Here is a 72,089-nt window from a genome sequence, read left to right as displayed (position 1 = left end):
CACATTAACTACTATTAAACCTATTCTGGGCAAGATATTTAGATATTTAGCGATTCACAATATAATTTCAAACAAATGTCTGAAGGAACATTGGCTTCACAACATGCGTTTCAAGCACCTACAAATTTGCATGTAAACCATCAACGAGTCAGTAAAAACTTTCCTCTGACCCTCAAGCGTGAAGTCGATATTTTCACTCTAGAACAAGATGTAGATGCTCATTTACAATGTAACAGTTAGGAAAAGGTATGATACCAAAGGATTTAACTTCTTTTCCCCTGAAATCAACCATTAATTAGCAATAAACAATTTCTCCTCACTATCTAATTGGCATCACATTTGTCAAGATACAGTTAAAGAGACTGCTTAATTAATTAAACATGAAATAACACCTTTCCTGAGTGTTTCAGAATACAGATGTAACCATAGATTTTTTTCTGCACAAACACACATGCACACACCTGCACGCACGCACACACACACACACACACACACACACACCAACACCTCCACCCCACCTTCTAACAAAAATCCAGCACCAGATTTGATAAGATTTGTTCTCTTTATCACTTTAATTAGCACCTCCCTCCTGTCCCCTTTGCAAATGAGGGTTAGGTGAGGGGGTTCGGGATTTGATGACTTAAAATGCACACAGCTAACGAGTTATTCATACCCTGCACAGCTGTTAAGGCAATTTAACTGCTTCTTCTCTGTTCTCCCTGCTTTCACTTGATGCTTACTTGTCGAGGAGGGAAAGGTGGCAAGAAGCCGAGAACTGCTCCATTATCTTACAAGAGACACTGTCTGATTCAAAAAGGGTCACAATTTCCACCATTCACCTGTAACAGCAAAGATTTACAACTATTCATATTTCAAAGTTGCATCTTTCCTGGAACTTCTGACAGTTTTTAATGCAACTCTGTCTCAGCTGTGAAGACGTAGGTGTTGGGTAGGCAAGCAGAGTCTAAAAAAACCCCACCTGACTGCTTTAAAGCTGTTCCTGTTTGGAGCTATGAGCACATTTCTATGCATGCTGTATACTTGTGCGCTCCACCATTGCCCATCTGTCACTGTGCAATTATGATCAGGGGAAAAAAATGCTCGAATGTAGTATCTGCACCACGGCTCCTCTGCAGATTGCCGACCAGGACGTGTCAACTTCTCCTGGATAAGCATCCCCATGATTGGAAGATCACAACTCACATCTACAAACACTGACGCAGATGCAAGCATGCTTTACCTAAATCCGCTGAATTAACTTCAATAAGGTTCAAATATTGCAAAGGTTCTACACGGTTTAAAGACATTTAGGAATATCAAAGACAAAGACTGAATAGGATTTTTCTCCTTTTTGTTTTTGAATTTAATAAGGCCGGAGTGTGGAAACCTCCAAGGACAGGCTTGTGAAGAGACCTCCTAAACTGCCTGATTTTGGGTGAGTGCTCATACCTTAAGTTTACCTACAGAGATGCTTTCAGCTCTCTACTTTTAACAGCCTCGCACTGAATACATTAAACATAATTCACACCGATAAGTGGCGAGGCACTTTGACGTGCCAGCGGCCTAAAAATCTGCAATGCAACTTTCACTGTTGAGTCTGTTTTGGTCAATGCATAAGTGGAACTATTGTGACAAGTGGAGCCTGGTGAGTGGTGTTGTTCATCGATGAGTTATTGCTTTAAAATGAAAGTGGTAAGACAGGTTTAGAAAAGGAAAATGGGTTCAATTAGTACTTCAAATAACAAGTGGCCACTTCAACTAAATTCCTAGAAAATGAACAACAGGCCGCAGACTCGATAAATAGAGAGTAGTTGATTTTCGCTGTAATTTTAAAGCAGCCCGCTGCAGTGGCTGCTCAGTCAGGTATAATTCATTAGCAAAAAGACAGAAAAACCAACATTTGTTAATATATCAGCTCACTTCTATCCCCGAATTTACGTTGCTTTTTCCTAAAAAGCAAAAGTGATTACTCAATTCTTTAAAAATACATTAAAAAATACTCGTATCCGTTCCTTCAGACAACAAGGCGAGTGAATGGACTCATACATACATCTCTAAGTTTACAGATGTCAACATTCTTGGAGGCCTATTAGATTCATCTGCCCGTTTCACAACGTTATGCTTGAGATGCTTGAACTGTAAACGGAGGTGGAAGGGTCTGAGCGCCATGGAGCCACCGCTGTGCTGTTGTGTCTGCCTCCAGACTTCAAACAAAAGCTGTTATGTCTGAAACAGTGGAGGCGAATAAAAGGGCAGCCATAGGTGTCGGCCCCAAACATAAATACAAGCAGTGGAATGTGGTACTTACACTCTCAGAAAATGAAGTACCCTATTGTACTTTTAGTGGTACGCTCCTAGGGTTCTCAAAGTGCCCACGAGGGCAACAAGGAAAGAATGCAGCGCTGTGCATTTAATTCACCCAGAGTTCATATTGATATAAAGGCTCGTGGAGCACTTCTATTCAATTCCAGCTCTTCTGTTTCAGCCATCATGGCTGACTAAACCTTCATAACACAATACAACTGCCAGACAACAAGAGTAACAGCGACCTCAGTAATGGTTAAAAAAAACCCCTGTAATCTAGCATAAAAGTGCCAGTTACTCTGAAGTGACACCAAGCACGTGCACAGGTAGAGCTCAGACACATTACAAGTGTAAATATATAAGTCCAGAACATAAGTCCGCTTCAAGTGTCACTCAGTTTTTATCAGTTTTGCTTTTTTCCTCTTACATTTTACACACAATACAGATCTCATCAAAAACAGTATTTTTAAATGGACTCACTCTTATGACACTCTCCTACTCTACTTGAACATTCAAAGCACTTTTTTGTTAAGCATTTGGTAATTGGAGCAAAACCAAGTGCAGGTTGGAAATATTCAATGCAAAAGATCATCATATAAATATAAATTACTAATATACTAATTTTTGATCTGATGGATATCTGCAGGAGTGCTGAATGAAAAATAACTCAAGCAAGTAAAAGCTGTGTTACTTTGTGCAGCTTCATTTTTACATTTTTTATTATACTTATGTATTTGCTCCTTTTTCGGTTTGAACACATGCCTCCTAAAGTGTCTGTGCACAGCTATGACTGACACATTACACCGATGTTTGATGTCATAGCCGTGGGAACTTATTTCAGGTATGAGGGTGATGTGGAGATGAGGCATCTGTGCAAAGGAACATCTGTTAGATGAGGGCAGCACCCTCAATACAAATACAAATATAAATCTGTGTTACCAGTTTACCTGGGCAGCTGGCCGTTAACTGGGAAGAGGCAAAGACACTAGATCATCACAAAAAAATCATTTTAGGCTTTAATTTGTCGTTATAGACATGCATCACCAACGCATGCTCCAGGATCCTCAGCAGCCCTGCTTCACATGTTCTTGTCTGTGTGCATTAATTTCTATGTGTGATATACGCCTCATATGCTATAAAAATAATGCTGTTGTACCCTTATTGGTACCCAGGTGAATTGGACATTATAGATATCAGTCATGCTTGTCTGGTGACAATTCTGTACCTTAGTGTAGTGGTAAAAATTGCTTTATATTCTAATAATATTAATATCTTAATATTCCATTCAAACAGTAGTTGTCAGTTTATTTCTCCTATATCTGTAGATACATTTACAATCATCAGTTAACCTATGGACTGTGGGTGTGGGAGTTTGTGTAGATTGTACCTTTAAGGCCAGAAATGGACTATTATTGTACTCCTACTTCTAAAATTGCGCCAGGTTAGACCCTTTGAAACGAGCTAAAGATGATATCTGCAAACCTTTTGTGAGATGAGCCCCTTATCTTGCAATGACATAATAGGATAAAGCACAGGCATGTGCCACTTGTGACATAAATCAGACAATATATGCATGGGAGTATAATATTTCTACATGAATGTGACCAGAAGGACACCTTGAGTCCCCTGAGTAAGTCCGTGTTTAATTTTATCACCTTAAAACAACGAGCGAGAGGGCAGAAATCAACTCTGTGATGAATGTCATTAATTTCCACACCTCTAACCTGTTTCTGCATCTTTACATTTGTTGAGAAGTGTTTCATTTTGCTCTTACCAAGCAGCTTGGCATAGGAGCGAGGGAGAGACAAGTTCCCAATTTACGTTGTGGTGATCCCGCAGAGATTGCTATCATTAGAATAACTTTATTAGGCTTTCTGCTGCATTTCCTGTTTGATTTACTGCGCAGTCCCGAGGGCTCGCGTGTAGGCACAGAGGACTCCGCTATGCGAGCCAGACCTGCCGATGTTGTGGCGCAGGAACCTGAGTGTAACGTCCCGATTAATCTGGAGCTAAACGTAGCAGAAACATAACCAAGACACTGCCCAGTAAATCTGCTGCAGACCTTTTACATCAGCATGTGTATGCATTGGTACGTCAGCGTTTGTGTTAGCAGAAAGCTAACAACCATTTGCGGCTCTGGTACTGCAAAGCTTAGTCCTTGAAATGCAATTAAATATATTGTGTATATTCATATCACAGCTATGATTGTAAATAAATGCATTTAAAAAAAGTAGCTCGGGTGTTTTATCAATTCATGGCATATGTGACACCAGTATTTTACTAAATGAGGTAAAATGTTTGTGATTATATAGAATCTATTCAAACACAACAATGAACAATCAGAAGCAAACAAACTGCGTCACTGTCCCTTGTTGTGGTGTCTGTTAGCGAGCAAAGATTTCCTACTTTGTAAACAGTGTAAATAAACAACCTACAACTTTCTCCAGTTGTGTGACTTTTCCCTATAATCTTGTATAAACCAAGGAATTATTCAAGGACTGCAGCAGAAAATAAACAGAGGTGAACTTTGCTTTGTGCTGTAACTGTGTGTTAAAGAATTAAACTATTTTGTTGAGCTCCCTTTGGCCCGTTAAGGACTTAGACTGTATACAAACAATGAACGTTATGAACGCTATATTTGCCCCAAAACAAAGCTTAAAAATGCACGCAGCTTCATAGCTAAGTAACAATGTCCAGGACTGAAAAATGAAAGCAATATGAAATTGCCAAAAACTCTAATGGGCGCTAGGGGCTGGCTCCCAAAGACTCCCATGTTAAAGTGCCCAACTTCACAGTATTAAAAGCATGTTTTCAACCTTATACAAAACAGTTTTGGTCTCCAGTGCAATAAGATGCGAAGTAGATGTAAAACAGGGACACAAACAAGTATCCAAAAACACAAGGAAGAGGCGAAATCTAAGGACAGCCATGGAAACAAAGTAACTGGGCTGCAGGACACATCTTGACAAAGTACACAGGGAGGATTGGGTTATTTATACACACACAGATGGCTGATTAGGGATTAGACACAGGAGGGGAATGAGACACAGGGCCACACTGTCAACAACAAATGAAAACAATCAGGGAATCAAGCGAAGACAGAGAGGAAGCAAAACTACCACAGAACACAAAAGAAAACTAACCTTCAAAGTAAAACAGGAAAAAACACAAAGAGACTAATATCCATGAACGTTAACACTAAACAAGAGAACACAGAGGGACTAAGGAATAAACTGCTGCTACTACTACTGCTACAGATAACAATAATAACAGACCTAAACAAAAACACAAAATGGAAACTCATCACTAAAATGAACAAAGTAATAACATCAAGACTCACACAATACTGGAACAAAGAAATCAAAGCAGGAATTTAAAATCCAAAGACTAAAAATAAAACACAAACGCTATAACAACCATGAACTGGGGCTGTGTTGAGCTAGGTGGCTTGGCTAGGCTTGCCTTGCTTGCAAGCATTAGCTTATAGCTTGATGATAGCACTTCACCCCGTTGTCTAAACACCTGGCCACAATCAGTGGCGGTCCTAGCCTGTTAGGCGCCACAGACAAAACATATTAAGGATTGTACATTAACATAAAGCTGTTGCACACACACACACACATATGAAGAGAGAGAGAGTATGCATAGTATGCTAACGGCTACCAAACAGCCATCACAATTCATCATACAATGAGAACAGGACAAATCAACAATTAACAATGACTAATTAATATTAAAATCTGTAACATAATGTATTGTTTGGAGTTTAGTCTGTTACTGTTACTATTTTTACCATTTCTTCTTGGAGCAACTGTAACCCACATAATTTCCTTAGGGATTAATAAAGTATTCTGATTCTGATTGTTTCAGGATGACCTGCCATTGTCCAATCACACATCTGCTTACCTGCATCTTTTACTCGTTTCTCCTCCTCTTCTTTTCTCTTTTTTCTAAACTGATGGCTTTGAACTTTTCTTGTCCATCTTACATTGGTTTTAATTTTGCACTCCAGTATGAACACCCATCCCTCAACCCAAGGATCACCACAACATGATCTAACACACCTACACCTTAGTTCACAGATTCACTTTGTCTAGGGTGCATTTCTGAGATTTCTTGAAGCTTGGATTTACAACCTTATAAATGAAATGTGCTCTATTTGGAAGCAGCCGCCCCCCGCCCTCCCCTTTTGACGGGTTGTGTGTGAGACTTTAAATCATCAAACTGTAAATTTTAAATTGTTATTGATCCCTTTACCCCAAGTCCTAAAATGTAAATTTATTTTCTTACTCTTCTTATATATATTGTTTGTTTACTTGCACTGCTGTAACTGGAGCCTCGTCGTCTCGTCTCTCTATATACTGGACTGTATGTAACGGAAATGACAATAAAGTTTACTTTGACTTCAGCAGCGAGCAGGCGCACCGAGGGCTCTCGCGCTCACTTTTCGTGTATAGAATTTCGAAAAAACATTGTTGCAAATTATAAGTCTGGTGTTTTCGTGTTTGTTGGTTTGTTTTTATTTTGTTTTATTTTGCGAGTTGGTTATTAGATGCTGCACCAGCCGGTCAGAGAATCCCCCGCCACCGGGCGATAGAAAACCGATCGGTGCCTATGCCATTCCCAATATGCGCTGGCATGACGTCGGGGCAGCATGAGTACGAGCATTTTTTAAATTTTTTTTTTTGCAGATGCCCGTGATGCCGCCCGTATCTAAAACCACTACTGGCCACAATGCTAATGTTGAGACTTGCAAAGTCGGGAGTCCAAAATCAGTCACAGAGCCTACTTCCATCTTTTATGTACAGTTTATGTTAACCCCATAGTACCGACTCAAGCTAATCCTACCAGAGCACTAAACATGCTAATTGATGCTAATTCCCAAACCAGTAGAGGACTAAAGTGTTCTATGAGTATCTGAATGGTGTACTCAAATATCAAAAAGTTGAGTGTGGAGCACTGTACATCTTCAACAGTCAATATTTTGGCTGTATAGCTGAAAGATCGAGGCAAGCAAAGATTTCAGTTATCACTGATAATGATGATGAAATCAGTGGCAGCTAGCTAACTGCAGCAGATTTTTTCATCATGCAGGTGAGAGCAAACATTGCATGTGTTACATGTGTGGTAAACTGTTCACAAAGTGCAGTAGCTAGCACAGCAATTGCAGTCAGATATTGCATGCTATTTATGGTGCACAGCACAGCGCTTCTATTTCAGACAACACTACCCTTTCAGAGTGCATGTAACAAACGAGTAACTAATAAAGAATGTGCAAAAGAGGGACTGGTTTGTATTGGCCACCACCATCTTGTTTTTTATTAGAAGTGACCATATTTGGATTAAAAACTGAGGTTACAAGCTAGTGCTGTTAATCTTGGTTAGTGAGGTCTACATATAAACTATAAGAGTGTAATGTACTGTCATAGATATTTGCTAAGAAATAGTGCTAAGTAACAGCCACTCACCAAAACTGAAGCACAGACCTTTGTTGGCATCACAAAATAAGATATTTTAACTGTAAAATAATTACATTTTTAAAAATTCTCAAAAAGGCACAAACACAGTAGAGAGGTCCAGTTTAGCGACTCCAAATAGCGGAGATGAGGCCTATTTGATCGATCAGGTGTCAAAGTGGCCATGTCTAAAATCCTGTTTTTAAATGGAAGAGTTAATATCATTTTTTTAATCACCCCACTTGGAGTTGTTATGAAGCCGTGCAAGGATTCACTCACCATTGGAACAAGCTTACTAAAGGAAATGCAGTTTTTGGCACATCTGCGTTATTATTCCTTTAGCTGCGCTGCCTAGGCTGCTGGGGACGTCTTTCTTCTTCAATCACCTCTTTCATTCTCTATGTATTTATACACCATTCTGTATGTAATCATTAGTTATTAATAATCTCTGGCTCTTCCACAGTGTATTTTTTGTTCTGTCTTCCTCCCATCGCCCCTAACCAGTCACAGCATACGACTGCCCCTCCCTCTGCTGGAGGCTTCTTCCTGTTAAAAGGGAGTTTTTACTTCCCACTGTTGCTTGCTCAGAAGCGGTCGTTTACTTGTTGGGGTTTTCTCTGTGTTATTCCTTGTCACACAAAGCACCCTCAGGAGACTGCTGTTGTTATTTGGTGCTATATAGATGAGCCTGAATTGAAAACTTGAATTGAATTGGATTCTGCTGCAACTTGGAAAGTCCTTGACGATTGATCTGACAATAATAAATAATAAAAGCTGACAATAAGCTACACACGGTCTGAAGCAATGCAAAACTGCATATCTTTGAGTGTTATTTGAATCAGTCATATATCATCGTGTACACAGTCCACCTTCCTTCCATGTTTGAAGTTTAAAATGCTTCCTTTGCATGGAAGTTTTAAGGTCATGCTCTATGTCACAACCACTTTGCACAAAACTTATGTTAACCTCTGTTTTCCAAGTAAGATGTCCTATTTCTCCCCAGCACTAAGAAATAAAATTATACCACCTCATGATGCTGTAAAATTCTCAGAATTTCTCTCTAACTGCTGAACGTCGACTATTAGTCTGATGAGTACAAACACTGGATCAAATATCACGTGAACGATTACGAAACAGAGCCTGTGAGAGACCGGGCCAAGCCGTGAGCCCATCCCCTGGTTTACCCAACACTGAGACACTTTCAGAGCTCTTTTTTCAGAGTTGCTAAGTGTCTGTTATGATAACACAAAGTGGAAAAAAAAACACACACACGCAAAATATGATGCATCCCCTCAAATCTGCATTCAGAAAGCTCAAACTCCTGCTTCCTTCAAATCGCCTGTGAAGTGTTAATGTTCATTGTTGATTGACATCTTTGCATGTACCCTGGGGGGTTGTGTTCAGTGGAGCATGTATACGTTCTTTGAATGTGTCCATCGTGCAGCTGTGCAGCCCAGAAATATAAAATACACATTAGTGGGATAACATACTCCTACTGTAGGTTTTTCATCAGGGATGTTTGATTTTAAATTGTCACTTCAGTTCTGTTTCTGTCCACCATTTGTCTTTTTTTTTTTTCAATTTGTGCGCTGGTGGAGTGTAGCTGTGTACAATGTTTTAAAATACTGTACTTAAACACTTTTCACCACAAACCTGGAAGCCGTCCAGCACGACAATCTGACATGTTGGCAGTTGGAATTAAAGGCCTCACTCAGGAGCTTCTCTTTGACGGAGCACAGAAGGTACTTTTTACAGCACAGCACTGACATATTTAGTTATCAGACAGAAAATAATTTAACTCTGAAAACATGCTAAAAAGAAGATACTACATTAAGATGACACATTTGTAAAGAATATTAAGTGCAGCTTTTTAAAAATCTTTATCAACTTTGACAATGTCCTTTTTTTTGTTACATCACAGGCTTTTGTATATATTAAAACACATTTGGACCAAATATTAAAAGTGTATGTGCATCTTCCATTCATTTGGATAACATAATTTCAACATAAAGTACTAAACCTAACTGAGATGAATAGTTGTCAGTCAAAAATATATGTAATAAAAAAAATATATATATCATATATTTATGAATGTAAAACTGACACGCAATTAAAAAACAGACTTTTTTGTGTATGTTGCATTATTGCTGAACTTCCATGCCTGGCCTGTGTAAATGTAAGGCAAAGCTCTACACCAACTCCATTAAGCTCCTATGACCTGCAGGTAAAATATCACTTTATATGTGACATGATATCTCCGCTTAAAGTTGGATACCTCCTGTGACATCCAAATATACATACCTGTGAATTTAGTTAAAAATAAACTTTGTTTGGCATTTTGACCTCAGCCTCTCCAGCCCACCGTCTGCCAGCCACGTCTTTATGTGGAAGCTGTTTATTTGCTCTGACGCTGAGGATTTCTACAAATATCACAAGAAGACACTGTATCTGCTGGGCTTCTTTCTCCACCGGCGGCATACCACAGTATGATGTGGCGTCATCTACATGCTTTCTGGTAAATTTGTGTAGCCTGCTAATTTTTTTCTAAATAAGCAACAGCATGAGGCGCCCGGGGGTAACGGAGTCAGTGATTCATCAGTCACCATTCTTGTCGTAATTATGATTTCTATTTTGACATCAGGGAAAGTCTTTGAAGTGTGTTTGGTGCCGTGGAGAGCCAGCGAACAGCCTAATGGAGATGGAGTATCAAACCTGTTCGGTGCTTGCCAGTCTTCTCTGAGCAATCACACATGATACCCACCCATGGTGAAACAGAACTGGCTCTTTCTTGTCATGGCAAACCTCCTCATCTCACGATCCCCTGAAATAACACCATGTTTGCCGAAGACTTTTTTTTACAGCTGCTGGAGAACACCGGATAACCCCTCTGTAGGATATTTCACTTTATAGCTGAACTTTTCCAGAAAACATCAGAAATCAAGTCTTGAACCACTGTTAGAGCAAAGTATTAGCCATCTGTGTAGAAAAACCTTTTGTAAGCGTGCGGCAAATATAGCTGATCCTTATGAAAACAGTGATAATGAGGAGGAGTATTACGCTAGAGTTCCTGTTTGTTGGTGCCTTCACCTCTGTTTGTCAGTGAGTAAGCCATTTGTAATGTCAAAATGGAGAAATAATGAAGCATAATGGCGCCTCTTTGCTCTGTGACATGCGGTAATGTTTTTTTATCACCTCTTAACACGTATCGTGTACCCTCTGATCACCTCTGACAAAAGGATGTCCTCTTGAGAGCATCTGACACTTCTATATGTCTGTTTCGTTTGATTGTTCTTTTCCCGTGAACGTACACAACATTGCACTGTGGATTTCTTTCTATATTTATGGGATAAAAACAGCACAACACAAAGGGAACGCTGGCCCAGACAGGCTGGCACATATCTCAGGGTGTGAACGGGTGGGGGTAATTTCCTAAAGGTGTAGACACCTGGCCCCGCCTGGGGTTTACGGCAAGGTCAGGACACCTGCGCTGTTTTATAGCCGAACTTCCTGCAGAGGGCTTTGCTATTACAGGTGTTCACACCTAACATTTATTTATTTTAGATTTCAAAGGTGGTTCACATACACTCAGCATGTAGAAGTGGAGATGCAGCAGAAGAGCCCCGGTACAGTCGGTTTGGGAGGAAGAGGCACGACAGAATGGCGATTCAGCTTTGTACGGTGAGCTTTTGCACAAACTTCAAATATATTTACAATATTAAACAATTAATGATTCATAAGATGTGATATTTACAGATATTACAAGTGACATGGGTTCAGTGATCGCAGCGGAATGAGTCAGTAACTGGAGTTGCTCTTTCTTAGCAGAACTTGAAAGAAAAAAGCAAAAAGAAAACCAAGAAAAACCAAAAAAAAAAAACAACCATTTCACATTGTTTCCTCTCCTGTTTCCAGAGGAGACAAACACACCTCTGGTGTCAAAAGAGCCTGGTCAAGTTAATGCCAAGAAATCTGTGGTACAATACAAACAGTTTAATTGTGTAATTAACAATCAATAACCACTTCTAGTTAGAACATTTCTGCCGAAAGGAACCGAGAAACACTTATAAAACAGTCAGTCGTAACAAAATAACTGGTGTTCTCATTGAAATGAACTCATAAAAAAGAAACACTTTTTTACAGAATATTTATACAGGAGTAGCTTTTTGAATTGGATTCTTAACCAAAGGAAGACACATCGCAGACATCGATTTTCACACAGATTGCATATGTTTTTCTTTCTAAGGTGTTCTATAGGTTAGTCATTTTACCTAAGCTTATTTGCATGATAGTAAAAATTGCATACAACATTAATTGTGAAGCTTGTAGCATGAGTTGCTTGACATACAGCACTTTTTATAGGCAACCTTTAAAGCACATTTCTCCATTTAAAACGTTTAAGACACTTCTTGTTTTTACTGCCCACTGAAATTACATTTATAAATAGAAACAAGATCGGTGGAATAAAAAAAAGAGAGAGAGAGCGCGCACAAGGAAACATAAACTGTTTTTTTAGTTTTTTTTTTAGAAAAAGTAATTACATCAGAAACACTGCATGAACTGCAAATAAATAATGTCAGACAACATAAACATTGTGAAATTCACATTTCCAACTGTGTGTCAATTCAGAAAGTTACAGTGACAAAGGTTTTGCAAAATAATCTAACATCGGCAGTGCCGTATAGTACAAGGCATTTGTTGGCATAGTTTTTTAAGACTGTATTTTTTTTACAGTTACAATATAATGTCTATATATATATATATTTATATTTCTTCCCTAACAAATAATATGTAAAGAGACTGAGCTATTCTCGTAGATGCACCTGGGCTGGGTGATCGTGTTCCAGAGTTTGGAGTGACCCATAATCACATTATGCACTTTTTAAAAAGAATAACTAATCTGCCAGCAGGCTCCAGACTTGATACCTCATAATTAAGGCCTTGTCATCCACATGGTCCTTGATTTCATTTGCTATTTTCTTAAAAAAAAAAGAATCCAGTTAAACATCACATACGTAAACACCTATCGAAGTCCTAGCAAACTCCAGGGGAACTTTTTTTTCCTTTTTCAATATAATCAGTAGCTCAAAAAGATAAAGTAAGTCAGTGTAAAACAACAGACATAGAGTGCAGTCAGCAAATATCCACGGCAACATACTTAATAATTTTTTTGTGCAGATTATTTAAACGATGCATCAGTCTTTACAGTGAATAATACAAGTTTTACAAAATCGAAAAAGTAGTACTTTTTGTATTACTGAGTCTGAAATGGGCTTTCCAGTGTGTGAACACTCATTTCGCACTGTGAGTTCATGTGTGTGTGTGTGTGTGTGTGTGTGTGTGTGTGTGTGTGTGTATATATATATATATATATATATATATATATATATATATATGAACACTCCTCATACAGTCCAGATGCTGTACTGATTGAAAACACTACTTCTCTTTGTTTGCAGTGTGGTGTTTCTGTGGCGGCCAGAGCGTTACATTTAGCACAGTCACCAGTCTGTGTGCACAGGAAAACTCTCAGTACATGTTTCAGGGGGAGAGTCCTACTCCTTGGCCTCGTGCTCTGACTCGGACTGGGCTTCGGCACCTCGGCCCAGCTGCTCTTCGATCTTGATGGAGAAGATGGTGCTGTTGGTCTGCGTGCTCTCGTCCAGCTCCTTCAACAGCTCTCCGCTCTCCCTGAAGTCCGTCAGCTCTTCCTCAAAGGCCGGGCTGCTGCTGCTGCTACTGCTGCTGGTGGTGTTGTTGACGATGGCTGCAATAGTGGTGTTGTTGTTGTTGTTGTTAATGGGCTCCTTGGGTGCCTTTGCTGGGTGACTGACATAAAAGCGCTGGTTCTGGAAGAACTTGATGATGGTGAGCTTGGGCAGGTCCAGCTGGGCTGAAAGGGTGTGGATGGCCTCCTCGTCGGGGTATAGGCCCACGTCCTGGATGAAGCTCTGCAGGATACCTAGAGCTTCCAGGGAGATCTTGCCTCCACCCGTGCGGGATTTGATGCTCCCTCCGCGGCTGCCTTCGTCCTCCGTTTCGGCCGGAGAGGCGGTGGAGGGTTGGCGAGGTGGCAACCGGGGACCGGTGGTGGGCTGCTGTTGCTGCAAGGGCTGTTGGGAGGGGTGGAGGGACAAGGAGGGCTGGTGCTGCTGCTGTGTCTGAGGCGGCTGAGCCTGCAGTGAGGAAAAAAAAAGAAAGAGGGAAGAGAAAGGAGATGGGGATGTTATCAGTGAACACTTATCGGCGCCTTAATAAGGCCTTTCATTAAAATCAATTGAGTTGTGAGGAAAAATGGGCCTGCTGTGTATAGAACAGGCACTTGGTTGAAGGAATTTTCCATGTAATATCTGATTGAATGCAATCAGTTCTGCAGATATGATGTTTTTCCTTTTTTGGTAGTGGGAGCTTGAGTCTCATTGTGGAGGTAGAGGAGGCAACAGCCCCACACCAGCATATACACTCGTACACATGAGTGACACGATCGGCTCCACGCACACTGGGAATTCACAGGCAAACTGGCCTCTCTATTATATCCTGTGCTGCTTATCAGCCTCTATTGCCCGGTAGTGATAAACAAGCTCCCTGTGTACAATTCACATCGCGATGGTCTGGCTGATTTGCCACCGTGTGAGAATGCTATCGATGGCTTTCGCTCTGCCGTCAGAGTCCCGTTAGTGTAAACACATGACACATTACTCGTAAAATGTCTCATTGTGTGGTTGGAGAGCGAGTGAGTGGGCAACTCGTGGTCTCTATTGACCCTGCAAAATGGGCGCTCTTTTATTTTCATTTCTGAGTCAGACACTGTAGATAGGTGTTTCATAATGAAGTTTGCAAAACAGCACTTTGCAGGGACTCTGCTTGCCAGCTGCATAAATGCACCCAAAGATGTGATTTTTACTGTATCCATATACTGAGCCGGGCTAGTTCTTGTTGAGCAAATGTGAGCTAATTTGGCTAATGTATCACTTTAGTAAAAGAGCAGCACAAAATAGTTAAACACCGGTCTCTTATGGACACTGTAAAACTGCACCATTAAATCAGAAATAATCCTATTTTATCAATCTGCAACCGTTTTGCATTTGCATGCAAAGTATGCACAAAATTCCCTCATTCCATATCTGCTGCTCAAACGATTTGTCAAAGAAATCCTATTACCTTATTTATATCCACTAAATGACAGTCTTTGTGAAACGCTGCCATTGTATCCAAGTAACCAAATAACTAATCAACCACTCTGCTGTGGCTCAGACTTTTAATAGAAGTATTATTGTACTTCATTAAGATGTTTCGACCGTTAACCGAGCCTGTGTGTTATTTTCTATTCATCTGCCAGATGTCTCTTATAAAGCAGCTCTGTTAAGCAAGTTCAGCCTAATGATATCTTTGAAAACGTTTTTTGCTTAAAAAGTAGCAACTTTTAAGTGTTGCAGTGTTGTTAATTTATGTGTTCGCAGAAACTCCTGAGTGCTGTTAGGGTTAGAATTACTGAAAGAAGAAGTCAAATGGGGAAAATTAAGGTTTCCCTTTTTTTTTTAAACTAAATTATTTTTGACACAGACCTTTGGAAAACAGGATATGCACAGATACAATAATCAGACTTCATTAGGATTTTTAAAAATGATTCTCTCCACTGTTACATAATATCTTTAAACTACTTTTCATAAGAAATTGTACCAAAAAGAGATCCAAATCACAAGCACAAATAATCAAATTGCTTTGATTTAGCAATTAGTGATCCATCTATCCATTTTTTTAACAGCTGGGGGAGGGGAGCACCTTATATTTTACTTTGACATCCACACCTAAGGGCAGTTTAGAATAAGCAGTTAACCCAACATGTGATCAGCCACAGCCAACCAGTGGATTCAGCCCCAGAAACATATTGCTGTGATTCAATATTCATGTTCTGGAACACATCTGTTGTAGTTTTAGCTCGGTGCCTTGCCCAAAGGCACTGGCTCAGGTCATAATCTTGTGAAAAATATCACACTCACCTGTAGCTGGTCACTGGAAATGTGCATCAAGTGCGACGGCCGCTCGTTGTGGTGCTGCTGGCCGGCGCTGCTCTCCTGCTCGTAGATGGCATCGCGTTCGGCCTGAGAGAGGCTCAGGAAGCGTCGGATCATGGAGAGGTTCTCCCAGAGTGTTCGGTTCTCTGGAGACGGATCCTCTTTCCAGCGCAGCAGCTCACAGAGCCAGCCCTGGACAAAACATTTGAAAGGAAGGAGGGAGAAGGAAGGAGAAAAAGGATACAAATCAGTAAGAATAGAATGTACTGCAATTCGGACCGTGATGTCCAAAATGTTTAAGCACAGTTGCAGCCCTAAAAAGGCCAAACAATCAACCAGACTACGAAACCTTAAAACAGAGCTGCTTCTATCGGAAGCATCAAAGTACTGTGAGGAAGAAAAAGCCACTGTGACACCATTTCAAAATAATTAACACATTTTTTCACTAAAATGAACAAAATAAAACGAAAACCACTCATAAAATGCACCATTGGGGCTTTTTTGGGTTACACAGCTGAAGATGAAGACGTAAGGTAGACAAGGTCAAGCAGCACAGCAGGAGGGAACATTTTAATATGACAAGAAAGACATACTGGCATATTGAGTAGCACCCTTGGGAGGAAGTGAGTGACTCCCATGTTTAAAATGCTCCAGCAGAGGGCCATGAAAGACAGAGCTGAGGAACAGTATAAGACAAGTGCACTTAGAAAAGGCTTTATTTGATTAATACAATGCACAAAGAGGTCTGACCTTGGTGATTAAAAGATTCAGCGAGAGCCCGACACAGGAAGCGCTAACACTCAAAGTGCAGCGGGGAAGGCAGAACCCCCCCCCCCCCCCCCCACACATGTATTTGACAACATGACTTGAACATGCATGATAAAAGTTGGTCTCCTTTTAGAGACATCGCATCATTTGGTCATACTGCTTTGTAGGGCTGAACGATTATGGAAAATAATCTAATTGCGATTTTTTGCCCCAATATTGCGATTGCGATGCGATATGCGATTATTTTTTAAGGTCTTTGTCTTCTGTATTATTAAACAAAGACAAGCAATACATCATATAGTATGGCCAATACTATATTACATTAATTTTAAACTGTTCTTTCCTGGAAGACAGACCTCTGTTATGATGACATGAGGTGATGCATGAATTGATGACTGACATTTTTATTTAACTTCTTCAATCACAACAGTATATTTGAACATACACAATAGTTTATTTTTAGCTTACAAACATCTGAGCATAAAGTGCTGACAAGGAACCCTGGTGTAAACATTAAAATGAAAGTCAGTACAATGTGCAGATTGCAGAAATATACATAAAAAAAATCAGTGGCTTTACCACACTCAGTTTTTCGACATCTGTGAACTACTAGACAGTCATTCAATTAAAAAATAATATTAAATAAATAAAACTAATAAATAAAAAATACACACATCTTGCTGATCTCTGCAGTCAGTAACATTACACATAAAGTGCAAACATAATAGCAATTGTATAAACACACACACAAACACGCCTTTAAAGTTTAAAGGCATGAAATTGGACGGTCTAGTTCTGATTAGCGTCACCGCTGTCTCGGTGGAGTTTAATAAACTCGCCGTCTGCTTCTTGCTATCTAAAATATAACCAGACACTGGCGTAAATTCTCGACTGTCTCATACTTCTGTTTAATAAGTTTTCTGTTTGACGTTTAGTCAGCTGTGTGAAAACCAAGGAGGAACCCACCCGGGGGATTAATAAAGTTTTATTTTATCTAATCTAATAACTTTAATCTCAGCCAAACCGATTTACTCACGAACAAACAAAACACTGAAAAAAGCCCAACAATAACATTTTTAGGTTGTCTAAGTGACTTATATATTACGTTTAACCCGAGCAGCGAAACTCCGCGGTGATCTGAAAATGATGTGCCGGGAGTTGTGCCGTTCTCGGCCGCATCAGTAACCCTCGAGCTCCCGGCTAGCTGTCGAGCTGGTGGGTAGCAGACGCCTCTGAAAACGTCGAAGCACTTTTGCAAATATGGGATATCTTGATAAACCGAGCAGATATTTGATGTTTACACAACTACTTTCTCGCCTGAAAATATGTTAAAAGTTTATTTTGTGACCCAGAAAGATTAGTATGAGTAATTTTAAAACTTAGTAGCGGCCGCCATTGCTGGAAACTGGAGTTTGGCTGGGCCGCGCTATGAATTCTGGGATATGGTAGTAATTTGGACAGCCTTATAATCGCAGTATAATCGCAGCCTTTGCGGTTAGAAAATTGCACTTGATCATGTCGCGATATTATCGCAAATGCGATATATCGTTCAGCCCTACTGCTTTGATATTTTATTCTTTGTTATATTAAATTTTTGTTGTTTAAATAGGGAACTAATCAGTTGCTAAAATAATCAAGATGTTCGAGTTCATGTGTTCATTGGATGTTTGAAGATCAAGATGCAATACACATATGAATCTAATGATAAATTGAAATGACCAAGAAATCAGTGGGCAGGATTATTGCTCATAAAAACAGCTGCAGGTAGCGATGCACCAACATGTCAGCTTATTATTGGTACCATCAGATTTTGCTGATGTCGACTGACATCCACGTAATCAGCAAAAACATGAAGACTTAGCAAAGTCAGGCTACGTTTTGTTTTCAAAATATGAAAAATTTAAAATGGTTGCTTCCCCAGTATAAAGGGAGAACACAATAAAAATAGAAAATGATCAGAACTGTTGCTTGGTCAAACTATTATTTAAAGTGTCGGTAACATCGGTGTTACTTGATTCTAACTACTAATCTCACTTCCCTTTCATTTCTTTACAAACAGAAACGCCTCACGGTCACAGTTGCTAAATGTGTGTTTATGTTTGCTCATGGAGCCGAGTGAAAGACTGAGGACTGCACAGACAGAAGGGCTCTACAGGGGCTGAGTGACGTGGTCAGACGTGATGACCTAAACCTCAGCAGGCCAGTGTGTGAGTGTGTGAGTAAGAGTGAAAGGAAATAACGCACTGAAGAGCTGCGTGGGAGAGAGAGAAGGGTAACGAAGTGGGGGGGCCTGCAGTGATGTGGGCATGAAATTGTAGTGAAGCTAGAAGAGAGCTGTAAAGGAACAAGAGAGGATGAAGAAGGAGGGATGGCCGCGGAGCAAAAAGCAGCGAGGAGGAAACGCGGCGTCAAAGACAGACAGCGAGGTGTGTGAGTGTGTGTGTTACAGAGGGCCGCTCTCTCAGCCGGGTAGTCTGTCCTGGCAGCGCGACAGAGCGGCGCTGTAATCTCCCGGCCAGTGCGCGGCAGCACCTTTCATTTCCACAGGATTACACCGTGCTGCTGGTCTGCACGCAGACACACATGCACACACACAGAGGGCAGAGCCACGCCGCCACACTGCATGCAAGAGATAACTCAGCAGTTTGGTTGTCCCCTGTTCCAACTCCTCCCATAAGCCACATCAAACCCAGGAGGGGTTTTGGAGGAAGGCGAGAGGGGGAGAAAGAGAGGGAGAGAGAGAGACATAAAGGGAGGGAAGGAGAGAGAGAAAGGTGGGGGAGAGGGGGCCATAAAGCCTGCGTGCCCACCTTGTTCCTTTGCCACGTTTATTGTTGCGTTTTTAATTTGCATGCAGAGGGATTTGGACAGCACTCCAGTTGGGCTGTCTGTGGTTTCAGCTGATTCGGTAGTGAGGAAGAACACACACACACACACAGACACCCCCCCCCCCCAAAAAAAACAAAACACAAACAGACGCACACAAACCACCACACACCATCTTGTCAAAGCCAGAGAAACAGTACCCCAGCCCAACGATGGAGTAATCCAACTCAAACACTCCCCAAACCAGCAGGATTAAACCCAAAGTAGCAGAGCCAATCAAACAAAGGCGCGACGTGAACTCCATTCCAATGCCAGGAAGTCCATTTGATGAAATAAAGTACAGAGTTTATTAGTTCACAAGTGTGGCTTTTTTTCTCTCTTTTTTGCTTTCGACTGTTTCTGGGCTGCCATAGACGATGCTGAAGGAAGAATCACGTGCCAGGAAGAAAAGAATGTTTTTAAACGCCGCCCCTGTCCAACACTGCGGACAGTGGACAGTCAGCACTTTCCAGCTTCAAGAGCTCTGTTTGTGTTTGTCTAATTGCATTGCTTCCACAGTCCAGGCAGAGGCAGGGGGACGGCAGAGAGGACAGAGATGGAGAGGGACAACGAGAGCGAGACAGAGAAAGAAGTGAGCAGCTCCCTCTTGAACTTTGGAAGAAATAAAGTTGGGATAAAGTAAAGTAACAAATGTACTGTAAAATATGGCATACCATGAAATTTATTTGATATAAAACCTACTTAAATATGACTATTTTTCACAAAAATTACCCCATCAACGAGACTTTATGTTCAACATTCCCGCACTCCACTGATATTACCATACTGTTTCAAATCAGTTTTCCCCTTTATTGTTTAATGTAATTTGTTGAGCCTCTCCACTGCAGCTGACAAGCACCAACTGCTCTTGATTGGATCATGGAACTTGCTGCCCCTACCACTAAAGTGTTCCAATACGGCCCAGAAAACAAAAATCTAGGGCTCTTCAATGCAGTGTACTCAGTGTTTTGTTGAAGATCATTAAGGGCTCTCTATAAATAAACAGAACAGGTAGTTCAGAACAGGCCTGTTTGACGACCAATAGAGAATACGGCGCTCTCTCAAAGTGTTTCACAACAACATTGTTGTAAAGGCATTTTCTCATATCGCATGACTACAAAATGCTGCAGCAACAGGAACCAAAAGTCTACTTATACTTGCTACACTGTCTTTGGCTGATAACTTTGATAATGATCAGTTACAGCAAACCTACATTCATATCAGAAACAGAAGTAACAGATTTATTTTTATTAGGTGGACTCTACAGTTCTAATCTTCGCACCTCTCATCCCCCCTCACAGTTTGCAACCGCAGAAAACAATGTCAGCCAAGCTAGAACTCAACACCCAGCAGAAAAACGACGACCAAACTTAACAAATGTCTGTGTTGGAAGCGAACGGTGACCTAAAACCGGTGTAAACGTTCATTTTCCTCACTCTCCTTTGCGTCTGCCGCACCTGTAATTTGCCCATGGTGGGAAATCACTTGCACTTTTGGAAAACGCCACAAAGTAGAGGCCTTTTACAGTTTTCCACTAAATTTTCTCTCGGGTGAAAACTGTTGCATTGTTTTCATTTGAATCATTAGTTTGACCTCAAAGTCACAACATTGACCCCAAAAATTGCAATTCTTCATGACATTCTGACTTTTTACTGACAATTAACCTTCACTTTAACGGTTAATAAATCATATTTACTATGCATTTAAGGACAAACAGCTTTACAGCTGACCTAATAAAGAAAGCTATTGCTCAGGAGAGCAGAGGTCAGTTCTCAGGCTGCTTGTCCTTAGCATACTCTAAATACTGGACTACAAATTGCCCCCACGTGTAGCTATTAGCATGCGAGTGTTTAAAGTGAAAAAAATGTTTCATAAATGGGTGAATGTGGCTTGTAGTATAAAAAGCGCTTTGAGCGGTCAGCAAGACTAGAAAAGCACTATACAAATATCCGTCTATCCAAACACATTTTTTCCAACCTAGATAACCTCAGAAATCACAGATTAAGTAGTGAACTGGAAAGGCAGTTTATTTGGATACAAAGCACATCTCTCAGTTGAACTCACAGATGCTGCAAACAGGTTCATTGAAGCAATAAGTACTGAAAGGCATAGGATTATCTTGCTATGCTGGCACACACCTGCAACAATATTGCGCTGTAATCCACTGCCTCTGGGTCATTGTTGCTTAATTATTAATTACTTTCAAACAACTGGACTGACAATCAAGGATTCTTTTTCTTGTTTTGAAACAGACATGACCGGTGGCTCATGGGGCTACGGGGTCATGGGGTGCCAAATTAAAAGAGCACCTCGGGGCCCTAGAGGTCAGATCTGAGCACAGCCCCATGAGCTTCAGCAGACCATTGTATAATATTGATATAAATAGTAACCGGGTGTTCTGAGAGAAACGGTTTCCTTGCAACACAATAGTTGAATTCATGCGCAAGATTCACCCAGCTATGCAATGCAGTACACCGTGTATGTGTGCTGCAGTCACAAGCTGCCAATGAGAGCATAGGCCTGCTCTGTCAGAGAACAGCATGGTATTCACCGCTCAACCCACCCACCCATTCACCACCAAACTACTGCTGCAAACACCCCCAACATGGAAGGAGGAACGTTTAAAAAAAAATCTGGCTCTGCTGTGAGACAGGCCGAGTGGACAGACAGGCAGACAGACAGGGAGAGGTCTGTCACATGGCCTGGACCAACACCTTCCCCCTAATCTCATTTGCTTGTTATCAGCCCCATCAAGCTGACCTCGGCCACTGCAAAAATAAATAACTAAAATAAGCCAACAGATGTCCATCAATTTGCCATTTGAGGTTTTTCCCGCCCTCCTTTCTCAGATTACTGCGTGACCAAAAATAATGCCTCACATTCAACCCAACAAAAAGTACTTTGAGCACCATTTGGATTTTAACCATCTGGACAAAAAAGGCCAAGATGACACAAAAAAATGAAAAGGGAAACTCGGTGATGAAGAAATGATTGTGGCTATTGTTGTGGCTGGCTGGTTGGAGGAGAAGACGGTTTCTGAGACAGCCAGACAAACCTCCTGTGTCTGAATAAGGGAGCGAGCTAAAAGAAAGGGGAAGACAATGCATCACTGTCTTTCCTCCTCCTTGAACCTGGCAGAGGCCCAGCACTGGCAGGCAACACTATGCAGATAAACGCAGCCGATAACACGGTATGTTCAAACCTGTTTCTCCTCCCCGAGCACACCAATCCAGCGTCTGCGCACGCAGGTTCAACCCTGCGAGGTAACGTGCGCCATGTTGTAAATACATTACGGCATGGTGGACGCCCATCTGCTGACGACGGTGGAGTCTTGAGATGTTCCCGATGCTTCGGCATATGCGAATCTCCCGCAACAATAAGCAATAATTGACTGCACATTTCTGGGCCAGATTCCTTTGCGGCGTGTGGGTCTTTATAAGCAAACAGAAAAAGCTTTGACTGTACGAATTGTTTCTGGCATACAGTGAGGATGAAAAGGCAGTGGAAACGGGGTCAGTAGCCTTAATTGAACTGCAGTGGCAATTGGAAGGACGGCCAAAAAATATACTAAGAGCACATTGTTCCCATCTCTTGTAACAGATGAACTCTGTGACAAAAATGTACACTTCTTCAAGTTCAACTCAATTGTGTTTGTGTAGTTTGCCTTCTCGGAGCAAACGTACAAACTCGCACAAACTTCATCTAGCCCTTTAACAAAAGGACAGGCCTTAATCCAAATATATGTTCCTCTGTGGGGGTGATCCAGTGATCAATGCTTAAAGGGAAGGAATTAATTTGCAGTTCAGCTAAGGATTTACCACATTGATTATCGTTGCACCGCTGCAGCTAGATGAATATGTTGGGTTATGCGGGGAATTTATTATGTAGCCAAAGTAATCGTGTTTATTTTCTTTCATTCTCCGTGTGATAGGCAGATGATCAGGACAAGGGCAAGATTTGCACTAAAAATGTCTGCTAGCAAGATTTGAACATACAAATTTGTCTCGCTACTGGAATGGAAAAGATTACTGAACTGTGCATTCATCATATATCCAAAGTAATGCAAAGTAATCGTGTTTGCATTATTTCTTTTACTTAAGAGAAGGTTTGTGCTGGAAATGGCTTTGCTATATGACAAAATACTAATGTATCCAATGTTGCTGAAAAGGAGATTACTGAGCTCTGTTTCATGTTGCATTTATAATGCCGCTTCTGGCTAGACTTTATGTCTTGATGCATAGTTTTTGAGAAAGACCACGCCAATACTAAAGAGCCAGTACTAAATCTGATCAATTCTGGAGAAACTAGGGACCCACCAAATCACTAGTTTGCCTCTCTAAGCAACTCATGAGTGGATATTAACTACAGAAGACAACACGGCACTGAAAGTATGAGGCATTTCCAACGGATCGAGAGAAAAACGTTCAGTGCATTTATTACTTTCTAATAATATACCCCCTTCTTTGTATCGTATCTAAGGCTGTTCACCAGATGGTGATCAAAGAGTTGAATTTATTGTTAAGCCACATTTTTATTTACCTCTGCATAATTTTTCATAACCTCACCATCTGATTCTAATTCACACGCAGGTCCTAGGCCCTCATGAAGGAGGCAGACTACAAAACAAACGGATCAAACGACCATCTTTGTAAAATGACAGACAGGCCCCAAGGATGGCTGGATTTGCAACTGCAGAAATTAATGATGAAATTTCTAGTACGGTCGCTTCTTTCTTAAGGAAAGCTTTTAAGGATTAAAAACTGAGTCATCTAAATCTTTAGAAACTTGCCTTTAAAACTCTATTTTTTTGAGTTATTAAATCTCGTTGATACGACTCTGATGTCTTGTCAGAGAGGATGCTTTCCAGATTGTGGTTGCCAGATTGTGTTACTATCTTCTTTTGTGAGGATGTCAGTGGCTGAGCTTTAGGAGAGAGATTCGCCAGTCTGAATCATACATGCCAAACATTTAATCTCAATTCGAGCTGTGACACGGAGAAGTCTTAGCCAAACAGCGAGCGTTTTCTGAAGAGGGGTCGCGACCTCTCCAGATACAATAAGCAAGTTGACAACAATAACAGACTGACAGCTAACGCGACGCACATTGTGAGGGCGAGGCATGACTGTGCAGGAAATGGCCCTCTCTCTGTGTCAGCACTCCTTCCCAGAAACAATACCGACTAGCTCTGTGTGGCAGTTTACGTCATGGCTGCCGAACCAATAAAGCATTGAGGGTATTTTCGAGCAACCAAATAGAGGCAGATGGAGCATAAAGAATAACCAAAGGCAAATGACCAGTCCATCAAAAATGGAGCACATTAAACATCTGTGTGGTTACAGTTTCGTTTTTTTTTAACCACACATTTTATTCTTTTCCAGCAAAGTTCTTCACACACAACTGCACATAACACAGTAACAATTGTACGACCAGGGACTTTCCCACAGTCATCCTCCTGCAGAAAATCCTGATTGTCTGCAGGATGAATGCGCTGCCCGAGCCCAAGGAAAAAAATTGTTATAATTTGCATATCCACAAATTAAACTGTTGTAATATTTTGCTCAGTCCTGACCAAACACTTGCAGGAAATATATTTTCTCTCCTAAGAAGGTAAACTTCACATTTTAGTGGACTCTTTGTCCAGGAAAGCACCACAGATTTTTCATGTGTACAAAATGGCTGAAAATGGAGTCACTGATGATGCTACAGTACACGTGTCTCTCTGTATCAAATATTAGTATTGTTGAAATTGCACCATAATCTAGTTTAGCCTGGTGGTGGGCTGATATTTGTATATCCGCACTGTCTGCACAGCCACACTGAATGTTCAAACACTGTTCTCCATCCACAAATTTACCTCTTGTTTATAATCTTTTCTATTCAATACTGCTGAGGCAGATGGAGGATGAATGCACACAAGACAACAAACACATCGAAGATGAACTGCAGATAATCAACAACTGCAGCAACATTACAAACGCAGAAAGCACCTACATGGAGTCTGATTCCATCAATTATAAGAGCTTGATTGAGATTTAATTCAAATCTGGGGTTTAATTGCTAATATTAAAGCATAATTAAGCTGATAAATCATGACTGATCTTATTGAATTAGGGATTGAAATAGCAGGGAACCTGCAAATTGTCTATGTCAGCTAAATAAGTGTTCTTAATTGTTGACAAGTTTGCAGATTTTAGTGAAACTGATCAAATATTTAAAGGCAGACAAAAGATATATGTTTTTTTTGTTTCCTGTTCAATTTGAAGGGACTTGTCTTAAAATAAAATCACAATTTTCAAATGTTGAGAAAATAGCTGAAAAACCTCAAATGTCTCTGTGAAACATGGCTGGAAGCCCTTCGTCAGGCTCAGTTCATGCAGTATATTGTAAATTTACCTACTAATAGAATTCAATGTGGATAAAGTGATTAGTAGTGAGAGGCAGTCATCCTCAGAGGAAGCAAAGAGACAGAGAGGAGATTTTGAAAGACAGAGAGGAGAACAAATAATGCTAGCAAAACCAAGTGAACATAAGCAGGATGAGGACTTAGATAGGTCCTAATATCTCCCCATGCAATTCCCCCTCTCTCACACTCTGTATGCACGCACACTAGCACAGATACACACTCTCTCTCTCTCTCACGCTGCATCTGCCGGAGCTAGTGGCTGTAGTTAAATTGAAATATTTCCCGGCGTGTGTCAGAAGCATGCAGAATGGTAATTATGACAGATCTGATTAGGCGGGCCGAGTCGGGCGGCTCCGGGCTGCAGGTGCGACCTTGTGCATTCCTGCGTGTGTAAATAAAATTAATTACAAGCGTAGGGGGCGCGCAGCGCGTGACATCAGCGCGCACAGGGGGGACTCCCACGGGGGGCACCCTAATGGAATATTTTCCCCGAGTCTAATAATACAGTTGGTATTGACTTGAGGTAATTAGGGGGATCATTAAAGCGCTTTTCCCGGCGTATTTGCCTGCCTGATCAGATTAGCGAGAATGGGCCTCAGAACAAGCCCTGTGTGGTCTGTCAGGAGAAGTGGAGACAGTGGGAGTGGGTTAGCTTGCTAACATTTGCAGGAAAGAAAAAGCTAGCAAAACCCTGTGCCTGTCAGTGGAATAGGAGTAACTTTTTCTAACAAGCCAGAAAACAGTGAGAACTAGTGATGTGAGCTGTGTGACAGAATAAGCATCGGTTAGGCTTGTTTATCGAGAGAGCTCTAGTGCTACTTCAGTTATGTAGCGAACTGGCTAACAGCTGCTGTGCTCCACGAAACATTTGTCATACAGTAATGTACTAGAGGTGATGAGGATGAGACAATTTGGAGTCTTGACAGTCGGGGCAGATTCCTAGTTTGGACTGCAGGGAAGGAGGTGGGCGACGAGGGGGGAGGGAGTTGTGCGGTTGGAGACAGATGGGGTGAGAGGTGGCACGTAAGGCGTAAGTGAGAGAGATGGCAGGAGAGACACAAAGTGCTCTGAGCATGCTCAGTGAGACCCCGTGCTCCCACTAAGAGGAGGAGGGCTCAGAAAACAGGCTGGTGGGAATTCCACTGTCCATTAAACAATAAGAGAAAGGCTCATTTCAGAGGGAGGGGAAGACTTACCGTTTGCAAGATAATTCGTTCACTAAATTAATTATTCAGACAGCTGGGTCTCCAGTTCAAGAAATTGTGTCTTTAATAATGGAGGGGATCTGGCCTAGCCTGTTTCCCATGGCAACCTAATAACCAAGCAGGCACGGGAGATAAATAAATAAATCAATTAATAAACAGTCACGGCCCTTTTAGATCCCCAGGGGCTGTGATATGCTCACTCTGATCTGCCTAATTTGAGAGAGAGAGGTGAGGAGAAGCACACAAACAAAAATTAAGACTTGATGCCAGCACTGCTGTAACAGTAAAAGTCAAACTTGTGGGAAGCGATGCAAAACTGTAACAAGTACCAGTGTAACATCTTCACTGTCGATTCTGACGATCTATGGATGCCACGATTTTCATGCAAAACGCGACTTTTAATATTCCGACCCCGAGCAGCTCCTCACAACAGACAAACCTCTGAACGGTCACAATCTAGACAGAGACACCGAAAAGGTCAGCCATCTGCCCCTCTTGTAAAGCAGCCACTGGATGGAGCAGAGCTGCATGTGTGTGTCTGGTTTGGTATAGTTGGCTGAGATTAAAGCTAAGAAAAGCTTTCATGTCCATATAAAACATGTAAAACCACTAAGCGGATTCTACCCGTAACAGGAAATTAGCAACTTTGGAAACATGAAGCAGTCACAGTTATGCGGTCACCCTCCCTTCCTCCTATCAGTATCCCCACCCGCCGCCTCCACCCACCTTCACCCAATAGTCCATATCCTTAGACCAACGAGGCACTCACTCCCCACCATCACCGGCCCCCCACCACTCCCCTCCTCCACTCCAGGGACTGCCGTGCCAGGCGGGTGCAGGGTGACAGATGGCATACACCAACCTCCCCCCCCTCTCTCTCCCCTACTGCACCAGCCCCCCTGCTCGGCCCCCCCGGTGGCGCAGCGGCGGACCAGATCAGTGCCATTCTGTCTCATTAGAGCCTGGCTAATTAGCGTAGCCTCTTCCAGGGGAGAATGAGCGAGTGAGAGAGGGAGACAGAAAGAGAAAGAGAGATGGGGAGGGAGGGCGCCGTTTGTGGTGTTGACTGCGTTCTGTACTCCACTGGCCATTGAGGAGTCGGAGGGCTTTGAGCCCCGCAGTGCGCAGGGCTCCCAGGGTGCTTGTTTTATGACAGCAGGGACTCTGATTCCATCCACCGCACAGTTCCTCTCAGGAAGTGTTGGGAATGTTTAGACATAAAAGTCGTGTCAAAGGAATGCCCCCGATCCGCTCCACCCCACCCTCAGCCGACCTCCCATCGCTCAGCTGAATATTAGCTGCCCTCTCCGTCAGGCTAGCCAACACAGCAAGCCTCCCCTGTTAACATGAATGAAAACAAAGCACTGCAGCTTGCTAGATAGTGCACTAGCCCTACTGAGCCAGTTAATAATGTTGACATCAACTCCAAGCTATCCAGATCATAGCTTGCACCTCTGCAGGCTAAAATGAAATGGGCCGTTTGGCAAATAGCACAACTTCTGGCAGTGTCAACGCTGGATTTGAACCAGCAGCGCGCAGTTGTTTTCTCCAAGTCTGACATCTCCTGAAGCTAAATGGAGATGGAGCATTCTTGGAGCGTTCGATCAGTCTGAATCATTGAGGAACGGATCATGAATAATGATTTCGATTTTATCAAAGAGTAAACACAATATGTATCCTAATAAATCAGAATGGCTTTGTGGATTGCTTAAAAAAATGAATGGTCTGACTTCAAGTAAATAGCAAACATTAATCTGATAAAGTATTATGGCTCGGGTTAGAGTCACTGCTCTATAGTTACTACTCTGAATATGTGGCAGTAAAAGAGTGATTGAAACGCAACGTTGAATATGTGCATGTGGAGGGTGAGGACTGGCAGAGGCCTTCAGTGGTTACGAGCCCTAGGAGAGGACAGAATGGCTGCGTTCCAAAAACTCCCCAAACACCAGCCGACATAAATATGCACACTGGAGTATACATGCACTGGTCCACGCATTCAATGTGCCTCCTCAGAAAAACACACAGTACATGCTCCACACCTAACCGCACGCTCAGTGGAGCGTGAACCAATGAGCAGGCTCGGGTTAACTTTTCTACTCAAAGTATTGCTGCCCGTGGCCTCCGTCAGGTCACCATCTCCCATCTTTCTCTCCTTAAAGATTGTCAGATCTGTTCTCATCTTCTTGGCTGTCTCAGATACTCTAAATACACCAAGTGGTGTGCACCTACCCGCATGTGTCCAAGTCACCTGGTCCCGTGCTTATGTAAACATACTGGGAAACCCTAAGCTGAGCTGAACAGGCAGAGTTTGAAATGCAAACCAAGCAGACAGGACAGTGCCAGTTTCAGTGATGAGGCCTCTTCCTTCCCCTCCCCCCATGATTATTTCCCTGGACCCCATATGGGCATCCTGCCAGTCTAGCCCATCCTCCATCCTCATCACCAACCACAGTACCAGCAGTCTCTGCTGGCATGGTGCTCTACCCACGGCTCGGATGGTTATTTTTTTCCCCCTGCAAGGCTGCAAACCTCTCTTGACCTAAGCTTAAGTGATGATTTTGAACATTATAAATGGATACATTCAGCTGTTCCTCTCACTGATTTAGACAAGCATTTTACTAGCATTTTAAAAACCTAAAAAATGTTTTTAAAGCAACACCTCTTTTAAAAATGAGTAACCACTGCAGCCAATAATATGTAATATGACTAAAGAGACAACAAATCACTGCTAATCACTAACGAGCATATTGTGGGTATGTGTTCTACAACAAACCACCACATTTTAAAATGATTTTTTCTGGTTAAAATAAAACTAGTGCCATCTTTTATCAGTTAGCATAAAGGCAGCACACTTTTACTGGATATGATATTTCATGTTTAATAGTTCAAAATCTACTAATATTTTCATCATTAATCAATAACTATTATATTGACTAATCACTTGGTTTTGTTAAATCGGCAACAATCTTTTGAAAAAAATGGCCGTCATAATTTCCCAGGAACCAAGGTGACGCACTGAGGAAGAGAACAGGACGTCTGCTTGGTTCTTATCTATTTAGGAATCTGTGTGTGTGTTCCTGTCTAGCTATCTTTGTGAGGACCGAAATCTGCATTCTACTATACTTGTGAGAACCAACAGTCACTTGTGAGAACACACACACCGGTCCTCACAAGTTTGAGGCTCAAAATGTATTTTTAGTGTCAGGATTACAATTAGGTTATGGTTAGGTTTAGGGTTAGGCATTCATTTTTAATGGTCAGGGTAAGGGGCTAGGGAAACCATTATGTCAATGAAGGTCCTCACTAAGATAGCTGAACGGGCTTGTGTGTGTGTGTGTGTGTGTGTGTGTGGGTAGCGGGATGGTTTGTTCTCATTTCTTGACAATTGTTCACCTGCTTCGGGTGTATTGCTAGAGACCTGATTTAGTGCAGTGTCAAGTCTTTGTATTTTGACTAAGAGCTGCCTTCTATTACACTTTCACATCTACCGATCGCCTGTCTGTGAGGCATTTAGAGAATATTGGTAAACTGCAGCTTCATCACTCAAAGCCACAAGGATACTTTCAATCTGTACGAAAAACTGCAGTAAAATTGAGTACAAAGATGGTAATAAAGGTTCTCACTAAATACAACTTTGTTCCTTATCTGCATGTCAGAGGAAGTGATTAATACAGGGCGAGATTACATTTGATTAGTTACCAACTGGCTCAGTGAGCATTAGCTCTGCTGCTCAGACTTGCTCCATATGGTTTGTGTTAAGTAATTGTATCCTTATAGGCATCGTCTATTCAATACAGTAACGCTATATCTGTGTATCACCTTTCATAGCCGTTTGCCTGTTTGCGAGGTGTTTAGGGACGTCTGTAAATTTCAGTTGTGGTGATTAACTCTTTCCGCAAGTCTTTACAACGAGACCTGACAAAAATGATTGACTCATTGCTTGACGAGCAAACTAGCTAATCTATCATTTAACATATCATTGCAGCCCTGCGGTTGCCTACACAAAGTGCCATATTTATTTACTTTTGTGTATGACAGTGATACTATACACAGCATTGAGGGAAAGGAAACCCTTTTTTATCCAGACTGCGATGCTGGCATTGAGGATAGTAAGATAAAAATGCTTGAACTGTCTGCCCAGAGCATGAAACTAGCACAATGAACCCACTGTCCTGCTTTAAATTAAAAAAATATATATTGGCAATTTCTTTTTTGAATATTTTTGAGGAAACTGCAGCGGAAAGCTGGGTCCCAGCATCTGATTTTCAGAGTACGTGGGTGCTGCTGGGGAGGAGCAGCCGCTGGCCTGGCGGTGCTGGTAGATGTGGCAATGCCGGCTGGGTAGTAAGGGGGGAGGACCAGCTGCCCGGGGAGCGCCCATTACGAGATAGAGCCAGAGATAAGTGCTCTCCCAGGCCCCTTTTCAGAGGCATAATTAGCACACTTCTTATCTGCTGCTCAATTCACATTCACACCCGCCTGCCATGAATGGAACATGAAAGAGAGGCAGAAATCGGGGGAACGAGAGAGGTAGAGGGGCAAGACAGAGAGATGGGAGGGAGGTGGAGACAGCATGATGGAAACCTGTTCCCAGACAAACCGTCATTTGAGAAGAGAGAGACATGAGCGAGTTAATACTGCGACCGCCTCACTCTCCCCCTTTTCTCTATCCTTCCAAGGAGTCTTTGAACTCCTTAACAAAAACAGTGGTTTGTGCATCAAACTGCAATTTGGTAAAACAAAGCTATCTGGGGCTATAATCATCCTAATCAGCAAGAAAAAAATAAAGCCTTTGCAGATATTTCAAGATTATTCCGCCCTTGGTGATCTATTTCTCCCCCCCACCATCTTCTTCATCAAGCACAATTGTGGAAATCTTCCCAACTCTGCCTGCGACAGACACACGAAAACCTTTAATAATAAGTCCTCAGTGCTACATTTTTAATTGCTTTTAATAAAGAGTTAAACTGGCGCTATGTTTTCACCCTCTGTTTCCAACACACACAAGCTTGTGTTGTGTGAGCTCTGCGCTCTTTGTGAGAAGATGACAGGGGCTCCCATCATCATCTAACTGAGTGGAGCTAATATAAACAGGTTTGTTTGGTGTTGAAACAGTGTCGACTGCTAAACTCCAAACCCACAATAAAGAAGACATGTGTCATTATGACGATAAATCGCTCCACTGATACACTGAGCTAAGTTTCCTTATGCGCCGTCTCCAACCTTTGATGGAGATGTACAGTTTTCCTGCACACACGCATTGAAGGAAATTCACCAGAGTTCACCAATCAGAGACAAAAGGTCCTCAATTTCTGGCTTTAAACACAAAGGCTGTGTCTGCACGTGTGTGGACATTGGACAATTACGTATGCCCGTCTGGACTTTCAGGCTTGGATTTATGGCATATCAGTACAGCTCTACTTTAGAAAGCACGATCCAATTAACAAATTATGCTACCTAAACACAGAGGACAATTTGCGACAGTTCTTTAGTGTGTATTTCACTACCTGGCTCTTGGAGGCCGCCACCTTTGCAAACAAGGCCTGGGACACTTTGGCCCTCTTCATCTCCTGCTGGATCTCATCGTAGATGGTGGAGTTGATGTTGAGGATGCAGCTGTCTGCCTTGCCGTTCCACTCGCTGGGCAGCGGTGACGGTTTAACCTGGTAATAAAAAGAACAAACATTTGATTTAAAGGCTTTCCGGTTTTATTAAACTCTAATATGTTGTTAGATATAAGATTCTATTTGTATTTGGCAGGTTTAGATTGCATGTGTGGACCTGGACTCTCTACTCTGTCTGAAGATTTTTTTTTATTAGTGTTGTGTGACAGTTGGTTTACTAAATACTGCAACAGAGTAATGTAATGTAATTTAACTTTATTGTTCCAGACTTTCTGATAACACTTTGCGCTGATAGACAGAGAAATTAATATTTGCCTCGCGCTTGAAAAATAACTTTCCAGCTTCATAAACATAGAAAACACTAAAATTGCACTGATATAGGGATATTGTTGTCAATGAGAGTGACTTGTATTTTCAATGAGAATGTATCTGCTCAGTTGGCAGTGCTGGGGTTGGGGAAGTGAAGGGGTGAAGTTGTTTGCTCACAGGTGAAATGCCCACAGGGATTCGGGGATTCCAATCCTCCGGCCTTACGCTGTTACAGTCTTCCCTTCGGGGCTAGAACACAACACAACCATATTTGTTCAGGCTCACATAAGAAAAAATAATAATAAAGGGAATCTGTCTGAACACATGATCATGCATGCAGCCAACTCTTACACACACACCCGCGCGCTCGAGTGTAGATTTCACCCACACACAGCACCAGCCTTACTTTGCTCAAAAACACTTAGATGTGTTGTGTGAAACGTTATTATTCTTATGTCAAGCCGGTGATTAAAAAATAAATGTAAGTCAAGTGAAATCAAATCATCTTCATTCAGCGGCTTGTTGCATCTTGACGAAAATCCTTTGACAAGGTAACAAGTATCCTAATAAAAGCATTACCCAAGAACCATTAGCATATGAATCATTCCATACGAGTCTTTTTGAAAGGAACCATCGACAGGGTTGGGTGTGGGTACAAGTAAATGGCATTCAAATAAACCATAATAACACCAACAGCTACCATCTCACGATGGAACTGGTGATCAAAAAACATATATATTCAAGTATTTGTCTAGACACCTAATACGAGCTCCTTTATGTGTTAAAAAACAATCTCTGAAATTTGTGGTGAAAGTGGAATGTCTGAGAATTTCTGGGCCTTTTATCCTGTTTTATGACAGCTCGACACGGGCTTGTCAGCGGGAGCAGGAGGGTACCGTGTCAAGCAAATTGTTAAGGCAGAGACATGCACTAACTGGCTTTGGGAGAGTCGAGCCGAGCCATCGGTACATGTGAGAGAAACATACCTCTGCATCTGTTTTTATGAGGCCAATAAAAACCCTCCTCTGTCTCAGGCTCAATTGCCACCCTGTCTGATTTATGTGCTTAAATTCACACCGCATTGCTTCATAGGAGAGGCTGGCAGATGGCCAGGTGTATGAGTGTGCAAATCTGTGTGTGCGCGTGAGAGGAAGGACGGAAAACAGGTCTATATGATAAATGTCAATTGGTTTAAGTCATACAGGTGAAGCATATTAGGCCTTGAGATATTGTACTGATGTGCCAACAGTATTTTGAGTGATGTGAAAATAAAAATCAGAAAGCAGGATTTGAATTTTCTACACCATGCTGTAGCCACTGCCTTTATTCTCCGCCTTGGAGATTTATTTCTGTTTTATTTTGTTTCGTTATGTGCCTCTGCAGCTCTGTGAGCTCACTGCAGATATGCTAAGATAAGCCTGATATGAACTTAACAGGCACTTCATAGTTCCACGTTCCTGCCTTGGCTTTAAGGACACTAACAGGAACACTAGAAGCAGATTATTTTGCCAAAACCTTCTTTTATTTTCCTTTTTTTACATCAATAAATTCCTGTGCGATAGTTCACTCTGCTGCTTTGAGTTCCCGTCCTGTGCCGGCACAGCCTGAGATTGTAAAGATGAGCCGTGAACTGCAAAATGCTCCTGCTTTAAGTTCAGCACCGCTGCTTCACAGTACGACTCTTTATTTTCAGCCGGCCACTGCCACCACGCTGAGCCTTTTCAGAGGGAAGATTGATTTTTAAGATGGGTGGGCTGGGGCTTCTATCTCACTCTCCTCCGCACCTAAATAAAAGCCAAATTTTCACCGGAGACAGGACAGAAGAAGCCTTTGTCTGGCCCTCTCACCTCCCAAATGCAGCTGACCGCACTTCAAATGGGCTTAAGTGGTAGAAAGTTGCCACATACCTTTCAAATGAGGGACACTGATTTGCGGCGAGGGTACAAAGTTGTGCTGTGGTACGAAGCGATTTTGAAAGACGCACTGACTAAACGATGTTTGATCTTTCACAGAGCTTGTCATCACCGAGTGAGCTTTATTTTTTTGAAACGGGAGGGCTGTTAATGCTGCCTAATGCATGGTAAAAGGTCAAAATTAGCACAAAAAATTATCCATCATTTGTGCACCATTCTCACCTGTGTGGTGAGGGCGGGGATGATGCACAACTCATTTACATGCAGGAAGAATGTAAAGTATGTTCTCTTTACCACTGACAGACTTTTATTTGTTCCATGTGTTTCTGGAGAGGCTGATACAATAGAGGGGAATGTGAAGTATGCAACGAAACAATGTGTTGGGGTTGTTCTTGTACACACGCTTGTTGTTGTCCCAGAAAACAGAGTGTGCTAATGAGTGCATGAGGTGCCTGTGTTTGTACAGTATAAATATTTAACATCGCGCAAATGTTTTATACCAACTGACTGAATCTTCTGAAGAAGAAAGAAAAAGGAAATAGCGTTTTGTTTGACCTTGTGTGGTTTGCAGCACCTCTAAAAAAGCGCCCGCGTCACGAGGTTTGATTCACACGTCTGTCTGTCTGTCTGTGATCCCAACACAAAGACGGACGGACAGACATTCTCAGCTCAATCCAACCTGCTCTCACGCATGCATACCTTTACCCGTTGCTCACTGCGTGTAAACACATTCATGAAATACCAACAACATCTCGGCAGAGCTGGCTCAACAGTTCAAAGGAACAGATCCCTTCAGATATGTCGTTTTATGGGGTAGAAATGTAGATTTATCAGCCCTGAGTGTTGCGTGCACACTGAAAACTATAACCGTGTAGAAAGTAGATTTTCTTTGCTTTTTGTCAGCCACAGGACTTTAAAGAACTGTCACTTCATTTCAGATTACTCTGACTCGGAGCAGAAAGGGTTTTCTTTGAGTTGGCCACACAACAGAATAGTTGTGGAGTTTAATAAGCAGGGTAATGGCAATAAACATCTGGGTTCGGTTGGCAATACTACATGATTTTTGGGTCCCAAAGTTGACAAAGTATTTACTACAACTGCTGATGCTTTGTGTTTTATCCATCACACTTCTGCTACCAGTGGAGCACAGCCTCATCTCACATCATATGTCAAGTTCACCGTCCTAATTTGGTGGCGTATTTAAGCTCCATAACTTTGCATGTGTGTCTGCTGGTTGAACCCATCCACCACCCCAGCATCCACTATAAGCAGCAGGGGCCTGTTCTACTTAAGCAAGTTTTTTTTAGGTTATTACAACATGCTGTATAACCACAGAAGAGCATCCACAGAAACAATAATTTACCTGTACAGGTCGGCTGGATGGGGTGCTGATGAGCGGAGCGGAGCCCATTGCAGAGGCGGCCGTGAGGCTGCGCTCCCGCTCCTCCTGATAGATGCGGTCACGTTCGGCCTCCGGCAGCTGCAGGAAGTTCTGCATGGCGCGCAGGTTGACCAGTAGCGACTGGGACGCCGTCTTGGGATCTTCCTCCTTACGCAGGATCTCAGACAGTAAGCCCTACATGATGAAACCACATTTAGTATATATATTTAAAAAAAGAAAAAAAGAAAAAGAAACGAGAAGGTGCCAAAAGAGCAGTGGACGGAGAGCAGCATCAAAGAAAAGTGAAAGAGGAAGAGAGAGTAAGAGGCTCCCAGAGCGGGAAATAGATGTGAAGCAGGGGTCACGGTGGTAACCAATAAGGAGAATAATCACATTAGAGGGTTCTTAAGTAAGACAGTAAAGTGTAAATGGAGACTCTAATGACAATGGAGCTGTGACGCTCTCACACACGCTTTCTTTTCTGAGTCAACTGATTATATGAGAGTCTCCACCTCTCACAGACTTGCAGGAGCTTTGTCTACAGAGAGCAGTCCATTATTAATGTTATAAAATCATCCCATCATATCCTCATGACTCTCTGCAGGGCTTTTGTCTGGAAGTACAACAATACTGTTCTGTCAGTCTAAAGCACTTCATCCATGATCATTTGTGGAGATGACGGGAAAAAAACCCACTTTACTGAAACTTGTGTGTGGCCTCTGAACCCATCGCACATGGGTGGTATTTAGCACATCTTGGACATATTCTTTGAGTCGTGTACTGCTTTGGATAAGAGCGGAGCTACTCGCCTGAAACATCTTGTCTTGTTCAGCGGGCAATCAGTGTATCCTCTGTTTACTTTTCAATAGCGCTCAATTCCATCATTATGAGACGGCGATGACTCCATTATCAGAGACGTGTGATTGGGCCTTTTCATCAGCTCTTGGCCACACACTGTGCAAACCATCGCTCCGCTTCTCTCACCATCAATACGTGTGATTTGGTAATAAAACAAAGTGATGGTAAAAACAGATTTGTGCCTTTATTTATTTATTTTTAAAGCATTCGAGTCCTCTCGGGCTAATGATCAGAACTGCAATATGCGATTGGCGGTGTTTCTTCGGTGACTATTAAAATATATGCAGCCATATATGTCATGTTTAAAATATGCAGGTCTGTGGTATGCAGACATGTGTGAACAAACCACACATTTTTATTGGTGTGACTGTGTACTTGATGGATACACATTGTCAGAGGACAGATTAGCAGTATATCCTTTTTATGCTTGAACTCTGTGTGTGTCTGTTTGCATTCTTCAGTGTGAACATGCTTATCAGTTTTCACCATCAACCATTTCTATCTGTCTCTTTGGGTTGAGTAGTTTCCACCCCATTAAAAAAAAGCAACCTCTGCTCCTTTGATCCACCTCCTGCACTGACAGAGGCCTCTTCACCCTGCTAACCAACACCTCCCTCCCCTGTCCTTTTATTAATGCAGACTTTGTGAAGAAACACAAACCTAATAAATAATCCTCCGAAGGCACGTTGGACTAATTCCTAACATCAGCCACCGATAAGGCTCTATTTGTGTGGGAGCCTGCCATGCTGCACAAAACCACCACTGTCTGAGTAAGTAACACAAACACTCACATAATTTTTGTTGCTGTACGTTCTAACTCCAATAGATCCTTATCGCTCTTTTTCCCCCCTTTTCTTTTTCACATATAGAACTTCAAAGAAAATGGAGAGGTAATGAGATTTGTTGTCAACCCCCCAACACAGATAGTACGTCTTAAGGCTTTAACGCTGCCATCTGTGTGTCTGTTGATATGTCTGTTAGGCCTCTGACTCTGCAGTGAAACCACATATTTTTGGCAGAGAGAGAATGGATGCCATGACCGAACCTGGGTCTTTCACATGGCAGCCTGCCAGCTGTCTTCAAGTGAAGCAGAGGTGCTAGACTACTGGAGTGTGTGAGAATTATGAATAAGCAGTGGATTCATACAGAAGCCTTTCCTAACATTTCATAGCGAGAGAGATCTCGTGAAATTGTAGAAATGATAATGTGATACGCTTCCTTTTCAAACAGGATGTTGTTGTAAGATATACACTTGATGTGTTACTACGGGAGATAAAAGCTGATGTTTTTGGTTTGATTTTGGTTGGGAGTATTTGGCTGAATTTCACCGGTGCCACTTGATTTTACAACTAAAGAACTTTAAGGGGATGTAAAGGTACCTTTTCCATATTTTAAATACTTTATTAACATCTGAATATACACAGTATTGATAAAAAATGAATGAAGACTGTATGATGTAGGCAGATGCAGTATGTTTTTTATAATTTTCTTCCAGTTTAAATATAACCCACTGATTGAGGTCAGTTCTGTTACAATTCGATCTCCTCACCTGTGTTCTGTTGAAGGCCACACGGGCAAAGACAGCCTGTGAGATGCCGGCCCGTTTTAGCTCGTCCCTCACCCACTGGTAAATCTCAGAGGAAACCTCTGTGTTCGATGCCACCTGTGGCTCCAGAGGCTTGGTGTGGGAGCTGCGGTTGACAGGTGGGTGGTTGAGGTACTGCTGTGACAGGGATTGCTGCGCCAGCAGCCGGTTCACTGCATACTGCTGGTTGAGGATCTGTGCCATCACAAGCTGCTGGTTGACCAGCTGGGGACTGATGGGTGTGGACACCAAGCCCGGGTGATGCAGACCGGGGAGCTGGGGCTGTCGGCCTCCCGTTTGACCACCGTGCGGCGGCGGAGCATGAGGCAGCGGCGGCACCGGCGACGAAGGAGTCTGCTCCGCTGTGCTGCCGGGGATCGGCTGCTGCTGCTGGGAAAAACTCAGGTGGTTGTGGTTGTGGTTAGAGCCAGGTGGGGAGAGGTCGGACAAGCCGTCCATTTCCGCTGGAGAAAGACAAAGAAAAATAGACACGAACAAATGATTGGCTTAAATTGCACAAAGAAAACAGAGGAGGAAAAAACAGGCGCGGAGAATGACGTAAAAAGAAAAACTAGCAGATAGCCATCTAACAATCATGAACATCAGTTTAATGGCACCATAGTCATACTCTCTAATCAGAAGAAATGAAACAGACCCGGCCTGCATCAGATCAAATGTTTGCCTCGAGTCAATCTAAGCCTGTCAGCTTACATTCCTGTTTACATTATATGAGAAGGGAATTCATTTGTGAAGCTCGCACATATCTAAGAAACCAACGAAAAGCAACGGGAGGTTAGAATCTTCCCCCTAACCAGAACTCTCCACTGGCCTCTTCCTCCCTGTCAATGACCGGGTAAAAAAAAGAGAAAAACGAAAAAGATGGAAACGCAGATAAAAGAGCCTCATTGTGTTTGACCTGTGTCTTCCACTAACCATGCCTTCGAAATTAAGTACAGAATGTCTGTGGCCTCATCATGTGAAAAAAAAAATTCTTGTGTGTGTGTGTAGGTACAGAAGTGATATGTGCGTGTTTGTGTGTATGTGCATGCACAGAGGCAAAAGCAATACAGCTAAACTGATTCTCTCTTTGCATCCTTAATTCTAAAATAAGGAACACAAGCTAGCCAATATGACATATTTAGGGGAGGATGGTTTAAATATAAAATGTTTGGAACAGCGAAGAGAGAAAGGAGGGGTACATTGGAGGACAGAACGAGTAACCTGAGGAACTGCCCTGTTTGAAATACTGAAACGGTTTTGACTCGAACTGTCTGTGAGAAAAAAAAAATTCTATGTGCCGTCATTTAATGGCATTTTGGAGATTTTTGCAGCATCTCTTGCTTTGGGAATCTTTAAGTCCATAATGGCTGCTGGGGAATATTTTAAGACAGGTTTAAATTATGTGCTTAGAGGATGAAAACAATGATTTAACATTTAAAGTGCTACCCACAACGAAGTGAATGAGCATTTGGAGCAGCTGAATGTTTTCAGGTTACCGCCTCTCTTTAAGGAATTCACATATGCTGAGGCTCTTTGCATGTACTATGCCGAGTGAGTGAGGGGGCAGTATTTAAGAATTCATACGGATGGCAACATTAACACCTCAGAAGTGTGCTGCGGCCTCCACATCCCACAGAAAAGCATCGTATGAGAATGTGAAAAGCATAAATTGCTGTTAAGGGAAGGGGTGGTTTTGGGGGGGGGTCTTCAACAAGCTGAATTTTTCAGCAGATGAAAGATTAAGTGCATGGATGTTTTCCAAAAATACCCACAATAATCGTGTGTTTGAGCTGCCTGTTTCTTAACTGTCAGCAAGCACAAAACACCCGGCCAAGACGGGTCTATTGAGTGTTTGTCGAAAACAAATGATGTGGAGGGGGGGCAACAAAAAATAAAAATCTTGGTAATAATCACATCTCTTTCCATAATCCCTGGCATTCCCTGGCTCTGATGGTATGGTGTGCCTTTTCACTCATATGTGAATGTGTGTATGTGCGTAGTGCGCATATGCTCGCTCACACAGACTGCTGGGGGGCATACTCGCAACACACAAACACACAGGCACATGGAGGCATTTCCATGCAAATTGAAAAGAGAAGGGGTGACAGAAGAGCATGGCAGGCCCTGGGAGAAAAAGGCTGCCACAGAAGCGGGAGTCCTCGTGTGGAATCCTGCCACAAAAGAGCCCCGGATTAAACACACAATGGGAATGGGATGTGGGCTGAGGGAGGGAGGGAGTGTGTGTTTGTGACTGGGAGTGAGAGAGAGAGCGAGAGAATGAGGGAACGAGAAAGAGAGAGAGACACTGACCCAACTCCTGCTCCTGTTTCCTTCCCTGCGCTCACTCGCTGGCACCCACTTCAGCTGACAGAGAGTACCTGTGACCAGGTACTTGTTCCCCTTGACTTCAGGCTAAAGCTACTCACTGAACATGATGTGCTGAAGTGAATTTAGAGTCACATAAGACACTGCTTTCAAAACACAAAGGGTTGCTGTGCCCCCCGCCCCTCTCTCTCTCGCAGCCTTCATGCTTGGCAGTTCACCAGTGTTTTTTCTCTTGCTGCCATTTGTGGCCACATACAACAGCCCATCATAAATACTGAGGTTGGACTGGGGCAGGAGGTTTTGCCACGGGCATGTGGTGGGCACCTGAGGCTCATGTGCCAAAGTTTTTGCTTCTGAGGTTTGGCTAACATGGCGTGCGCGCGTGTGAGTTTATCTGAGTGTGTACGAGTACATCCTGAGATGCTATCGCTGCTTCTCTGTGTGCGTACACATCTGTGGTTAGGTTCTTATCAGGATTCGAAGTCCTCAGAGAGTATCATACAAAGAAAAAACACAACTGTGTAGTAATTATTGCTTTTTTTTAAAAGACAAGCATAAATCATTTAGATTGATTCTCAAATTGTAAAGGAACTCTAAGTTTAGTTGTGACTGAGATGGAGATTTCCACGTGTAGCCTGTGGGTTAAAGTTAACAGAGCGATTTTTTTTTGTTTTAATTGTGACTTTAAAATGACTGTTGTTGGTTTTTGGATCAAGATTATAATTGTGATTCAGTTTTTGGAAAGTCTGGTTGTTAACGGCAGTTAAGGTCACAGTCTGAGTATAAAGGAAAGTTTCTCAAAAAGTGACTGTGTGTTTATCTTTGTGTATTAATCTGTATAATCTCATTACAAGAAACAGGTACAAACAAGGAGAAAGGCTGTAAGGATCAGGTTTGACATCACCGAAAGTAATGCTATACTGAGTTTCCGCACAATTAATTAATGCCAAAGCAAAGTCCTCTACAGTGTGTGTGTGTGAGTATTTGTGTGTGTGCCCATGTTGCAACATACCTAGTGCATTGGCACGTGGGCTCTCACGGAGGACACACGTCCCCAGGTACCCCTCCAGCTGGGAGGGTTGACGCATGCCTGAATAGTCAAATAGCGAGGCACACACACACACACACACACACACACACACACACACACACACACACACACACACACACACACACACACACACATTGCAGAGTTGTGAGGAAAGAAAGACAGGGTTAAGGCTTTCTACAATTTGTCTCTCCCACTCCAGCTAAGCAGAAATATGACATTTAAAACATCAGCATTTAAAACTGAGGCCGGACTGGCAGCTGCAGCGCTTCCACTTTTAAGGAACATAAAACCAAAAAGAAAACAACTGTGACAGAAAATGTGTAGGTGTATGCAAGAGAGTACTAAAGTACAGCAGGTCTCGAGTAAATAAAGTTCCCAGTGTATGTTGCTACTTTAACTGATGGAGGGGGGAAAAAAAACATCAGATAAGATATGATCACAACACACTATTTGCATGGAAGGCTGTGAAAACATTTTGATATAATATCTGTGTCTATCATCACTGCGAGCAGCAGCAGCAGCACACTGGTAAAGAAAAAAGATAATGTTCAACAGATTGGTAAAGCTAATATCTCAGCATTAAACCAGCTCACAACAGAGCGCTGTTCTGCTGAATCAAAAGACATAAAAATATATCGGCGTGCTATCTGCAGCTTGGGTGCTACTGCTATTATATAACCTCATTTCCTGGCAGGTCAAAGGGGATTTTTCTGCGATTATATAAAGCACGTGTTGGTAGAAGTTTGATAAGAAAATCTAATTGAATTTTAGACTAGGCCGGCTGAAGTCATACTTGCCTTTTGTTCACTCACACACACACAAACAAAAAACAAAACATCTTGGGTCACTTTGGCTCTTGCATTAGTGTTAGTTAAAGCAATAATGGATGAAGCAAAGTTAACACTGTGTGTAACTGTAACACTGCCTGCAGTGAGCTTAAATTATTAGACAACAAAATAAAAATGTATTTCTGCTTCATGCAACAGCAGGAAGACAAAGAGACGGTTGGTTAGGGAACATATTGCAATGGTGACTGGTGTGTGTGTGTGTGTGTGTGTGTGAGAGAGAGAGAGAATGTGTGTGCAAAGAGACAAAAGTGTGAGCGCCATACTTTGCGCCCCTCCGTTTTGCTTACCCATCATATCTTTTGTCTTCTTGAAATGTTTATACCAGCGCCCAAATTCCTGACACTTCGCCGCCGACACATTTGCATAGTAAGTGCTGTTCACAATGGAGGAAATCATACTCTGAAAGAGAGAGATTGATTGAGGGAGAGGGAGAGAAAACGAGAGAGAGACTTTAGATTCTCATTGTGGAAAATGCAGACATAATAGTAAAGCTTGTGAAACATGCAGTAACACTGTAGCTTGTCAAAACAAATAAAATATAGGGATCGAGTAAAACCCAGTACCAGGGGAAAAAAGCTAACTGAAAAGTATCAGACATGCAGAAATCTGAGATTGTTTTCTTCTACAGGTAAAACAAATTAAACCAAAGAAGGGGATTTATCTCTTATTAATTAATCAATTACTTTTATTTTTTTTATCAAATGCCGATGAGTTTGTCTGAACTTTTTGGGTCACTTATAAGGTCACCTGAGCTCTACATCTGCTCACTCCATGAGCATGCAGTGGGAAAGATATTTACCTTTGAAAGGAAAAGAAGATAGCTGCTTATTGAATATCAGCACCTGGGGAGCTCGGCGATGTAAACAGATAAACCTCTTTTATTTTGCGGCTCTTTATTTATACAATCTGTTAAAGACAACGACTTCGAGCAGATTGGGGGCCGCACCGAGCATGTCGTTCTCCGATGCGTACGTGCTCCCATCTCCCCCCTATACAGTCGCCTCTTTGCCCTCTCAACATTTACTTCAACCGCTCTCCTTCGCCTGGGAAAAACAAAGAGCTGTTTTTTTTCCTCTTTCCCATCCAGTTTCATTAAAATGAATGTTTTAACACCTTGCCGGCCTCCGGGTGAATAGCGAGGTTGGCACAGGAGAAATTGTTTTTGATTGTTATAAATATTCAAAAGAACCAAACCATCTGTTTTCAAATTATAGGTATGCCATCTTTATCATTTTCTATAATATATGCGCTTGGAGGATGGTGGGGGGAACCTTCTGGCAGAGTAGCATGGCAGTGTGAGCAGAAATGAACAGCCACAGGATGATTCTGGTTCTCTGGCTCCAGCTTTTCACCACAAAAGGAGGTTAAAGGGTGACAGCTGTGCCATCAAAAAGGTCGATCAAACTCTGAACTCCTGACCTCCGGATTAAAGCCGTACGCCGCACCTTATACAGCAGCGCTGCAGCTAAGTGTGACGCACCGAAAACTTTAGACATGGTAGGAACGAGCCACCCAAAAGAAACAAGACAGACACAGGTTCCTTTTGTTAAAAAGAAAAAGCAGCAGGTAAGGCACAATTTTAACCAGCTTCCTCCTAAAAGATTTACATGAGGAATATTTTCCATTCCTCTGTTTGAGACAGAGAATACCACACAGGAGACGTTATAAAAGCTAGAGCTCTGTGCTAGCCAAGTCTTGGTTCAGTAATATTAAAACCCAGCCGAGGTTGGAAAAGAAGCAATTACATGTTTAGGAAGACATCGAATTTTGTGTCATGGAAATGACAAAAGACACCAACTATCACACACACAATTACTACTATACCTGCTTGTACCAGGTGGAGTCAAGTTCAACATTCAGCTGCTTATTATTATTAATATTTCTTTCTTTCTTTTTCTTTAAAGGCAAATTCAGGCAGCTGAGGCGAGTCACATTCGTGCAGCTGGGTGAGAACTTGTGCCAACCATGCTGCGGTGCATCATCCCGGCATGATGAAAAACAGGAGGGTGAAAAGGTCTGCATTTGGACTTGTACGCTACAACAAAGCAGTCTTTTATCAATATATTGAAAAGCCTTCATTCAACGGAAGCGCTGACGGAGTTCAGGTTCGGTTTAATGGGTCACACTTTTATGCATGAACTGACTCATTTTTATACAATACCGGTATTAGGAAATAGTAGCTGCAAGTTCAAAATTCTCTGGTCCTACATTGACAGTCTCTCTCCAACTCCACGTCCCCACCCAAAGATCCATCTGCAAACCACGTATTTAAAACGTAAGAAGAATTCGCCTTTAAGTCAGGGGGATAATGAACTCCTCTCCTCCAGCCTGGCATCTTTTATTTACAGTATATCTGGGCTTAGGCGGCTCCAGGCAACAAACAGGAGGCCTGCAAAAGACGGTGTGCTTTTTTCTCCCTCACTTCCCGTCTTTCTCCCCTATCTCTCTCGCTCCCTCTTTCTCCGCCATCTTTGACACAGATGTTCTAATAAACGCTCCTCATTAATCAGCCCTCTCCCTCAATACATCACTCTACCTCTCACAGGGGGCCCTGTGTGTATGTGAGAACGAAACAACACACACACACCTATTCTCTCCCTCTCCCCACCGCTCTGTCACACACACATGCATACGCACTAAGTGAAATCAAGCAGATAACCAGAGCCTCTGCTGCCACTGCGGTGCCAGCGGGAGGGCTGTGCTAGGGCTTGTCAACAGGTAGCATGACTGCGTTTGTGTGTGTGTGAGAGTTTGCGGGTGTGTCTCTGTGCATGAGCATGTGTGTGGACCCTTTAAGTGATAGCCATCTGCAGCACAGAGAGCTTATCAGCAAGACCAGGAAGTGGCACTGGGCTACTATCGGTCCCCAACATCTATTCCACTCCCCAACATGGGAGACAGGAAGAGCGAGGAAAGAGTGTGTGTGTGTGTGTGTGTGTGTGTGTGTGTGTGTGTGTGTGTGTGTGTGTGTGTGTGTGTGTGTGTGTGTGTGTAAGAAAATAGCAGTGCAGCAGGCAGGTACTGTAGGCACCCAGCTGCTAGTGTTAGAGTGTGGTATATACACACTGGCAAACACACACACACACATACAGAGTACAACCCCTGCAGACAAACACACATGGTGCTGTTACACAAACTCACACAAGCACATACACAATTAAACACCAACACGCATTCCAACTTAGCCTGATGTCTTGAATCAGCTGGGGAAAAAAGCGCATCCCATTTGCAACACTGCGCCTCGTCTCTCGCCAACATCTAACAGAGCTCAATTATGGCACATATCCACCTCAACTGGGATGACCCCTCCCCTTCCTTCATTCTAACACACACACACGCACTGGCAGCCAGGTTATGCCTGTGGCAGCCGAGGTGGTGAAGGCCTGCAAAAGATGGCATTTTGATGACTATTTGCTGCTACACAACGCAGCAGCTGGTGCATCAGGGGCCGCCCAGCGAGAGTGAACAGGGGGTGGGCAAGAAGAGGTAGTGGTGGCAATGGGAAAGAGTGGGGTGAGGTGGTGGCGATGGTGGGGGGCGTGGGGGGGAAATCTCATTTGTTGCCATAGTTTCTGAGAATATGGGCAAGGGGGATGCTAAGCTTGGTAGCAACCTCAGAAAACAAAATCAGCCTGATTGAGGGAGAAGTTGTATTTTGCAGATGCCTCTCCCAGCTATGAACTGTGAATCCTGAAGCGTGCTTCGTATTTCGCACGGGTCAGAAACAGTTCCTGTAGCAGAATGACAACAGGCATTAGTGAACACTGCATTCTCTTGAGTTTCCTCGAGCCATTTGTAGGCCGAACACACAAAGCATGACTCTCCGCTACAAAAGAATGAAACTAAATGTTTGACAAGGCCCCGGACAAAAGAAGCATTTCACAAAATAACGCCCCACCGCCCTCCCCTCGCTGCTCTGCTCCCCCTCCTCCTCTACCCCCCACCCCTGTCTCTCTTCAGAGCCCTGTTCAGAGGTGGGCTAATTCTCTTTCACTTACTCGCTGCGATTCTCTCATCTGTTAACCTCTCTTTTCGGTCTGGGATTACGCAGAAGAATATCAAGGAAACACTAATCCTAAAAAGGTGCCAATCTTCTGCTCCCTCCTGCAACGCCCCTTTCTCCTCCCACTCATTTCTCTCTCCTTTTTTTTTCTGTCAACTCAGAAATCTCAGCGGGTGGGCCAAATGCTTCCTGGCTTCTCACCTTCTCATGAGACTGCACACAGGCGGTGACATCACCGCTCGCAAGGCAGGGAGTCCGTGTATCGAAGCAACGTGCGGATGACCACGGTCGTAAACCAATCGGGTTTAGGAGGAGCAAACTGCCGCTCCATGGGTGTAACTGACCACATGCAACCCCACAGAGTAACAGATGTCAAACACCATCGTGGCAGCCATGTTTCAGTGAGGCAGATAGAGATACATGCGAGGAGATCATCAGATTATCAAGCAGCAACACGGCAAAGCTGCCAAGTTACACGAAAACTTAAAAACTGGATTATTCTTTTTAAGCTCGCTGCCTTACATTTTGACTGTAGCTGCCATAAATCTACAAAGGACGCTGCCATTTAAATGTTGCCGCTGAAATCCAGACTGGCTTGTAAAATACATAAGATATTCACAAAGAAAAAAAGATCAGATAATTTCAGGTCTGCAGCTCGTCCTCTCTGCAAACCAAAAACAATCTTCAGTTTAATTTGAGACTGGTGTGTATGTCAATATAGCAAAAATGTGTCTGAGCAGGAGTGTGTGTGCTTGTGTGGTAAATCCTCTGAGCTAGCGTGTGCTCTCTTCTGAGCCGTCTTCACATATGGACCGTAAACAGGGTGATTACCAGACCGGGCTGGGCTCCGCCTGAACGCCACCCAGGGACTCTTTACATCATCAGCGCACTGCTCATGCCCGGCTAAACAGACACACACACACGCACGAACACACACCGAGAGCAGCAGCTCACTCGCACGCGTTCGCACACAACGCAAATGAGGGTCTCCAGGTGACCATACGGTGGCCTAGGAGGAGAGCTGGCTTCATACTGAAGGCACCTACGCACACGCTCCGATGTGAATACACACACGCATGCAAAACGCAAATAGCAATTTCGCATATGCGCTCTGCACATTGATATACAAGCAAATACACACAGGTGCACACATATCTCCTTGTGCTGTAACTCCCTCACACACGCACATTATTGGCCCCTGTGAGAGATATACTGCCATTTCATTCCATTCACTCCAGAGCTGCCTCTGTGATATACTGACTACACCGCCTGTTAATACAATATCTGCACTAGTGCTTTCTATCCAACCTCCCAGCCGACAAAAAAAAAAAAAAAAAAGAGGAAAAGAAAGACACAGAATATAAAACCTAAACATACCTCCAGCCTGAAATGTTGAGAGTGAATCAAATGAGAAAAGAACAAAAAGCATCCAGATCGTTCTGGGCCCGGGCCAGTGTTTATCTCACAATAACCATACGTTCAACAACACCTCTGCTTTTTGGCTGCTGGTACATACGAGCCTGTGTGTGTGTGTGTGTGTGTGTGTCGTGGGTGGTAAAAGAAACAAACAAACAAAAAATCAAGAGGCAAACAAATAACAATAGCCATTGATTTGGATTTTCTATGCTGATTCTCTTTCCCATGTGATCAAACTCACGGCATTTGATAAGTTAAAGATAAAACACGGAGGTGATGGACACAGTGGTGTTTGTTTAGTTGTGCGGTATGATAGAAGGGTGTAGGGTTGGGCTTTTTGTTTTGTTTTTTGTCTTTTTTTTTGGAATAAGCAGTTTGGTCTTCAGCACCTGTGATAAAGGACATTCTTTAGCCAGAGAGCTCTGATTCATGTCTTTGAGTAACTCCTTGAGGGCGTTTCTTACTGTAGAGTGGCTCCATTGCTCGGGCGGCAGGTCCTCCAGCTTAGGACAACTGTGAAGAGAGAGGAGACACACAGGGATTTGGGGTGGAGGGTGACAGGGAGGATAAGGATGGGGAGAAGAAGAAAGGGATGAGTGTGAGGAAAGGACAGACAGGGATAGAAAGGAGAAGGGGGGAAAGAGTAGAGCATGAAAACAAATTCAGATGGAACGGAGACTGAGACAGGAAGGCAGCAGCTTTGATGGGATCTTCAATGAAATGCTAAAATTCACAATCTTGCAACTGAGTATAGACATTACACATGTGTATTACACATTGAACTATAGAGGTATTTTTGTGCAACTTCAATCCAACATCATAGACCTTAAAAATCTCGCTGCATCTTAAATCACATATTTTCACATTTACATTTGATATTTCAAGTGTAACAGTCAAAAAGCTGGGTGTGAAACACTGTCCACAGCTTACTCTTAGAGGTTGCCAGACGGAGGGAAAACCAAACAATCTGCAGCTTTTGGAAAGGGTCAGCAGGTGTCGTGATGTTAATACTGGCTAGCTAAGAGTAGAAGCTTTTTTCCTACTTTTTTCCACACACTGAACGTTTTGGCATTGTTTTGTGGTAAATTTTCATTCGAAGAAATTACTATTCTGTACTAATACAAAACGCAGACAACTGTAGTGAAATGTTGTAAATGACATATCTAGTGAGTATACAATTCTACCCCACTGAAAATGATAAGTGCACAGTATCCAGCGTGTACAACATAAAAGCATAAGAAAAATTTAAGAGTCGAGATAGGTGTTTTCTTCAGTCTACTCCTAAAACTGCCTAATATTTGTAAAAGCTGTGGACATTATCACCTGCAGCGAGTGGATATTTTATTGTAGCATAATTTCAATACTTTTGCTATTCGATTTAGCCTACACATGTCAGAAAACATAACAAAATGACTTGAAATCGCATGTTAAAATTGTTATGTTCTATTTTCTAAAAACAAGAGAAACGCACCAAATCCTCAGCCACGAGACGCTTGAACCTTTTTCGATTATCATCATTACTCCTGATTAATTTTCTGTCAGTCAACTCGACTGATCATTTCCCCACTAATCAAGTGCTGAGCTGAAAATTCTGGAAGCAAATCACTTTCCCTAAAAACAGAGGTGTCAAACACAGTTTGCAGCATTTCGCCTGACCCTGGTTGAGGAACATATACATGCATACGTGGATAAATTGGCTGGTTTGCATCAAATAGGCAGAGCAGCAAAGACAGAGAGGAAACCAGAGAGAAAGCGAGCTGAACGCACACGGGTCCCTGCTCGTTTTTCCTGCTGCAAGCGCCCCTCCAAGACAGACAGATTTCATTTGGCGCATCAAGCAGATGCATCTGGAGATTGCTCTGTCTCTCTCTCTCTCTCTCTCTGTATCTGCCTGCCTCGATCTCTCTCCCTCTTTCATATTCTCTCTCTCTCTCTTTTTCTCTCTCTCCTGATTGTTCTGATTAGTTAATTACTTTATACAACACATCTGCTGGATTGATGCATGAATTATACATCAGCTGCATGTGGCGACTATTATTTCGTGTTACTTCTACCTTCCTGGCTTGTTGTGCTCGGCGAAACAATTTAAGGTGTTACTGGCGAGATTTCTGCTGCAGTCGGGGCGGGGGGGCTTTAAGAGTTTGGCGGCGTGGGTAAGAAAAAGGGGAAAAACAAATACAAACCAATAACAATATTGACAATTGCGTATATACGGCGTAATCAAAATGAAGCTGTATATCAAACAGACTGTCTTTGCTGTTCGCCTGTGCTGCAATCGCGAGCTGCAGAGACATCGACTGAATTCTGGGTTTTGAAAACGTAAAATATATTTACGTGGTGGGTGGAAGCAGAGAATAACTCAACTGGGCTCCCGTGACTTTGTGTGTGTTTCGCATTAGACTTACCGCTGAATTACTTCACGTTAAACCTGGCTAGAGACGTGAATAAGAGAGCGATGAGGGCGCATGAGATGCTGTGTGTGTGTGTGCCTGTCCATAAATCTGTCAGCCGGTGTGTTGAAAATGTTATGAGCGAGGAGAACAGAAAAGGGATGCACACCACATCTGCTACTAAGAAAACATACACATGCACACTCTAACACACAAACAATGGATTTTCCAGAACACCTTAAACTGCTCCAGCAGCTAGAAAGCCTCTGGGGAGACGGAAGTGAACAAGAGGAGGGAGAGTGGGAGAGAGAGACAGGCAGAGAGAGAGAGAGAGAGAGAGGGGGGCAGCGGAGAAAGACAGCTATCCATGCATTCAGGGGCTAGCAAGCCGGAAATAAACACAACCTTCTGTAGTCTGGCTGGTGGACGTGTTCACATCAGTCGCCGTGCCTGTGTGTGTGTGTGTGCGTGTGTGTGAGTGCTTCATTGGTGGAGGTGGGTGGTGATGGTGTTGGTGGCGGGGGAAACAGAAGGAGAGGGAAGAGAAAAGGAAGAGGCAGAGCGAGGTAGAAAAAGAGTAGAAACAGCTCTCCAGAGGGTTGCAGAACACTGGGTTAGCGTGCAGCTGGCACAAGCCTCCACACCAGAGCCAGTCGGCTGTTTGTGTGCGCGCGCATGTGTGTGTGTGTCCATGAGTGCATATGAGCCTGTTTGTGTCCATGTCTATAAATGCTTGTATGCTCTTGCCGTGTGTATAAATATGACAAAGCCTCACACCTACAGAGAATAATTTAGCATACAATATGGTGAGCAATGACAGGAGAAAGCTAGCAGTATTCAGTATAGTAAAGGTTTCATCTTCATCATTCACAATGTAGACTCAAAAGAAATATATTTTGCCTAAAATATCCGCGGCAGCCAGGTTTATTTATGGAACTATTTCAGGTGAGTCATTTTTAGCCACGCAGTCACCGACCACATTCGTTTATTTGGTTTTTTTGGAGCTGAAGCAGAGCTTGGTTTAAAAACGGTTATTTACTTATCATATTTCACGTTTCCACTGCAACATGTTAAAAATCACTCAGCGGTTAATTTCATAGAATCACTTCTCAGCTATGGATAAGCTAGATTGTTACCAAGAGTTCGAATTCTCCGGAATCTGTGTTCTGATCAATTAATCAGTGGTTTTTTTTGGTTTATGAATGGGTTTTTCCCACTTCCTGGAAACGGCCAGTCTGAGTAATAATGTTTTTCTCGGTATTAAACACGTAAACTGGCACATGCTATATGTGTTATTGCTAGAAGCAGAGATTGAGAGGTTGAGATTGAGATTACACAGTTCATTAAAAAAAGGTCTAATTTATGTATTTTTAATTTGGCCTGCTGTGGTATTTATCTAACAGATTTTGGTGTGAACTGTCCAGTTTGGGAGATGTCAGCTGATGTCCCGTTTGAATCATGGTCAATTCACACAACAGCAAAGAAGCTAGTAGTAGCAGAGCTTTTAAGGTAAAAACAAAGCTTTTTAAAAGCCTTAATTTAGGACAAAGTCAAGAAAAAAGTAATTGAAAGAAACTGCTGATTTTAAGTCTTGAAAATCACGCTTATTTACAAAAATGCTTCAAAATAACCACCCAAGTGAGTGCCCGCATGTGTTTCAAGATGGCTGCCAAGTTGCTTACTTGAAGGACTTGTGACACATTTGAAAAGTTGACCATCTCTCTTTCCAGAAAACCCCCCCAAACACTTTTAACTTCAGCCGTTCACTGTGTCACTCTCTAAAAGGGACACAAAAGGCTTATGCTAGTGACAAAAACACCACCAGCACATGTAATAAACAGTGTGATAAACACTGACGGTATCTCCTTTGCCTGAGTTGTACTGTTTGCTAGCTGCACCAATCTTTTGCGTGGCGGATGTAGACAGCAAAAAGAAAATAGTTCCTACACGAAACTACTCACAGCTAGGTTGGTGGACTGTTTTGAGCAACCAGGTTATGATTTCCAGAAATACATATTGCTGCTGAGTTTTGTTTAATTATGTATTGTCTTGGCATTTTTGCACCACAAGATATGTGTCATTTATTTCCATTATACCAATGAGAAGGCAGACATTTCTACAACCAATATATCTTCAAAACGCTGAAACTCACATCGAAATTATCTAGATGGATAAACAGCGCAACAGATCAGAGGGGGGAAAATGCTAATGTGATCATGACTAACTGTTCTCTTCAAACACAGTTTTGTGGTTAGCACTCAGGTAAGAATATGTATGAACATGTGCACACATTCTGGGCTGGTGCAACTGTAAATATTCCGGTGCACATGTGCCCAAACTTGTGGATTGGTTGCTTACCTGTGCAGCTGGATCTTAAGTGTGACCACGTGGTAGACGTCCTGCAGCATGTCTGCCACTGTGGCGTCTGGTGCGTCTGTCACATATGACAGTGGGACGGGGTTCCACTTCCCCACCTGAATCATACCTGGATGATGCAAAACACATGCAGGCACACATAAATATGGACAAAATGTGGAAACGCATGAAAAAAAATCACAGATTTGGAAACAAAAGCACAACAATGGACACAGAAGCAAATAAATCAGCACAAAGCTCGCTTTCACTGTTCATTTCAAAGCCGTAAACATGTACGGTAGGAACGAAGCCACGCATAGATACCCCCAGGAGCATTCCGGTGCCATAAATGCTCTTTATTTCCTTAATTTTCACTGAAATCGCAACAACCACGCAGGAATTTTTCCTGAGAGTGCTTTTAAAACAGTGGCAGCCCGCACAGCAGAAAGAGAGATGGAAGACTGCTCATGAGAAAGGTGGCCTAGAATGTGTATGTATGTGCAGCGTGATGGACAGCCTATAATAAAAGAGCATGCATCGAGGCACCTTGAAACAGCCGCACTCAGCCTACGTGTGCTCAAGTGCAATTAGCAGACCCTTTCCTCCACCTGCCCCTCCCACCCACTGTCACCGAGGGTATATGTATATAAATATATACAATATGAGCACTCAAGTGAATGTGCATGTAAACATTTTACTGTGCAGCTAGCCTCTGTGAGAGTGCGAGGATACCTCTGTGTGGGAATATGTAGCGTATGACCCCTGGGAGACTTTCTGGGATCAGTGTCAGGTTGTGTTACTGTGGCTTCAGATCTGCTGGCGGTAAGCTATTATGGTCACAGAGTGTATGTGTGTCTGTAGGTTTGAGTGAGTGTGTGTGTGCACAAGCACCAGCATGTCTGAAAATGCTGTAGAAAAGACGCTGATAAGCATAAAAGAAGAGCGTCAGATCAGAGAAGAAAGAGATGACAATGATGAGAGTGGGTGAGGGGGTTACCTTTGGCCTGGGCTGCTGAGCTGTGGGAGTAGCCCAGTGACAGCAGGGCCATCTCGATGAGCTGGTTGAAGAGCATGTCCTTGCGCACCAGGACAAATTCAGCGTGCTCCTCCTTGCTGTCAAAATCCATGGGATTCTCGTAGTGCTCGACCACACAGAACACAGGCAGCATGTTGCCTGCAGACAAAGAGACACAAGCCATTTCTTCACATGCAAAACTCTGACCTTCAGTCCTCTGTTTGCAGAGGAATGGGATTAAAATTTAGTGCAGATGATTAAGTTACACTGAGGTTGGCTGTCGAGGGATTAGAAGTGAACATCCAGGTTTAAGCTCTGAACACAAGTTTGGACCACAAAGGCATATTTCATCTTTTATAGGGCAATTTCCTTCAATACCTTCACCTCTTTGTCCCATTGCCAAACTCTATGATCAGCTTGAGGGATCAAATATTACTTGGGTGCATAATTTTAGACACAGAATTTGCTTCGTCTTTTAAGAAATTGCCCTCTTTTTTCTTTCTTTTTTTTCCATTTCCATCATCTCCCCCCTGATGCTTTTTGCTCCAAATTCCCATTTTAAGATTCATTTTAAATGTTGTAGCATTCCTTCATGTTGCCTAAAGCTTTAAGATGATGACATAATATTGCAGAGGTGTTGCACTATGGCCTGCACTGATTGGTATTGCTTGTGATAATGATAACCTTAACCGCGTGTGAACAAACATGCCGCAAAAAACAGAAAGTCTCGTCTCTCTTTTTGGCACAATACACAGTTTATTCACTGTCAAGGTGCTGGGATCACATTAGCCTTTTTCCCCTTGACTGCCAACCCAAAATCATCTTCCCATGATGCAGCGCTACAAATCCCGAGCCACCTCTGCGCCCTGAGGTTTACGAGTCTGTGTCAACAGTGGCTCTGCTGTTAGGTGGAATGAACAATCCTTGTCCAAAGACTGTCAAATGTTCAAGGGACCAACTGTGCAAATATCATCCAATATGCCATTTTGGCTAAAATAACAGGCGTGAAATTTAGACTTTGAGGGCACAGGGGCGGCTTGGCCTTTTGAAGTTTTAGTCTGAATAAAAACAGAAAGTCAAAATTATGTCAAAGTACTGACTGGAGGTAATCTTTTGCTTACTGTACTTTGTAAATGTTGCCCTGTTTCCCCACTTTTTCAGTAGGTCTCTGCTCTACCTGCTGCCACCTGGGAACGTTTCTTTACATACGCTGTAAGTGCAGATAGAAATGATAAACATTGCCATATTTTCTAATCCCAAGCATTCCAGAAGATGCACACAGCTCTGGCAAAACAATCAATAAGCCAACAGATGCAAAAGAATGTGCTGAAAGAGCTGCTTTTCTCCTCCCCTGATTTTAATAGATAAAGATCTAACAATAAAGACTGCTGTGCAGGTTCATTTGGGGGATCAATACTGGCTTTGTTTCCAGGGAGCCCAGAGAGGGCTGCGGTAAATAGTGTTTCGGGCTCGGACACAATGCCCACTGTGGGCCCTCTGCGAAGCCTCCGTGGCTGACCAGCCGCCTCTCTCGGCTGCTTCGCCCTTTTCTAAAATTTGACAAAAAAAAAAGGATGAGAGGAAAAAGAAGAGGAGGGGAGGGCAAAGAGGATGCTTGGAGGAGCAAACGTTGTAGGAGGCCAAGAGAAGCAGAGATGATGAAGGTGAGAAATTAGGCTCTCTCAGCTGGTGTGCAACACGTAGATAAAAAGCAGCGAATAAGAGAAATGGCCCATCCGAGGACACTCTCGCAGCTACATTCCAAGACTTCCTTAGTCCCTGTTGGCCAAAGAAAACCAAACCAGCCAAACAAACAAACATTTGAGCCCTCACAGCCAAGTGCTATTACAACTCCAAACCTGCAGGATTTCAAACTCAAAAAAAAAGAAAGAAACATAATCATAAAATGAAGGTTCACATATTGGATGGCTTTGCCTGGCGTGTTTTTCACAAGATGACACTGGTTATATTAAAAAGCTATGTCATAATCTCAAAGTAAAGGCTCCCTTTAAGCAGCAATGGCTCTTAAAGGACTGAAACTTTCCCTTAATAAACAAATGTCAGAGCAGGAGTGCCGGGGTTGGAGAGAGCAGCAGTGACACAGCGCTATGCAGCAGGGCACAGGAATAATTCTCACAGTGCTTTTCTATTAGCTATTGTCTGGGCAAATAAGTGGGAGTGTGTGTGTGTGTGTGTGTGTGTGTGTGTGTACTGAGATGACTAAAGAAGCATTGTAAAAAGGTTTAAGAGTTTTGGAGAGCATGCAGGGGTGGTGGTGGGTGGAAGGTGCTGTGTGTGTGTGTGGGAGGGGGCCTATTTAAACTGCATTTAAATTACTTTCCTCTTTTTACATTGGTTATGTTTCCTCTCAGTCATTACAAATACACGCAGAGCTGCGTATACTTTATTTGTATTGCATGCGGCTGATACAGGCTGGCACTGCGGCTAACATTTAACACCTTCAAGATTATCTTGTTGTGTATAAAGGACAACTATAAAAGATGTCAAAAAATAAGGCCTGAAAGTAAATGGTTATTTTGAATTTAAAATAATTTTGTCTGTAAAATAACAAAAAGTTTTTTTCTTAAAAGAAAAAAGCAGTGAAAACATTTTCCGATCATTTGTTTTTCCTACCAACACTTAACCCCCCTAAAATATTCAGTTTTCTGTCATATAAAAGAAATAAAAGCAGAAACTATTCTAATTTTAGACGCACATATTTGGGATATGTGCTTGATCACTTGATTTGCGATTAATTTTCACCTGTGTGATTAACGCACAAAGCGCCACACAATTTCCCAGGACCCAGAGGGAAGTCTTCAAATTGATTATTTTTGCCAATAAACACTCCAAAAAACAAAAAAGAATACAATTATATGTTTACAATTATTCTCAATAAATTCCTTTTGATCCGTTTCGGTCTTTCTTACCTTTCTTATGGCAGGTCTTCAGCAGATGGCTGGTGGGTTTGTACGGGACCCCTCCGAGTTTGGTCCCGGTGCTTCCCAGCCTGGCCCGTCCCAGGGGGCTGCCGTTCTGCTCCAGCCGGGGCAGCTTGGCCGGCGGGGCCTTGGCGTCTGCCATGCTGTTGACCAGCTCTGAGTTCTCCTTGCCCAAACACGTCTCGCTGAGATGTTCCATCATTCTCAGCACCTCAGCTCACTATCACCTGGGGGAGGCAGAAACAGCATGTAATCAGCTGCCAGGGGAGATATGTGTGTGGCATAAAAGAAGCAGGAGAATGAAGAGTTGCCATGTGATACAAAAGGGGCAATGAACGCAAAATCTTTTGTGTTGATATCACTGACATGTGAAGATGTGAAGGGACATTTTTATAGAGCAAAAAAAAGTCCTTTAAGTAATTGAGACCTCTGAAAACGGACCCATTACGGCAGTAACTGTCAATTCGCCTCGGTTATGATGACTCGGGCCGCGGTGATGTCATCTTGCTGCTGTAATGTTCCAATTTTTTAACGCATGTATTATGTATGGGTGTCCCGCTAGAAATTCCCATGCGAGCGGAGGCAAACAGGCCGAGGTTTTAGAGCAAATACATTAATTTGCTGGGAGATTCCACTTCAATAAATACAGTACAGTTCAAGGAACAAGGTTGTGCTGCGGAGCACGCACGGAAGGGGAAACTAACGTAATTCAGTTTGTGAGTCACTTTGTGTGGCTTACCATTCGTGACGCAGCTTGGAGAAAAAAAGAAAGAAGGCAAAAGGCCGCACTGTCATTTTGTTGTGACAGACAAACAAAATCAGTTACAAGCTTTTACAGGTGTGAACTTTATTTTTAGATTCTGCAAGTGCAGCGAAACACCCGTGGCGAGCAATGAGTTTACAACTTTAGGATGTGGGGGGGAGAAAGCAGCTTGAGGAAACTCCAAAACAGGCAGTAGCTGACTCATGAGGGTAGTCATCTAAAGTGGGAAAGAAAAGGGAGGAAGAGACAAAAAGGAAAGATGGAGGATGGCTGCTTTACCCACAGGTGTGCTTACACACACAAACACACACACAGCTTCCTACATCATTCGAAGTGCTCGGGCAAACTTTGAAAATCTGATCAATAATAATAGTAATATGAATAATATTAGGTCACAACAGAAAAATAATTATTCGTGGTGGTTAGTGGGTGCCGGTGGACTGAACTGGAATGCTGTTGTCAAAGAGTGAAAAGGGCAAAATCATCCACCCCCACTCAAAAGATCATGAACTCCTCGATTCATAACATCCAATGAAGCAACTAATTCCCCACAGAGAGGGAGCCAAAGGAATCCAGACCCGGATACAGTCTGGATCCAGGTCAGGATTTTTATATGACCTTAAAACACAAAAACTCTTTGAAGTCTTTACCACTTATTATTATTCAATTTTTTTTAAATCCAATAAAAAAATTGTAATATTATAAATAAAGCTACCCAACAATATAGAAAATGATTAAATTAGTCTTTTGATGCAAAATAAAGTGCTATGTACACTATTGAATCAGCAAATATGATAAGATGATGTATATTTTTCTGCATCATCAATATTTTAACTGTAAGTACCTAAAAGTACTGCTAAAGTTTTAGTACTTGTAGACTTTGACTTAAATAAAGAGTTTAACCACTTTGTAAAAGAGTTTCTTAATACAAAACAAGTCACAATCAATTCATCAAACACTGCTTTCTACAAGGCCCCCCTTGCTTTGTTCTGGGCCACCCCATTTACAAAAATCCTGGACGCCCCTGCTCAAAGGGGGGTGGGAGTTAAGAGAGGAGAAGTTGAGTTTAAAAAAAAAAAGAAAGAAAGAAAAGAAATAGAAAAGAAAAAAACTTCAAACCAACCTGAACCGCAGCACTTCAGCACTGGAGAGCATATAACACCGGCTGGAAAACGCTTCTTCTTCAAGTTTGGCCAGGGTAGAAAAGATAGAAGAAGAAAAAGGAAAAAAGAAAGAAACCCCCCCTCCCCAAAAACAACTCCCGGTTCCTCTCTTGTTATCTCTCTACGTGTGCATGACAGCGAGGGGTTCCCAAAATCAGTGTTTAAAAAGATGCTTTCTCCTGCTCTTCTTGGCGGAGGACTGGCAGGCGGTGCGAAAAAACAACAACAACCCGGGTCTGTGCAAGGGAGGACGAGGTCGAGATGGACCGTGATAGGCGAACATTGGTAAGCGGTTGTGCGTGTGCGGCAGGAGCGGAGAGAGACAGGAGTGTGCAGCCCTGACGTTACAGCCAATTCCGTCCAAGTGGAGGAAAAAGGACGGCAACGGAAAGCGTTAAAACCGGCGACATTTAGCAACGCTTACAAGTGAAGGCGACTTCGGCTTTAGTTCGCAGCACAACATCCAAAACGGCGAGCAGGCAGCCGCACAGTACGGCCAGCACGAACCACAAGCACCTCGGACACAGTTGTAACAACAACAACCGCCGCCGAGACCTAACAAACCCTCGCTGTGTGTGTTCACGGAGGGACTACGGGAAAAAATAGCTCAGCGTCGGCTTAGCTAGATTTGACTGCCGGCAGACTGAGAGAGAGCAAAAATACTAAGAAGCGACTGTGTGAGCTTGCCATGGAGGCGATGTGGAGACGATATGCGGACAGTCGAAACAGGTTCGCAAAATAAAACAAGGAGAGGGGGGTCAAAAAGTGCGGTTTACTTTCCGATGCCGAGGATGAATAAGGCTCGCTGTGGATGCATAAGAGAGCTGCCTTGATAGTAATAGTAGGAGGTGTCCTGTTGGCTGGGGATTGGCGTCCGGACGGAGCTCCTCTTTCTCTCTATCTCCCTCTCTGTCTCTCCCCCTCTCACTCCGTCTCTCCCTCTCTGTCCCCATTAAATTATTAGTTGTATTGACTCATCACTCCCCCCTCTCCTCTCCTCGCTGCTGGTGCTGCCGCTGCCTCTGCTTTCCTTCTCTCCTCCTCATTTCAAATGGCGTGGTAAGAGGGGGTAAAAAAATAGGGTAAAAAAATAGAAGAAAGGATGGGGATGTGTGTGTGTGGGAGAGAGAGCGCAGGAGATGGGGTGTAAAGTGTGTGAGAATAAGAGAAAATAAGAGGAATAATCCCCTCACACACCACCAGCACCAGCAGCCTTCCCTATTAAAATCAAAACAGATTATTCCTCCGCATCTCAGGCAGGAAAAGTCCTGGCGGAGACAAAGTGGAGAAAGTGGACCGGGAGCGAAACCACACACACATAAACACACATGCATTCACACACACTCACTAATACACACACAACGGGGAGGAACGGTGGTGCGATTTCCGGCTGTGCGCGCAGGAATTTTTAATCAGCTTGATTAGAGTGAGGCGGTCCTGCATTTATTACCGAGTAACACACAGATGCTCACACACACACGCGCGCGCGATACCTTAATTTATGATGTGTTTTATTTATTTATTTATTTCAGGACTTTACTTTGGGCCAAATGTATAGTTTTTGTTTGACAAATTAATCTACATCCAGATGAAGTCAGAATAGCAAAATAAGTAAGGTGGCTGGCCCTTTGAGACAAACTGAAAGCAAAACGTAAAAGTGAGAAAAAATTTAACAAATGCTGTGTTTGCAAAAAACAAAACCCATTTATTTAAAACTCCAAAATAATCTCATAACTAGGAATAAAAATAAATTTTTGCAGAGTAGAAATATTGTTTGGAGTTTGATCCAAACCATACACCAAATATATTTAAGGCCACTTTAAATGACCTCAGGATGCAAATATGATGACTGACCATAACTGACCCTGCTTTAGGTCTGAGCTTTAACATTAACCATTTTGCTTTGTCTCATACACATAAGTACCTATAATGTTCCTATTCCATGTGTGGATTACTGATCACAGTTGATTGTGCTGATGTTTATCTTGGCAGACACACATTTCCAAAATATATTTTTAATCTCAAGAGTCATATTTTCCTAGTTAAATAAAGACTAAATAAAAATATAAAAATAAATACGCTACAAAGTAATATAAGAAATTACACATATAAGTCTAAAAAGCAGATAATAGCTTTATTTCAAATAAAAACTGACTACATATTAATATATTTATTTACATTTTCCACCCTTACAGCAATAATATACAATTTAGACTCATATTTTTGTATTAATATGTACGTTGGTTGTTTATCAACTTGAATATTAAGCTTTAGTGATTTCTCAGGGCTATTACTGACTTATTGCTTTGTAAATAGTACAAGTAATACAGTTTTTTTTTTAAAAGCAGTCTTCATTGCCACATCTCTCATTTCCCTCTCTCAACATTTAGCTTTCAGCAGTCTTCCCATATGTGCTAAAACTTTACCTCCACTGCAAGTTAGACCAAAATATTAGATGAGCTAATCTCTGTTGATATTGTCAACAAAAACCCTGAACAGGCTGATGTTAAGCTATTGTCATTATTTTGTAATTATTTCTCAAACCAGTCCCTGCTGGCCGAACTGCCAAAACATCACACAAGTTAATCTGTTGGTATTGTCAATAAAGGCCTGATCTGGTGTTTTTACCGAACCATTAAGGTGACCCAATAATAAGATCCTCACTCTGACTTCATGAGAAAAAGGTCATTTTAATGATGGACACACCCACACATGGTGTGAGGGGTGGCATATCTGACTCTCCATCTTTAGATCCTAGAAAGAGCCAGATGGGGGAGTGTGTGAGGCAAAGTTCAGCGTTGAGAATACATGGGGAAATAGATTTTGCACATTAAATGAAAGCATGGGGACACTTGTTTCATAAAAAGCGTGCTTTTCTTCACACTTAACATAAGGTGTGGCTTTGTCATCAGGCCAGTGTGTACATCAAAGAGAAATGAAGAAGCACGTCTGTCCAGGCTGTGCAAGAACAAAAACAGGAAACCAACAGAAAACAGGAAGTGTGTGTACCTATCACATCGACAGAACCTGAATGTTGTCGATCGTGGAGGTCAGGTGTGCATGAAGTGCTACATAATGCTACATGCTGACTTACGATGTGTTTGCAGGGTTGATAAAGCTCATCCCCGCAAAAAAAAAAGAAAAAAACAGACTGCAAATCGTCTCACACAAAGCTGCTGTTTCATAAACAATGCATCCCGGCAGTTGTAAGCATCTTAGCTTAGCCAGTGACGGCAGTCGGAGAAGCCCGACAAAGAAAATGGTTCTAAATTTACATAAAGTGCTTCTTTTAGGCAGGGAAAGACCTGGAGGTCTTTAAAATAAAGCCAAACCTGGAACCGATCAAAAAAAACAATCACGGAAGAAGTGATGCATCACAGTTACACCTCTCATTCACCCCCCTGGTTGTGAAACTAAATCATTGTTCCACCCACCTTTGTGGGGTCAAAAGTTTGTTCATTTTAAAATACATTTGTGTCCAAAAACACTGCATTAGGAATTCATAGCAGGAGGCCATCAAAGAGGCTTTTAACGGAAAAAAAAAATGCAACGTGAAACTCACCTTTCGGACCTGAGATGGAACGTCTTGCAATATTGACACCTAGTTAGTGTGAGGTGTAAGTTTTGAGGAGGCGGTTGCATTTTAAAAGGGTCCCACGTCGTATGTGGTTTTTTTAACAGGAAGTAGAAGAGTTGTTGAAAATGCTGATATGCGACCCCAGCATGTTTGAATTCACGTGCAGAGGCTGTCACTCAAAGATTCAGCAATCAATTCTTATCTCCACCAGTCTCTGGTTTTCAGTGAGCTGCCAACACTTGCATTAAACCCAGCTGTGGTGTGCAGTGTGGTTAAAGGACCCAAACTGTGGAGTAAATACTATTTATACATCTTCAGAGATTCATATTATTCAGCAACAAGACTTCCACCAAGCCCTTTAAGACATAAAAGTCACGAATGGATTATTTGTAAGTTTACCACATCATAGATACATGAAAGTAAAGGACATTTGACTTTATTTTTCATGAATAGAAATAATAATCATGAATATCGTGTGTGTGTGCATGCATGCGCCTCCTTTTCAGGTTCTCTGTGATTTGTACTAACATGAATCTGACAGGCTGGAGCCCCCCTACACCCACACCTTCTCTTCAGCAGATTGCTTTGCATCACCTCGGCTTGCACAGCATTGCTACTCAACGTTCTGCACGTTGACATGTTTTCCACGTTTGACATGTTTTACATGATGTTCACGGCAGCGGCTCCCGTTCCTCTCTCTTTCTTTTTTTTAACCAGTTTTTTTCTTCCTTGGCCGTCGTTAGCAGCATCCGGAAAACAGGAGCGATGGTGAAAGCGAGCCATTGTCGGCAAATGCTCTTTTCTATCTGGCATGACGCAAGCAGCCGCAGTCATTTCCACTGTGATTGTCGGGCACCATCAGAGAGCATCGATAACCCCTGCCAGGCCTTGGCACCGCCAACAGGTGCCGGCACTGCCAGCTAGGTTGGCACCGACGTGGCTGTGAAAACCCTCTGACATCCAGAAGGGCACAGATTTGCACTGAATGCACCACTGAATCAACACTGCTGATTATCAATTAACATATACCGTTTTGTATCACACAGAAAAGAGGGAAAAATGGGTTTTGAAACACAGAAAGCCGTTTTAAAAATACTAGCTGTGCGGTGTTATAATCATGTGCTGAATGCAGATTTAGCTCTGTTCAAGGTGGGTTTTTACAAGCCTTGTGTGGCTTTGTGTTGGGGAGATGCATGTACACAAGTGTAATTGTTCAGGCAGGATTTTGTGCCTGATGGCTACATTTGTAAAGAAATCATGAAAAATGACATGACAGACTGGATGCTAAAGAGACACCTCATATTTAAATAATATTAAAATATATTTCACCCTCAGTGTGTGCATTATCACAGGTACCGCGTGTGTTTTTTTCCCATAACACACTTATCAGTGGTATCATATCTGGCCCGCTGCTTTTTAAACCACACGTCCCTGAAGAAATGAAGTATTATGTGCCTTTCATTTAAAAGGATACTAATCATTGGCACACAAAAGGGGGAGAAAAGGCTGAAAATGAATAAGAAAATATATTATTGTTGGCTCAGCATCGAGAGGCGTCTTTATTTAGTGTGTCAAGCGAAGCGGCAGCGCCATCACTTACTCTACGTAGGTGTTGTGATGTCTTCATGCTCACCACTTGTGATGCTTCTAATGGGAATTAATGCGATTATTTGGTTACTAATACAAATTAGTCTGCGGATCCAGTCTGAGCAAACACACAGACGCAGCATGGGGGTTAGCGCTGTCACTGGTTCGACTTTGAGCTCTTTCTGCAAGTGTCTCGCGCAACAAAAAAAACACACACACATAAACATAATAGTATTATTAGAGGCTGAAGAGGATTTAATAATCTGTCGAGGAAACGTGTCAAAACACGCCTGCATCAGTGTGGGTGCGCAGACGAACCTCAAAAATATGTCATGTGCAGAGAAAAAATGAAAACAAGGGTGTTGTACAGTAGATGCCGTGCAAAACCAAGAAGCAGTTAAATGAGTAGCAAAAAAAAAGCCACAAAAATAAAGCGAACCTCTTTTCTAAACAAGAGCACAGCACTTGGTGCAGAATTGATTTTTCTATCATGAATGAATTCAGGAAAAAGGGAGGCGTTTGACTTGTTTAGTGCCACTGACATTTCTTTGACAGTGTGTGGGCAAATAAGTTTCAAAAGGCGCTACAGACTCCACTAACCCAACCCAGAATATTACACTTTCTTAACAATACAAGCGCAATGTGTCATCATTTGGTTCGATGCTGTCTCAGAGGTGCTCATTGTTTTCTCAGAAATGTTTTTTTAAGAGTGACCGGTTTCACCCTTGGTCTGTGTGTGTGTTCGCTGTCACAGGTACTGCTTGCGTTTTCCTGTTGCGCACAGACAGCTCGCATTCAGCTCTGTACAGAGCTCAGCTTTGAGGTGGTTTATTAATATTTACATGTAAGACGTAAAGAGCTACTTACACAGCTGCTGCGAGGTGACCACAAAAAGACAAACTACTCCGCCGTGAATATATCCTTCAGCTCGAATTAGTTCCGTGTTTTCAATTAGCTTCTCATACAAGGAGTGTGGCTTTCAATTAGCGGCAGGAGAAGGTGATTTCTACATTTCTCATATGTCCGCACTTTGGTGTGGGAGGAGGCAGAAAAGAGAGAAAGAAAGAACAAGGGGGATGTAATGAACTGAGAGTCGGCTCCTAAGTACTTAATTGTTTTATAATCACATGAAGTCGACAGAAATAGAAGCAGAGCAAGTGGTCTCCACCTCAGGCCTGCTGACAGGAAGGCCTAACGCCAGTTCCCCTCAGAGGGTCTCGGCGTCGCTGCAGACAGCAGACCCCACGAGGATTTCCTCCCTCCCCATTTCTGATACACAGACAGATCGACCGCTGCACTCCCACCTCTTGTTTTCAGGTTAAAACTCTCCACACCCAGCAGCCACCCCCGATGGCGTGTGGTGTACACTGTACACTGTGCAGCTCCCACACAGATGCACGCCACACAGACAGACACATGTACATCCGCTCAGTGGTGGCGAGCGTTTTTCCGCGCCGTTTGTAACGAGGCCCCTCTGCCCTGGAAGTTCGTGCCTTTTGCCCGAACCCGTGACCCCGGCCATCAGGATAATATTGGCTGTAATGACCGCCGAGCAGCGCCGTGTCGGTTCAAGCCCATGTCAGGCCTCCTCACAGGAATCTGCACTAACGATTCAAAGCCAACATCCCCACCCAGGCGCACCCAGAGGACCCTTCACCGCCTTGTTTATCACCCCCCTCCCTCTCTTGCGCCTCTGCGCCTTTATCGAATTATAAAACCAATTAGTCATAGAACAATCAACAGGCATCAGAGGCAGGGCCCTGTTTGGAGAAATTACTTTTCTGTCACTGCGTGCTGGACGCCGGTCGTCACATGATCAAATAATTAAACTCTAATTTCTGCCTCGTGGACGGCAAAAAATAAACAATTAATAGAGTTAGAGAGACACGGGTGTTAGTGTGTGAGAGGCAGAAAGAAATACTGAAGACGGCTTTGTGAGAGAGGGCACGCTGAAGGGGCGAGAAAGGTTGTCATGGCCCGCTGGGTTTTTCCTGAAGTGGGTGAGAGGCGGTGAAGGGCACAGTTCCCCTGGCCTTGTGAGGAGTGTTAAGGAAATGAGGGCAGGTGACGGGATGGTGTTACTCGCCTCAGTGTGCAAGAAGTGAGGCTGCAGTGAGTTGAAGGGAAAAAAGATGGCACGCAAGCGTGTAAGGAAACCGCACTTAATATTCAGGCTTAGGCAGAAGTATTGAATAAGAAGCACAGACTTAAAGATGTGTTTCTTTATCTACATATTTTTCTTTGCATATTTAATCCCTTGTCAAAGGATGCATCATCCATCCACTGACGAACAAAACAGTTGATAAGGCAAATGTGTGTGTGTGTGTGTGTGTGTGTGTGTGTGTGTGTGTGTGTGTGTGTGTGTGTGTGTGTGTGTGTGTGTGTGTGTGTAAGACAGAGAGTACAGTATCTGTTGAAATTGTTTCATTGGGGTATGTGGGTGGGTATTAACAACCTGATCTTAGCGGGATGCGCTTTCCTCTAAATCGCTGTTTTTTTTCCTCCCTCTGAACAAAGGATTCAGAAAAACCTACACAGATCGGATGAAGACAAGCATCGAATGAAAGACAATGAGGGTTTTTTTCCCTCTTGAGAAAAAAAACATACGATTAGACCGGTAATAATATGATTTGAATCATGAAAACTTGAATGTGTTTGCGTCTGTAATTTATATTTGATACAGGAGCATGAAGCACAATAAAGAACAAGAACACACACCCCCCAACTCCAAACTCCAAAAAAAAATCTAACATAAGAGGGGTGTCATTTCATAAAAGCGTGACAAAACCAATGTGACGGACTTCGGATATTTTTTTATGTCCCAGGGAGGACACGCCAAGCCATTCAGCGAACGGGGCTGACTGTGGGGACCCAAAAACAATATGATGCTTTTATCACTAAGCCAAGGAATCTGGATCAACAGTATGCAAAGCATATGCCAAAATAAATGCAGTTGAACATGCCGGGACAACATAACCCACCCCTGTTTCTTTCTTATAGAAAACTTTCCAGATAATGACAAAATGAGCTGTAACTCCTGAATCACACACACTAAAAGCATGCACCCAGGGTGGTATGTCTGTAACTGACAGGGGGGGGCTTTCTTACATTTTTGAGCCCTGGAATGCAGCAGTCATTATTAACTCACCAGCGTTTTCTTATTCCACACTAGTTGTAACACGCCACCAAAAAGAAAAAACGGGGAAAAAAAGAGGGAATCATTGTTATCTTTCTCCTCTATTAGCAATCATAACAGAGCTATTTCATACAGAGGAGGCATGGCGGGGTGTGTGGAGGGATGGAATCCCCAAAGAGCCACACATTAAAAAACGAGACAGGCCTCTTATTTACTGGCGACAGTCTAATAAATACATTTGCTGGCAGCTAAACAGGTATTTACTCTGCTCCCTACCACAGGTATAATTTCACTGTTTGCTGAGCTGTTATTTTGCTACAGCGATAATTATCGAGGTGGTAAAGAAAGACGATTAATGGTTTTAGCCTGAGATATCAGCCTCAGCAAAGTGAGGAACAGCCCAGCTCTAAACTCCCAGCAAATACTCAGCGAGTGAGGTGGTGGTGGTGGGGGAGTTAATAAACAGCATCTTTTGCTGGAGGAATTCAAACAACAACCACGACACACAGCCGACACAGCAAAGCTTATGGAGACGTATAGGAGTGTCTGTTGTGTGTTTAGGGACAGCCTCTTTCCCTGAACTTTTTTGTCTAATTTTACTGAAAGCAATGATGATTGAGAGCATAATTCAATTTTAAAGCAAAGTGATGAAGCATTCCTAATATAATTTGAGTGCAGACTGCACAGCAAAAACAACAACAAAAATCACAACCTGTGCTCTCCGATGTCCACGCTAATTGGTGTCTCGGGGTCACCGGACAAACTTTCTGCTCCCGCTCACTCCTGACAACCTGCCCTTCAGAGTCTGTGAACCTGACACTGAGCGAGAGCACGGCAACGTGCAGACGCTGATATACACTTAACTAACACCACCTCCACCTGAGAGATAAGATTTAATTTGTCATCCTGCCAGTCCTAAGAAACCCTTTGACCTGACGACCTGAAACTGATGATTAAAAGAGATGTGATGCAGAAGCGTCACTGGGATTTAAAAGCAAAAGACGGTGAGAAAGCCCTGAGTGTTTGTGCACACTACACGCTGATTTCCTGCTATTACAACACTACTACAGTACAGTAAATGCCGCGTGCACTAGTTTCGATTAGTCGTAATGAAAACAAAACTAAGCTCTGAGGGGAAAAATCTGAGTATAACAAGGTTAAACCTGTAACTTAAAAGAAGAAGGGTGAGTATATTTAAATGTCTTCTCAGATCGTAGGTTTATTGTAAATCACGGTAGGGTTATTGTAAGAACTGGGAACACATTCAGAGGATTTCATTAGGCACTAATAAGCTGTAACAGATGTTTAAGCTTTACTGCTGGATCTGTGTGACCCAGCAGTATGAAGCAACGCTGACATCTTCACACTCTGATTCTTATCATTCCTGCTAAACTAGAACGAGTGGAGAAATTTTGCCAAACATATTGACATGGTATCGTATGTACACAAACATTTTTTGTGCCACTTTCACAACCGCAAGCTGATAAGGAGTGGTTGTAATGAAGGCGAGGAGTAATACCGAGAAGTTTTGCTTCAACGCTCACAAACTGCCGTTGAGGCTTTCTTCTGGTTGTCTGAGGACTTTTACAAGAAGTGACACATGGCAGCCCGAGACAGGAAAAAGGCTGTTTGTCATTGCTGTCTAAGGCACTGACCAGATAAGCCACAGAACCTTGAACTGCCACAGATCTGCAAAGATAAAAGGGAGAAAAATCACCGGTGTTGTGCCATAACCTGCTTTTTCCCATGCAGTAGTGCCACTCTTGACCTTGTAATTTGCACGTGCGTGAGCAACGCACATGACCTGACTACAGCAGCAACATGGTAAACAACCGGTGACACCGTGAAGTAATTATTATTTTTCAGAAAGCTATCAGATCAGGTCTCTGAAATGCAAAACGCCGCTAGATTATTATTATTTTGTATAAAATTAATTTCTCTGCACAATTGTCACAAATGATCACCCCTGTGCCACATCTTGCTTGTGCCTTAAACGCAAACTCTACTCTGTCTTACATGTGTGTATTTATGCTGATATCTATATATAAATAATCTCGAATATCTGAGTGAAAGCCACTGGCCTTGCTGCTGTGTGAAATGTCAGCTATTTTTCAAAAGGAACAGACAGAGAGTGAAACCTTTAAAAACCTGTAAACCACAGAAGATTGGTGCCCACGCATTTTGAGCACACTAATACATCTTCTCATAACTGCTCCCTATTCTCTATCTCTTTATCTAACACACACATAAACACACACACACAGGTCTGGTTGTACCTGAAATTACTTTATCAGCACTGTGACAAAAGCCATAAGGCAGACCAAAACAGCATTACCACGCCGACTCTGTCATCACATCCTCCTGACTGCCTCACGCCATGTCAAGCAGAAAGAAAGCAATAAAGTCATTTAATGTTTGTTTCCTTCTGAGTCTCTCACACCTTTTTTATACCTTGTTGGGCTCAGTCAGTGTTTTTTTTAAGAGTTACACAAAATGTTTCATGTCACAGCAGTAAAAATGTTGAAGCAAGTTGACACGTAATTAAATGGTAAGTATGTGGAGGAAATAAATGAAGTGGCTCTAATGGCCTAATAAAAAGTAGTAAAAGTAGATGGGCAGTTGGGCTGCAGTAGATTCATTTCTAATAGACGTGTCAGCTGTTTGATAGTACGCACTTCATTATAAGTAAGAGAGGAAGGCCTGATTTTGAAGTCTAGTATTTTCTACAAGATTCACGACTCGACGGAAAACTAAGCAACTTTCTGTGACACGGTCAGGCCAGGAGCAGCGGTGGCGATGGCTGCATCACTTCTCCTCCTCCTCTGCTGCGACGCAGAGTAAGTTGTTAAATGAATTAGAGGAGATGGGTGCACTTAACCCCGCGAATATCACGAGTGCTTTGCTTATTTGTGCAGAAACGACACGGGCCCGTTTAAATTTAGAAAGTTCTGAATGCGTGCGTTTAGGTTCGGCGTCACCGCTCACAATCTCGATTTTAATTTTATTTATTTTATTTTAAAAATCTCTCTGAAATATTAAATTCTTACAGCCACGTTTGGTCTGCGGGTTTTAAGTGATTTGGAAGATGAAGGTCTGCAAAATTGCTTTTAATTCATTTAGAGTATCTCACTCTTCTAATTCCAAGGAGACCCCCTTTTTTAATGTGACACGCAATAAAAATGTGATTTCAAACCCGTGCAGATGCTCTAATAAAGAGGCATGTGACAGAATGACAGCGGACAGCGATCACTTGAGCAGAAACAGTTTAGAGTAAGAGACCGTACCTTTAAAGTCAGCAGTCGCCCGACCTCTTGTTTTCCATCAAAAGTTGAACAATCTCTTGTCACTGCTCCACGGCGAGAGATCCAAAAATAGGCGACTGCTCTGTGGGAGGAAGAACTGCTTTTTTTAAAAAAAGAAAAAGAAAAAAAAGTCAAAAGTCCTACGGATGAGGAGGAGGAGGGGGTCGTCAAGTAGAAACCGCACTGGCGGAGGTTGGAGTGAAGTTGGGGAGCGCACACGGCTGATGGAGCGCAGAAACGTGAGCAACCGTGCGCTGCGGGCAGCGGGGGTGAAGAAGAGGAGAGTAGAGTAGCGGCATGTGAGGAGGGCTGCTTTGAGAGGGTGGCAGGTAAATGAACCGCCCCTCCCCGTTTCTGATGCTCAAATCGATGATTTGCCAGCTGTGGCGCAGCTTGTCTCATTGCCCCACTTTGGTTTTTACAGCCGCTCCTCTCCGACGCGCCGCTCTCCGGGGACAGAGAGCGAGCGAGAGAGAGAGCGAGAGAGAGAGAGAGAAGTCACTGCCAGGAGAGCTCTCACACTCATTCATTTTCATATTTACACGCCACATGTTTGCATGTCAAGAAGAAGAAGAAGGGAGGAAAAAAATGTCTGGTAAATAGTAAAAGTGCGCGCAGCGGCGTGCGTTTTGCTCCGGAGCGACTCAAAGCCTGTTGTTTTAATAGCGGAGGGCAACCTGCCAGCTTTCCCTCCCCGCACACCTGAGCCGAGCATGAAACCGTACTGCCCGGTACAGTCTGGTATACATCACATGCTCGTATCGACATAAAGAGCTGTTTATTAAAGCAGATGGGTTGATTTGTCTGAAAGCCGCCAAAATATAGGAAACAAGGAAGGGGGGAAAAAGTTTTCAAGAATAATTAAGTTTGAACAATGCTGGTTGAAAGGCGTGTTAATGCTGCAGTCTGTTCTTCTGCTGTGTTTGCCGACAGCTATTTTTCCAATTAATTTCGCCAATTTAAACAAGGCTTTTAGTGGGAAATAATTATTATTCCGACTATTCGGCAGTGAACATTTTTAATGCATCATTACTGAACCACACTCACTTTGATTTTATCAACGCAAGCTGTTGCTGTGTGCTTTTTTTGCGCTTATAACTTAACTGCGGACATCACGCAGACACAGATCCACCAACCGAAGTCAATACAGGCCTGTTTAAATAAGAAATTAAAAAATATATATACTAAATGACTGCAAATTTGTAAAACCAGCATAGAGAGAGGATCATTTCATTTTATTTGTTGTCTTGGATATTTTTTAAGAACACAGTAAGAAGCTGAATTAGCCGAGACACTGAGGATGCTGACAGAGAAAGAAGAAGAGAGAAAAAACCTTTTATTTTCCGCCCTGATAGCGTCTAAATATATTTGTGATATTTTAATTGATTTTCATATACTGAGTGCTGTATTTACGTGAAAAAAATACAATATAGAGAGATATAGGTCGCTTTTTCTGCTGAAGTCTGAAAATAGATGGGAAACATCTGTACATATGGTAAATTCAATTTAATAGTCTTAATGAAGTACATATTA

The 72,089-nt window shown here is 42.6% G+C and overlaps 1 protein-coding gene across 4 annotated transcripts; it reads right to left on the bottom strand.

Annotated features, from left to right (window-relative positions):
- Positions 1–11,735: 11,735 nt before the first annotated feature.
- satb1b (SATB homeobox 1b) lies at positions 11,736–70,952 on the bottom strand. Of its 4 annotated transcripts, none has more exons than XM_085472224.1 (13): positions 70,539–70,952; positions 57,017–57,255; positions 54,069–54,245; positions 53,075–53,201; positions 48,716–48,839; positions 43,195–43,306; positions 42,021–42,098; positions 38,648–39,147; positions 36,223–36,435; positions 33,124–33,195; positions 32,521–32,676; positions 15,758–15,964; positions 11,736–13,933 (listed from the first exon to the last, which is right to left on the bottom strand). In XM_085472224.1, the coding sequence occupies exons 2-13, from the start codon at positions 57,228–57,230 to the stop codon at positions 13,313–13,315; spliced, it is 2,601 nt and encodes an 866-aa protein (XP_085328350.1). In that variant the 5' UTR covers positions 57,231–57,255; positions 70,539–70,952; the 3' UTR covers positions 11,736–13,312. The 4 variants fall into 4 exon arrangements, with proteins under 4 accessions (XP_085328350.1, XP_085328351.1, XP_085328349.1 ...); XM_085472225.1 differs by lacking the exon at positions 70,539–70,952 and adding an exon at positions 62,517–62,531; XM_085472223.1 differs by lacking the exon at positions 70,539–70,952 and adding an exon at positions 58,915–60,228.
- Between the last annotated feature and the right edge of the window lie 1,137 nt (positions 70,953–72,089).

The sequence above is a fragment of the Copadichromis virginalis genome, linkage group LG11 (assembly GCF_057382275.1).
Source record: "Copadichromis virginalis isolate Kocher_CV1m ecotype Utaka linkage group LG11, C_Virginalis_male_GT1.1, whole genome shotgun sequence".
Taxonomy (NCBI): Eukaryota; Metazoa; Chordata; class Actinopteri; order Cichliformes; family Cichlidae; genus Copadichromis; species Copadichromis virginalis.
The sequence above is the reverse complement of the archived record's forward strand: the minus strand, read 5'-3'. Positions and strand labels throughout refer to the sequence as shown.

Coding starts and splice junctions, on each gene's coding strand:
- satb1b (XM_085472224.1), bottom strand. CDS start 57,230: ATGATGGAACATCTCAGCGAGACGTGTTTGGGCAAGGAGAACTCAGAG. Junction 54,246..57,016: donor GAAGACCTGCCATAAGAAAG/GTAAGAAAGACC, acceptor CTTTGTCTGCAG/GCAACATGCTGCCTGTGTTC. Junction 32,677..33,123: donor TCCCTGTGGGCATTTCACCT/GTGAGCAAACAA, acceptor TTTTATTACCAG/GTTAAACCGTCACCGCTGCC.